Consider the following 60,471-nt stretch of genomic DNA (forward strand, 5'->3'; position numbering starts at 1 on the left):
GGAAGAATTAACCGCGTGTGAACATGGATATTGCGAGTCCTGGAAATAGTCACGGGGACAGCAGCAAACACAGATATCATTTAACCCTTCTCCTGTTACCCTTCATACTTCAGAGCAAAGGAACTTCTGCTGCAGGGCTCACCAAGTCAGAGGCGTAATACTGGGGCGGTTTAGGAATGACCTTTCATATAGTAAAAAATATTGATTGAAAATTAAGTAGTAGAGGAACACGGTGCAGAAGTTAGGATTTAATGCAGAGTTTTAAACTTGATAGAAATGGAAAAACTCATCCAAAGGACCCGGAAGAAATGCCAGTGATAAGAATTATGGTGGATAACTGCTTTGGTAAATCAATGTGTTCAAGGGGAACACAGAAGAGGTAGGTGAAAGCTTCGTCGGTCTGTGGTTGACTGCCTAGCTTGTGGAAAAAGAGATTCCAAGGGGAGGAACGGCCAGGGCTGCCCGAGGGCAGCGGCAAGAGGATCCCACCACGACCGCCCAAGGGCTGAGGATACCGCAGCTGCCACCTGCGAGGCGGCGGCTCGGGCTCCGGAGTTTGGCGCATTAATAAAATCACCCTTGTTCAAGGTTACGGCGCGAGTTGATTGCTTCTGATTAGGGATTTGTATTCAGTTGTGACATCCCGCAATTTTTATTACCTTTATGGTAATAATTGCAAATAATAAAATGACAAACTATTGTAATTAAACTTTAATTAATTACAAATCCATTACTTTTAAGTTTATTCACGGTCGGCACAATGGTACTGAAAACAATTCATTAAAGCACTTGGTACGTAAATTGTGAAGCAAAGCATTAATATCAGGCAGCTTGTGTATTCACTTTCTGCATAGCAGTCGAGAATTTGTTTAAGGGCAAGGCAGCTCCCCTGGCTGATTTTAACTGCTTACTTTAGGGAGCAGAGAAATACCGGATGCTCTCGAGCTAAAATTATTCCCCAAGTCAGGTTCTGCATCCTCTAAACCAAAACGCTAAGCATGCAAAAAGAGAGATCCCTGCCGGGGCTTGCTACTTGTGCACGGCTAAATCACTTTAACAGCCGCCGGGAGACGTGGCAACGCTGCGGAGGGGTGGGGAGGAGGGCAGTCCTCTTCTCCCAGTCCGCATGTTTTACCTCTGATGGGTACCCCTACGCACGCAGCGCCCAGGGAGAGGGTCGGCATCGCCCTCGTACCGCCGGGCAAGGAACGTGCCCTTTGCTTCGCCTGTAAACGCCTACCCGCCTCCCCCAAAAACACTAACTTTCTATCCTGCCGGCCGGTGCTTCTCCGGCAGGGCAGCAGACCTCTTATCCTGCCTCTCTAAACTGAAATAAATCTCATTTGTGACGGTCTGTTTGTCTTCGGCTTTTGCTGACTTAATTCGATGTAACGAGCCGAGCTGGACTCTGCTCCCCCCGGATAACCTGAGCGCAGATCACTGCGCGTCACCGCAGTAAAAAATGGTGCGTGTCGGGTACGGGATGCTAATCGCGCGCTCGTATCGTGCCGTTCACGCTCAGAAAGCCTCGTCCTTGGCTCTAGAGCAGCATCTTCTGCAGCAAAGGTGCCGGATGCGACCTCTCCACGGCAGCTGCTTGTCCCCAGGCAAGGGGGAACGAGCCGTCGCTGCTGGGTCGTGCCACGTGCTGCAGTCAAGCGGCGCCTGGGTATTTTATTTTTTATTATTTATTATTTGCCTTCTCTGCTCTGTGGGAATGGGCTGCAGTCTTAACATGGAGAAGCAAAAGGAGTGAGAAATGCACAGGAAAAATGCCCCGGGGACGGTCAGCCCTGGAAGGCGTGGGCTGCAGGAAGCAAGAAGTGCCGGAGGGATGTGTCTCTGCTGAGAGCATCCTGCCCCGGCAGTGCTTTTTTCCTACCGTCTCTCGCGTTTAGCAGTTTTGACCACCTCCTTCCAACAGCCTGGGGCATGCTGGCCTGGTGGAGGTCAACACAAAGCGTTTTATTTTATTTTTTTTCCCCTCCAATGCTATTTTCAGGTAGAGGCATCAGTGCTGCGTTGGGAAGCACAGAGTAATATTTGCATTTTGCTAAATGGAGCCGGCGTTTTACCACAGCCGCGCTCCTAGTTGTCCGCAATCCGTGTGTAATTTTACCTCGCCCTTGCCAGCTAGGGAAAGAAAAAGGTTTTCCATCAAGGGGGAAGGCACGAATAAAGGGGAGACGTGATCAGACAGAAAGGCACCTCCAGCTCGGACGAGGAGAGCCTAAAGCAGGGAGGCACACCCAAGGTTAATAACATGTTGCTCCACCAGCTTCTATCTAATCTTGGAAAACGTCCTCTGCTGCAAAGAAAAATGGGAAAGTGATTATGTGACTTGAAATAAGGTCTTGCTCTACTGTCTAGACAGCTTTAAAAAACATCAAGCCGGGGTGTTCCTATTTATGAAAAATGCAGCTGTACTTCTGCCTTCCTCGAGCGAGAGAAGAAAGCGGTGCACTTGAGGTCATTTGGCTGCAACGCGCTCGCCGAGCCTGTCCACGGGAATTTATTCCTCTCCCTTCCTTTCTTTATTTGTTTTATTCCTCGTGCTGCACGGCTTGTGCTTCCAACCTGCCTCCTCCGGCCCTCTGGGGCTGTGTCCTCGTGCGGGGGGTGAGTAGGGAACCGGGAGCCGCCTGCATCGGGACAGCCTGCCGAACGAGCATCCCTGCGAGCCGGAACGGCTGCTGGGTGCTAACCGGGGCTTTTTGGGTTACCAAAATATTGCAGTAGGGATGAATGCCCAGAGCAAAACCACAGGCAGCTTCCAGGTCCTTAATAGAGTCTCTTAGAGAGTCTCTCTCAAATTGGAAGAATTTTATTTGCCCTAAATGCAATCTCGGCAAGTCCCTTTTTTTTTTTTTTTTTTTTTCCCCCCTAGTAAATTATTCATAGGGTTTGACCTTTTTTTTTTTTTTCCTGGTGGGATCTAGGCAGGTGGAATCTGATGCCCAAATCATCTGGGCATGATTTTCAGCAGTGCCCAGCACCAGCAAGAGCCCCGCTGCTCAGCATCCCCCGCTAATCAGACCCCGCACCGCATCGCTGCTAAGGTTCAACCCTGAAAAAAACCCAAAAACCCAAACCCCTATTGATCATGGGGTGTCCTACAAAAGGGAGAAATGGGTCAGCAGATATGTTAATCCCAGCTTGATCTAAAGTCTTCAGGACAGGTGGCAACCTTCATTTAATGGAACAATGAGATCATTAGGAATTCGTAATGAACTGTACCGCAGCCGTGAAAGTAGGTCACCCCCACCCCAGGAACACTTCAGGGTGAGCCTGTCCCCGTTCATGTGCAGCAGCAGAGATGGCCGGGGGCGGGCTGGCAGCTCTACCTTGGGATTTGCTAACCAGGCGATTTTAGGAACAAAAGGAGGCAATCGCTACGGATGCAAAATGAGTTATATTATCCCAAGTAGTGAGATGACTTACAAAAATGGGCTGATTCAGTTTTAGGAGTTGAGTGTCGCCGGCCACTGGCTGTAGCCCTGCTGCTCTGGATGGGTTAGGAGGGTGGTCAGTTTAGGAAGAACCAGAGTCCAGGCCAGGGATGGTAACCAGCCAGGAGATAAAGGGGAGAGGTCCTTCCCTGGTCCCCAAGGGAAGCTTGGTTCCTCTCTGGGCATCGCATAAGTAACCCTATTTCCACCTTCCTTCCCAAAGGTCTCTCCTCACTGCGTACCCTCCAGCTGTACAGCAAGACATGGGACCTCCATCGTTGAGCTTGAGCCATTCGGATGCTTTCTCTGCTGCCTTCAGGGCTGAAGTTCGGGTGCTTCTGAGGTTAGTGTGGTACTGCTCCCACGTAGGGACACCTGCGTAGCTGGCCCAGACCCAAGGAAAAAAAAAAAAAAAATCACCCCATGGCCCTTCTGTTATGAAGTCCAGCCCACTCCCAACACAGAGCTGTCTGATAACTGCAGAGGTAGAGAAAATGGAGGTCTCCTGTGCCCAGGACACCCAGAGCAGGCCTTCAGTCCTGCCCAAGGTCCCCAGCCTTGCCAGTCAGATATGCTGCATGTCAGTAAACCGCCTATGAACTTTCTCCTTCTCTCACTGACCCCTGTGGATGAAAACCAAGTGCTCATGATAGGACTACAAATTTGAAAAGTTTCTTCTCTTCCCTCCACCTCCTTTTGCTCCCAAATCTTGACATTCCTACAGTCCTATGTAATTTCATTAACCACCAAGCAAGCAGTCTGCTGCCCTGCAGGAGGAGACCAGGCAGGAGAGAGGTTTGCTCAGCTAGCGAAAGCCCCAGGGCTGAAGATAGGAAAGGTTAAGAAAATATTTTTCTAAAGATGCAATAAGCCGTAGTAGGGTTTGGAGGATTATTTAGTTTTATTTTTTTGAAAATGGAGTATTCAAAGCAAGCATTTTATAAATATTTATACACAAGAAACTGTGCTAAAGTAACACTTGGGGGGTGGTTTGAACTCCTCCAGGAAATTGAGGCGGCGCACAGTCACCATGTGGACCTTGTGCGTTGCTCCCGAGGCTCCTTATGTTGCTCTGCATTTCCAGGAACAGGGTTCAGCCATTGTCCGTATTAACCACAGCTTTTGCCATTGCACCACCATGGTTGTGTGACGCCAGGTGATGGCGGGTGCTTGAGCAACCAGCCTCCCCCAGCTCTGCCCAACACGCCCTGGGCACCTGGTGGGCTGCTCGCCCCATCCTGCCCAACCCATCCCTGCTTCCCAGCATGAACCTTTAGGCGAGGCTCTGTGCAAAGTGCTGGGACACCTTGAAAATGCAGCAAAACTCTCTCTTTTCTGTGCACACCACCACCACTACCACCAGCTCATGCCCAGCCCCAGAGCAGAGCAAGGAGAGGAGCTGGCAAGCACCTGTGTTAGTATGCATTGCTTTCAAGGGAGAGGGGAGCTAACGATCCTCACACTCCCCCTACTTAAGGAAAGAGCAGCCCATTTCCATTCCTAATTGTTTTTTCAGATTCACCGTTTCCGCTCCAGCTTGTCTGCACCTGAGATGTTAGTCCCATAAATTTAGCAGAAGGCCCCATAGTCTTGCCTCGCAGCCCCACAAGAGGCGATTTAAAACCCAACCCATACCACTGAAGACTGTCATCGCTCCCTGCGAGCACATCAGGGGACCAGGCATGCCACGACTGGCCACCGGGCCAAAAAAGCAGGTCTCCTTTTGTTCCCCTTCACAGGGAAATGCTCCACAAACCCTCCCTTCCCTCCACAGCTGGAGGTGATTGTCCATGTTCTCTCCTTCTGGGCACAGGTGTCTGTAGTCTTCATGAAAGCATAAAGCTTCAGCAGTCAGGAAGGGAGAGGAAGGAGTTCTTCTCTCCTGGTTTTGCTTATGTTTTTTTTTTAATGCCTCTACTCTTCCATGTGCAGCTTTGGGCTTTTTATACGTGCTACAGCATTGTTTGAGTTGCTTCATGAAGACTTTCTGCTCATGTCCTGCTTGATGGAGTCTGGAGATCATCTGCTGGAATAATGGGAAAGTAAACCAGAAAATGCTTCAGGTTATCTCCTTCCCCCACTGCTTCCCTGCAAAAAAACAGCTCTAGAGGATGACTTTGTGGAGGACCATAAAGATCTGTGGTCCTGGTGGGGCTTGGTGAGAGGAAGCATCTCTTAAGAAGGTAAGCAGAGGGACTGAACCACTCCCCTGGCAGCACGCTCAGCCAGGGTCCCCTGTCTCAAGTGAGCTGGCTTTGGGGGGAAAAGGGACACTGGTGGGAGAAGTGTTCTGGGGAGACGTATGAGGGTGAAAAGGAAAATGAGTGTGGGAGCTGTTAAAGAGAGGGTTGCATTTCCCCGCGTTAGAACGGGCTGATTTCTTTGTATTAGTTGGTAAAGGGCAGCCTAAAGGGGTACCCGCTCCAGCCACGGTTCCTGTGTGGCTGAGTTACTTAAAAAAAAAAAAAAGTATTCCTTTTGGGGAAGGCTAGAGAAGCTCATGTCTGTGTGTCCTTGGCTGTGACCACGGCAGGAAGACTGCCTCGCGGTAACGTCAGTCCCTCGGCCCCGGTCCTTCCTCTCCACTCTCATAGTTTTGAGTACTTAAATAAAATGCAATATCCATCTTGCTATGTAATGCAAACATTGCACCATGCCAGGCAGCTGATAAGAAACTACCTCTTATTTCTAATGAGGAAACTTGACATAACCTTAAAGAGCGTGCAGGAAAAAGGAAAACATCTCAAAGAGTGCTTGCAATGGAACATTCCTGGTACTTGAAAAGGCACAAAGCAAGTGTGGTTCATGTCAGTAAACATTTTCAGCTTCCTTTAAAAAAAAAAGTGTGACAGCTGTAAAAATTAAAGCAAAAGATAAAAACTTTCTGTAAATGTACAATGACTCAAAGAGCAGCTTGGTCTTGAAATGAAGTTTTCATCTACTTTACCAGCAAAGCAAAACTAAGGTTTGAGGGTTTTTTCCCCCCTCATGATTTAGCTTGAAATATCCTGAGTGATCAAAAGCAGCAAGCCCTCAGTAGTGTTTCACCTGGTGCAAGGAGAGCTGATGACATTGTAGTGGTTCTTCAAGGTCCAGCCAGAAATGCAGGTCCTGGTGTTTGATGGACTCCAGCTGGATGCTAGTCGTGCTTCAAGTCAACGCTTGTATTGTTGGATTCTTTCCCGCTTTTCTGGGATGCAACAGCATTGTTGGATTGTGTAGAGATCTTCTCTTGAAGTTCTGATGTCTAAATGGAGAATGCTATTGAAAGGAGAGGATTAAAACTGCTCTGCTACCAGAATACCAGGGTTTTGTGGGAGCTCTCCAAGGTCTGCTTGGAGAGACCAGGTCCAACCTTTTGACCGCCTCTTAGAACCATAGAATGGTTTGGGTTGGGAGGGACTTTTAAAGGTCATCTAGTCCAACCATGAGGTTGGACTTGATCGAGAAGCCGGAGACCCTCACTGGTGCCTCTCAAACACATGAAGAGCTTATAGTTCAAAGCAGTAGAATGATGCCAGTCTGCTATTCTTAGCTTTAAAATTGTTTATTTAAAAAGAAAATAAAACTGGAGGATATTTTTATAAATATGCAGCACTGATTCCTTGTGCCTTTCTGCTAGAGTCTTCAGAAGCATCTGATTTTGGTCCTACCCTGATAACATAGTCTCACAGTAATAAACCTTACACTTCTAGGGAGACAAACAGGTCACAGTCACCTTGGTGGTGGATCAGAAGGTCTGGATTTGAATCACACCCTGCAAAAAACCTCATGTGTGGTCCTCAGGAGGAGTCTCTTAGCTTTCTCTTGCTTTGTCCACCTGGCCAAATTGTTGTTGCTTCATTTTCAGAGAGTGTCGATGAGACACACAGAGGAGACGAGCTGTTGTTCCACAGCTTTGCCACTCATGGTGGCTGGAAAGATGATTAAAAAACTTGAGTAAGATGGGAAGAGTTCTATAACAGACAGCGCTGATATACAGCTAAAGCTGCTTCCAAAACACACATGCAGGAGGGTAACTCTGCTTATTTATCTCATGTGAAATTGGCGGGTTCTTAATATTGTTGCTGAAGTGTGTTTCCTCTTTGCATGCGCATGGAGACTTTGAGCGATGCTATCTTACTTTCTTTTGCATTCTGGCACTCCTCCTGCTACCTCAGCCCCTTTCTAAAGATAAAAATTGGCAGCAGACTCCAACAGCCAGTATGCTGGTGTGGTAGGAGTGGGGGCTCGGCACTGTGTTTTCGCATTTCTGTTTGCCTTAGACTTAGCCGACCCCCCTGCAATCGCTTGGACCCTCTCTCCTCTGACTTTAGAGGGTGTTGGGTTATGCCCATTTTCCTTGATCTAAATGGTTTCCTATCGTTCATCTCAGTCGTTTATTCTAATGTTAATCACGAGTAAAAACTTCGCTTGACGGGGAGAGCTGTAGGAGGTGTTGGCAGAGCTGAAGTTAGCATTCCCTGGAGAGATGGATGTAGTGTACCACCTGGGTAGGTGGCCAAGCCAAACTGGAAATTCCTTGGTTCCTTTGCAAGAAAAGGAGAAAGAAACTTTTCCTTTAAGTAAGTTGCTCAAAACTTTCTGTGCAACCTGGAGTAAACCATTTTCCTTTGGTGTTAGGATTAGTTAGTCTTTTTGAGTTTTATTTTAATAGTATGTCAGTTTAGGAAGAAAAAAAGACTTTGGAAAAAACAATGTTTCCACTTCCCCAGGAATGTGTTTCCCTTTATAACAAACAACCGGTTGACAATTTCAAGTCAAAGGCATAAATAGATTCCATTTCCGAAGCGGACTTTTCCAGCAAAGTTACCATTTTCTGAAAATAGCTTGCCTTGTGCCTTATTTTTTACATACGCTATACGTTTTGGAAGCCATCTTCTCCCAACAGCCTCTAGATCTCATCGGATATTGAGCAGTCTACTATGCATTCTGTCAGTAGAGCCTGGTTGTATTTCTGCACAGACAGTGGTGAGATTTAATATAAATGCATAATGTATAGGACAGACAGATAGGACATTTTGTGGTTCTCTTCAGTGCTTTTGATGTCAATGGGAATTCTTCCTCCTTCGGCTTTCTGGATGAAAACATTAAAGCATTAAAAGAAAAAAGTATTTTTAAATGTTTACATCTGGGGACATGTAGTCAAATCTAGCTTAGATGCACATTTTATTAACCAGATGGTAACGTCTTATTTACATTTCCCATATAAAACCATCTGTGCTTGAAGTGGGGAGATGCTGTCTCTTGCTACAGTTGGGAGTTTGGCTGCAGGGGGTGTAGCGTCGCTTTTGTTAGCATCCAATTTTCCTCTCTCGTCAGAGCTGAATATGTAACGCTAGTTTTATTTAACCTCGTTTTAATTAGAGGGTTACAAAACTACACTTGGCTCTTTCTGCATCAGTTAGCTGGCACTCTAGATTTTGCTGCCTTGAAACAAAACTCAAACCTCTTGCCTTGTTTTCCCTTGATATTGAACTTGCAGTTTGCCTCCTCTATTTTCACCCCATGGTTCCTGCACGTAGCCTTCTACACCACTAAATAATTCCTCTTCCTCCTCGCTGTGAAATCCTGGCTCCACCGAAGTCAATGAAAAGTCTTGACATCAGCTTCAACGAGGTCAGGATTTCTCCCCGGGTGTTTATTTTCCTTAAGCACTCGTAGCCTGTTACTCTGTCCAACCTTTCCTTGAGCCAAATTCAACACCTCCATCTCCACCATCCCTGCCGCTCTTCTGTGACCTTTCTCCAAATTACAGAATTACAATGTTGGGTGCCCAGAAAGGAACATGCTATTTCAGGTGTCGTTTAACCAGTAACCTCGTGGAAATACTATTTTTTTCCTATTGGCTTTGTTATTTACCCCCACTCACCACCACTTTTTCCTTGTTTTACTGGCATATCGCGTTGCATTTTCATGTCATTAATAAAGATGTAAAAAAATATCAGACCTAACGCTGACCTCCCAGTGGAATCCACCAGCTCTGCCAACAGTATACTCTGTTGGTTGCCTTTTTGCTTTTTCTCCCATCTAGCTCCTAGCATTCATGGACCTTTCCCATCCAAGCCAATTTGAATTAATCTTGTGTGATGTGAAGAGACACCATACTGAAGGGTTCATCATGGTAAAAATCAGATACATGTGGGAACCAGATGTTGTCTTCTGTGAAAATTTTCATAATTTGAAGGAAAATTTGTTTCCTTCCCATGTCAAAATGGCCTATCAAATTTGTCCACAAAGTGATTTTTTCATGGGGAAAAAAAAACATTCACTGGTACAAATTGTCTGAACTGATCTTTTTATGTTAATTTGAATTATGTAGGCTTATGCAAAACGTAAATGAAAAAGACAAAATACTCAGATAAAATCAAGCCTGTACATTCTGATAAAATCAAGCAGCACTGACACAATGCTCTCAAAAAGCAAGGTAGCTTCACAGAACATCATTTCCCAGGAAAAAACATTCTGATAAGAACAGTATTGACTAGCATCGATAGCCTATGATATGTAATTTCTTCCCCCAACCGAATGAGTACCTCTTAATTCCAGGAAGAAGCACGTTTGCAGAGTTGTGTAGTGTTTCTCATCTTAAGGATTTTGCTCTTTTCAGATCTACTTTAGAAAATATGAGTACGTGCAGGAAGGAGGGGGTACAAACCAGGGGGTACAAACTGTCTGATGGTCAGCACGGAGCATGGTTTCTTGGAGCTTTCCCGTCTCACGGACTCTACTTGTATTTCAGGATAATTCGAGATTCTCCTTGGCTTGCTTGAAGAGGGTTGCGCCGGGAATCTCAGCTGGGGTCAAAGCAGCCGGTTTGCTTTGGCACGCGTGGCGTGAGTGCAGTTAGATGAGTGGCTGACCACTGCCTTTGCTCCGCGTATGGATGGTCTTGGGCATTTACCTTGGGTGATGGCCAGCAGTTCCTGCTAGACTCATGTTACAGGGCTGTGTTTGAACTCATCTCCATCATCCCAGCCATCCAGATGTGTGACACAAGCACCATGCTACAGATGCTGTATATTGGCTGCAGCTGAGATAAATATTATTTCTATATCACGAGGAGGGTGAAATAATATCTCTGGAGGATTTGGAAGTGAGACAGAGGAGACTCAATTTGTCATGGTCTGCCCTTGGGCTCCTTTCCTTTTTTCTTTCCTGAAAACAGGAGGGGAAAACCCAGCCTGCTAGCAAAGGGGATTTTGACTCTCACTCGGATGCTGGTTGGGAAAACAGAGCATGTTGTTTGTGATGGCAGCCTCCACCAAAACTGCTCAGGGGCCATGTTAAGGCTAAGGAGGAAATTCAGCCTCTCCAAAGATGAAAGGTCTGCATGCTTTCTCCCCTTGCCTCCGCCGGTTCCCACGCATGCCTCGCTCTCTGGCCGCGTCGGCAGCAAGGCAAGGAGATACTCCAGGGCTGGCCACCGTCAGTGGTTCAGCGTTGGGCTGTTGATTACAGATTACAAAACGTTCTTTAGTGGACACGGTGGCTGGGTGTGTGTTTGGGTGAGTGGTCCCAAGAAGAACCAACGCGGGGTGTGACAAGGCTGAGCGAGGTGTGAGCCCAGAGAGACACGAGGAAGCTGGTCGGTGGTGCTGGTGGCTGCAGGGCTGCTCAGAGAAGTGGTTTCCCAGGCTGGGTGGCACAGGGCAGATGGACGGAGAATGAGAAGATAAATTGAATCCACCACAGCAGATCTTGGGAGAGCCGAGCTCAGATTGGCGTTGCAGCCCAGGCGTCTCTGCAGACCTTGAGCCCACGCACAGCCACGGCGCTTCAGTTCAGCCAACACGTGGAACCCCTGCTTCAGTGACCAAAAAGCCTGTGACGTGCGTGATGCAAGCTCTTGTTCCTTCAGGGTGAGCGCACGACTGCTCCTTGTCACTTTTGCTGGCAGGGTGGGTAGGTGCATCCCCTGCCCCTCTGTCTCTCTCTGCTGCCGTGGTCCCTTCAGGACAGCGTGGTCCCCAAACAGCTTAAGCTCTGGGGAAAGAGGAGGGAAGCAGGCAGGGATGCTGTTTCTCAGCAGCTGGTTTAAGACACGCTCCTCCAGCACCTGAAGCCTGCGTAGCCCTCTTATCAGCTCAGGTCGATGGCCCTGAGTTACCTGTCTCCTTACCTTGTGCAACGTTTGAAATGCACCCCAGCGTTATCCCTTCGGGAATACGTGGGGACCGCAGGCACCCCAGGCGCTTACAGGAGAGGCAGGTAGCTCACTCGCACACCCAAGCTTGTTTTTGAATCCTACCCAGCTGCTAATCCCCCTACCCCCAGCTCCAAACCGGGATAATATTTCCCTTTTCTCACCCTTTACTTCACTATTAGGATGGCTGCCTGTCCCCCTTTGAGTTTTCAGCAGCGGTTTACGCAGAGCCTGACACCGGGGGTGCTCAGCCTGGAGGGGAGAGCAGGAAAACACGGACTAATCCAATTGGTAAAAACCCTTCCACAAATTAAAAGTTCAGGCTCTCAGCTCATGTTTTTAAATTCGAAGCACATCTGGTTTCTCTGCTAAAGACCCTCACTGTAGTAGGAGAACTGTAATAATGTCAAAATCCTATTTAATACGGAAAACAAGGGAACGCGTGGCAGGAGCGTGAGGTGGGTTTCCATCATATTTCTTGCCCCGTACCTGGCACCGCATGATGTCGAACTGCGCTGCGGGAAGGCAATGCCGCCGGGCTCCCCACCGCTGCGGCGGGATTGCCCCGTGCCCCCCAGGCTCTGCGTGCCCCCAGCTCTGCCCCACGCACAACGCGCACAGCCCGGGGCATCCCATGGTCGTGGGCAAGACGACGTGTCGTAGGGTAGACGGTGAGGGATGGATACCCAGAGCGATGACAATGTGCTGACAGGTCCCTTTCCGCTCCCCTTCCTTGGTGCAAACCTAATGAATTAGGTGTGACATCCCACACCAGGTTAGTAAATAGGGTTTTCTGAAAGACAGAGGGAGGTTTACTGTCCAGTAAAGGCAGGCAGGGTGGAGGGGCGGGCGTTTTGTGGTTCCCCCTCGCCAGATGCGCTCTTCTCCTCTTTCCAGTGTGTCCCTTCCGCGTTAAGTTACCCAGGGGGAGTAACACTACTCCTCACCTGCATCTTTCCAAAAAAAGAGGAAAACACCCCCAAAAAAACTTCCTGAGCTGCTCCCAGGCATGCCTGCCCTTTAAATAAAGCAGGAGAAAGTCAAATCGCTGCGCTTTGACTCCTTGCTCTTATTTACAGCCCTGCTACCAGAGCTGGGACGAGCCCAAATTCCCGCAATCCGGGCGGTAAAGCATCCTTGGTGTCACCCTCTCTTTCCTAAACCCCTGATGCACGGGGGAGGCTTTTCCATACCCTTTCCCAGGAGCGACAGCTTTGGGGAGGATGCATTTCTCCGGAGACTTTCCCTTCCAGCCAGATAATGTTTTTGTGATGAACCGGCAAAGCTTGACACGCCGCGTACTCGTGCAGGCAGGCAAGCGATGCTCGGTGGGACCCTCTCCCAGCCTCCCATTTGATGGCTTGATATTTTTTTATTTGAAAATACTCTGTTTGGGGGAACTTTTCAATTCTTTTATTTGCAAGTTTGCATGAATTTTGAAAGAGCTCAATAATCGGTTTCAAAACTGAGCTGGAAAACCCCCTTTCAGGCAGATCTGTTTCCCAGCGTGCTTACTACGGTTAATAATCTGCACTTTGCTAGCCCTGATCGTCTTAAAAAAATCTCAGGCAATTTGCAATACTGTGTTTCAGCCTGAACCTGAAGCAGCCAGGTATTTCCCATCAAAATGATTGCTGCTAGAAAATGTTCACTATCATCATTTTCTGCCTGTAAGTGTTGGGGTTTTTTTTTTTCCTTTTTTAGGTCCTATACCCCTTTCTGTTTAAAAGGAGTTGGTAGTACAAATACTCCCCTCATCCTTGACCTGAGCATCTCAAGGGTTGGAAGGCAAAGGGAAAAGCCCTTCCCTGAGCTGTGAGGGCATCTTATCTAGCTTGGGAATTGCTCACAGGCAAAGCGATGTTCACCATGTCCGTCAGATGACATGGAAAAGATGTAAGGCAGCAACGGGCACAAATCAGTGTCCCAAAATCCAACACCCTCCGATGTGCGTTTGACCCCGTTACCTGCGAGGCTCTTGTGCCCGTGGGTTTTACGTTCCTGGAGGTTGTGGCTGCGGCTTTGATGGGCAGGTCCTGGGAGGCTGCCCTGACATCCCACCCCGGAGACACCAGCCGAGCCACCCCCGTGAGGTCCCTCCCAGCTCTGAGATCATCTATTTTGCTGGCGTCCAAAGCTGACTCAGTGCTAACACGTGCTGCTGCTTGGCCTTATTTATTACTAGTACATGACATCCAAAATAAACAACGCCTGAGGTTCTTATACCCCTTACCCTACGTGGGGCTTCAAAAGGGAGCTGTGCTTGTGCTGGGCCTGGAGCGGGGGGAACCTGTACTCCCCGGGCTCCAGAGATGATGATAAATCATCTGGCACAGGCAATGTCTTTCAGCCAAGCCCTAACCTGTTTAGTCTAACAGGCAAAGCGAGCCCAAGCGAAGGGCTGGTTGGCAGCTCTGGCTTAAGCACGGCGACCGAGGCGTTGCCCCCGTCCTCCTCTGCAAATAAATCACGGTGCAAAGGAGCTGGCGTCGCGGCAGCTGGGATGTTCGGCTAGAGGATGGGGGGGTGTTTCCGACACATCCCTCGCCCCTCTTAAAACGTAGAATGGGAGCGGGGAAGCCGTGAGGAGTGGGTCTCAGCCCTGGGTGGGTGTAGGGCAGGACTTGCTGGAGGGAGGAATAGGAAAAGCGATGGGACCGCGACTCCAGTTTGCTGGGGTTTGTGTCACTAATCTTTCCCAAAGGGCAGCTCGATAGAGTTCATTTATGGCTATTCCTGCCCTACATAATCTCTGAGAAGTGCCACTTTCAGTTTGTATATCTTTCACTGACATGTGTATTTAGCACTCATTAACCACTTACCTTGGGCTAATAATTCAACTTTTGTTCCAAACTCCAAATTTCCTCATTTCCGTGAGTTCTTGGAGCCAAAGAGAACATTTCTGACAGATTCATTTCAACTTTGTCTGAAGGTTCACTATACCCTTTTAGTTTATTTGAACAATATTTTCCGTGGGGCTTTTTGTTTTAAAGATTAGTCATAGTGAAACCATGTCATTGCTTCAAACGTGTACACGATTCTTATCCATTTCAGGTAAAAGCAAATTCAGAACATCGGTTGCTTTTTACAAGGAAAAAAAAAAATCATTACATCCAAGTGCTTTAGACAAGCTGACCGCAATTAACATTGCTGTTTCTGTCCAAATTCTTTTCTGCTCTAATTTGTGGGTGCTTTCGTTGTTTTGTTCTAGATACAATGGCCCGATGGTTTATTTTCCATCTATTTAACCTTTGCCAGCGCATAAACTCCCAGGAACGACAAGACCTGAAGTGCGTAGTCCTTGCGCAACATCTTTTGTTGTTGTCGTTTTAACTCAAGTACGCTTAGGCAGATGCTTAAACCTGACTTCAGTGGGATCTAAGCCTCCGTGTCAAATAAATGCGGGTGGGATTAGGGCTGTTTCCTGCAAAAGCACCTGGTGCAGGAGGGGTTACGAGCGGGAGCCGGTGCAGTCGTGGTGGGGAATACCCGAGCATCCGTGTTCAAATCTGCTTCGCCATGATTTCCTGCCTGCGCAGAAAGTAAAATCGATGCAACGAGTCAAAGCAAATGCAGACTGAACCACTGGGGTTTCCCCCGCCCAGAAACGGAACCTGAACTCAAAGAGGATCGCAGCCAAACAACCCGGTTTGCAGCTGAACCCAAACCAGAACCAACCTTTGAAGCATGGTAGTTAAAAAAGAGTTTAAATTGCTTTGCAGCGCCCGGATCTCCTCGGATGGGGTGCCCAGGAGGGGAGCTGGCATCTCCCCTTCTTGGCTGCTGGGCAGGTGCCACCAGGCCGTTTGGGCAGGAACCTGCCTGGGCTCTGTCAAGGTTTCATCATCCCACGTTGGGCGAATGACTGGATTTCAGTGGGTAGGCACACTTCTCCAAGAAGTGCTTCGCTGTTGGGTTTAGTGTTTTGGGGGTTTTTTATTATTATTTCCGCTGCTCAGCTGTAGAGCGAGGGATGTTGCACATGTACAAGAAATCCTCCACGGACCACAGGAAAACAATAAGCAGCCCGGGCTGAGAAGGAAGTGGATGGAAACCCAACCCAGAAAAATGAGAAGTGAAGCATTCAGCCTTGGCTTGACTCTGTGCCCAGTGATGCTGACGCTGACTGCAGCAGGCTTAGGCCAGACCTGGGAGCCTCTGAGAAACCCAGTCCTAGAGCAATGTTGGGCTTATTCAAGCCCTTTCCTCCCACACAATTTTTTTTTTTTTCCATTAAAGCTCATTTTTTTCCAGGCAAATTCCACCTGTATGTCACATAATTCCCATTTTAAATAGCTGTGCCAGTGCCTCCAACCAAGGACTTCCCATTCAGTCCAAAGGTTTTTTTCCTCCTTTCCCAGGAGCTCAGTGGCAGGCAAGGACATCCTAAAGGCACGGGATGAAGATCTTTTCACAGTCCTCAGATGCAACAAAAATAATGAAAATACGGATTTTATTTTTTTGACTTGTCTATGCAGCAGTGGAACAAAACACAGCACCGCAGCAAGCGAAGGAGGAGGAGGAGGGAAAATTTCTTCCTCTGGTTTAGGTTATTGCCTTAGGCAGAGCCGGCACAGAGGAGGAGAAAAGCTGGAAGCAAAACTCCCCAACCTCTGGGAATGGAGAGACTCGAAATCAGCCCGCTGGGCTGCTCCGCTCCAGCTTCTGCTGCAGAGCTCACCCCCAGGCTGCACGAACATCGCTGCCACCGGGACCCCGTCTGCGGAGCGTCTTTTCGAGTCGTGTCGCGCTAGTTTGTGGTTTTCAGGAGGAACTGTTGGAAAAGAGTAGCAGTGTGAATCCAAGCCAAACTTGCTAATTTTGGCTGGTCTTCCTTCTTCTGGATTCCCATTGGTGGTGTAGTTCTGGTATTTTTGATTTAAAAACACGGAAACGGGGGAATAAGAAAAACTGAATTAGATTATGAAGATTTCCATTCACTACTATGACTATAACTCAGTTTTGCATAGCTCTGCAAGGACAGGATATCCTTCTCCTTTTTTTCTGATACTGAATTATGTTTCATAGTGATTCTGGATTGAAGAGTAAAAAAATAAACCTGAGTATTGGGCACCCCAAAATTTGAGTTTAGTCAAATTATGCCTAAGATTAGCTTCACATTTTGCATGTTGAAAACCAACCTCTACCTGAGGTCAGCGGCCCCCTCGTACGAGAAACCCCAGCATTTTTAAACTCACTTTACATTGACACGGGGCAGGAAAATATTAGTTGTGATTTTTGGTGCTGATACAGCCCCTATTAAATATAATAATGGTAATCCTCGCAAGCTTTGAGGTGTTTATGAGAGCTGAGGAACTCATGCTTGACCCATATTTTTTTGGGGGGGGGTAGAAGTTACTGATTTTGGTGCAGATTCTGATGCCAAGCTTCCCTTGCCTGGAGCATGGACCGCTGGATGGATGTCCCAGGTGGTGGGCACCTTGGCCAAGCCACGGTGGGTAGAGGTCCATGGTGTGGTGCCCAGCGGCGCGGTGCAGGCACCGAGACACAAGCTCTGCTGCAAAACCACAGCGGCTGAGCGCGGCGTTGGTTGAGGTTAAGGCTGCATCTGCTCATTGAAAACAGATTTAAGAAGCAGACGAAGGATGCAGCGAGATGACAGGAATATCAAATCTGTTTGCTCAGGGAAGGGTCATTTTCCATAACACCTGCTTGTTATTGTCTTCTGCGCAGCGTGGAGTCCTTTTACAACCTTGCGTTTAGGGAGCTTGGCTGGGCTGCCAAAAAAAATCAGAGGGAATCACTCTTTTATGAGCCATCCCTTCCTCCCTTTTATGTTGTTAGGAATTTCCCCGTGTGTGTCTCTTTCACAAATTCCTGTTAATTATGTTGCATCCAAGCGAAAGTAATCCATCCCAGTTTGGCTTCTCTAAGGCTAGCAAATGGAGCTCTCGGTCTCCTCTCTCCTCTTTTTTAATTTTTTTTTTAAGCGTTTCCATCAGCCCAATGGCCGGCAGAAGAAAAATTATCTCAGGTGAGAACCAATTATCACGGCTGCCCATTCTGGCTGGAAGGAAATGTTTACCTTAAATCCCACTTAGCCGTGGCGTTTCGATGAGGAAATGGCAGCACATCTGCCGAACACACGCATGAAACCATGGGTGAAGTGTAATTGCACCCAGCCTGGGTTAAAGACCATCTTCACAGCCAGGGCTGCAGGGACCCGTAGGTCTATGGGTGAGATAAGGGGTCAACGCAGCAGTGACTTGAAAGTCATAATAATCCTGGCATCTCAGCACCGTGTTGCTGCTCCATCTGGGATTGCAGTAAACACAGAGCCGGGGAAAACAAGAAGTGGTTGAACGCTTTCCAAAGGAATGATTTTATTTATTTATTTATTTATTTTCTCCCTGTGGTAAACTCTCCTTTGTCAAAATGAAAACTTTTCAGGAGAAAAAAAAATCAGCTTACAAAGATTTTGGTCGTGTCTTTCATTTGTTTGTTTCCAAATGTCTTTTTTAATGAAGTTGTAGAGCTGTATCAGATTTTGTAAAAGTCAGAATGAAAACAAGATGTATCCATTTCACCATTAAAACCAGAGCTGGAAAGGAAGATTATACAGCCCATTCCCCTGCCACTACGTGGGATCAAATACTTTCAGGATACAGATAAACCACCAAGAAATGTTGACGGTCCTTTGCATTGCTTTCGTCCCCTTCCCCAAACTGCAACCTCCCTTTTCACATCGCTTTGCTACTGCGCATTAAACGTCCTCTGCTCCCTCTGGATTTTAGCTGGCCCGCATTAGAAATGCACAATTATAAATATATATTGGAGTATCGCATCCCGGAGCACAGCCCCTTGCGTGAGGTGCCGTCCGGTGGTTTTCCCCTGGTCCTCATCCCAGGCTCCTGTCCTGCTCCGGTCCTGATCCCGCACGAGATCCTGCCACGACCCTCCCATGGCATCTTTGTCACCTCCTTTCTAACCAGGCTTTTACCAGACAACCTAGGAAGTATTTTATAGCAATGCTGGAGAAAAATCCTTTATATCTATTAGATGTTCAAACCAAACCCATGCTGCTGCTGCTATTGGATCTGGCCAAAAATGGCAATTTAATGAAATCCAAACATTTAGGGAGAATGTATCAATTTCACCTATGGTTTCAACAGGAAATTATGGAAACATTTCCATCCCATGTAGTCAAAACGTTTCCGTTTGACCACTGCATCGGCTGTTTTCCTACCACGACTATAACACGCAAAGCAGCCGATGCTCAGATTTCCATCTGATGTTTTTTAGTGTAAAAGTCAAACCAAACCAAACATTTCAGCTTCATCGGTAATTTGCTCTCATTTGTATTTGGAAAAAAGCGAGTCACATATATGCTTGCTTCCCTCAAGACAAATGCTTTTGAGAGCACTTTTTCCTAACTTTAACGTTCAAAAGTGTCAAGGAAATCTGAGTCACTTGCCTGCTTTGAATTGTAAAGAATAAATGGGCTTCTCAACCCCTTGGGCTGTTTCAAAATCCCAGCCAGAGGCCTCTATTAACAACCCGGCGAGCTCTTGCGTGATGCTTTCTTATCCCCGTCTCGCAGATGGGAGCACGGCGTGGTAGCCGTTCTCCAAGGTCACCCAACAGCGGAGTCGCGGTCAGAGCCCAGTCCTCCTCCCGCTGCCCGCTGACCTACTTGAACCGGATAAAATGCATCATCCTCTTACACAACAGCTTGTCCATGAACGCACACCAGAAAACTAGGGATCTTCTCATGGAAATTTCCATGGGAAACCCTCACTTTCCTGATCAGAAACGTCCGTCTTGGGAAATTCTGCTTTTTCTGTAGGGAAGATTGAAAGTGCAGGGAAATGGGGGTTACCTTTGAGTTCTCCTCCTCCCCCACATTTCCCAGTTAGAGAGGAAACGTGTAGGAGCAGAGCTACCCGTGCAGCTGCAGCGAGTTGGTAATAGATGGCTTCTGCAAATACATCGGCCAAGGCTACAAGACTCACTCGAACGCTGACGGCACTGACTAATGCTAGCGAGCGTTAGTAAAATCTTCAGGCTACACCCAGTTACCATGTGTTGCAAATGCCATGACATATCCTGCATGGTTTGAGAATTGCAAAAAGCCCGATGAAGTCACCTTTTCGAACTCCCCTGCCTGAGAAGTCTTGTGCATTAGCCGTCACAGACCCCGTCCCCAAAGTTTCAGAGAGATAACGAAGAGAACATCACCATCATGCTTGAGAAAGCGAGTTCCAATCCCCTTTCTGAGCAGTCACCATCAGGAGACTCAGGTCTGATTTCTCTCTGCCAGCTCTTGGAAGATGCAAGTTTGCAACGTGGTGGTGAGCACGGCTTGACTCATAGGGAAGACGGGAGATGACTCGGGGGGATTTCTGTTACTGCTTTTTGAGCAGCTGCTTGGGGTGCGCTGCGTTGGAACGAGCAGCTGGGGTGGCAAATAGGACCAGCACGTTACAAGCCCTGATGTGGCTGTGCGTTTGATCGCGCTAACCCAGCACGAGGGTGGTACCAGCTCGCAGCGTCTCTGCAGAACCGAGTGGCCAACACAAAGACCACGGGTGGAGAGAACTGTACGGGGGGAGAAGCACCGAGGGAAAAGGTGGAAGCTGGAGAGAGCGCCAAAGGGGGAGCTGGGCTTTTCAGAGCGCCACGACAGCCTCATGGCTGTTGAATTATTATTTATTAACGGAAAAAATACCATTCTTCCAATGTGCGCATTTTCACAGATGACGGTAGATGCAACAAACGCAGTGGGTCGGGGATGCTGGTGTGACCTCTGAGCGTGACGGGACCCCACGAACAGGGACATCCTTGCTTCACCTCTCCAGCTGACCAGTCTCTTGGTGGCCACGAAAGGACTTTGTTTCACGGAGCAGAACGCCGCGTGAAAAGCACCAAAAAGACAGTTGCGAGCGTGCTTGAGCATAAGGCTGCCAAACAAGCCCCCGGGAGACCCGCGATAACTGTCCTGGAGAAACTCTGGCACGAGCAGGGCTCTTAGGTGGCCATCTGACTCAGCAAACCCTGTTAGAGCAGCAAGGGAAGAGGTGGCTGCACCTCACCCAGGTGCTCTGCATGAAGGCAGGGCTGGGCAGAGCCCACGAGGCACCTGCAGCTGCCTATGAAAGCCTCCACGGGCAGGGGGGCTGGCTGGCTGGCTGAGGAAGGAAGGAAGGAAGGAAGGAAGGAAGGAAGGAAGCAAGCAAGCAAGCAAGCAAGCAAGCAAGCAAGGAAGCAAAAAAACAAACGTGCATGCATGCATTGGATGGATGGACAGATGGACGGACATGTATGAGTAGGTGGGTGCACTGAATTTCTCATGGATTTTCTCCCACTGGCTTTACCAAAAAATGCTAGGCAGGATGCTGGCCTGAGCCAGGCTTGAGCAGATGAGGGTGTTTTTCCACTGGCAGAGCTTTTAAGGACCTTACAATATACAGTTATGGTGGTGGGTCTCTTGGGGGTGGTTGGTGGCTGTTTAACGTATGGGCTGCTTAGTGCTAGTTAGTAGCTGAGCAGGCTGTGCTGCGGGCTAGTAGTGAGGTTTCTTTTTGGTGTGGATGGAGAAAGCTGCTCTCTGATGGCTTCTTCAGCAAATGCTGTTAATGGAGCAGTCTGTTCCAGAGAGCAGGCAGGACTCGTGTCGCTTACATTAGGGATATAAACTAGAAGGGAGAGTGGGGAGTCTTTTGTGTCTTAGAGTTAAACTTGAATGACCTGGGTGCTGAATTTGTTTCACAGAGGATGATGGGGAAAGAAGTGGCAATTAGAACAGGCATGTTGCCTTGTATTGGTGCTGGGCACCCAGGGATGCTCCCTGGGCTGTGACTCAGCGTAACGTATTCCCTCACCAAAAGCAGGCCTCTTAGCTCTGCTACGCTGGCAGCTAACCCAGACTGACCGTATGAGTGGAGTCCCCCCAGGGGAATGCTCATTCCAGGACAGGAATAGAGATTTATTTTAAACTCTTCCAAACTGAGATCATCTGTATGAAAATAGGTATTTGTGTACCGGGATAAAAGTGCCCATGTGGGAAGTCACACCAGAACATCCAGATGACCGAGGACTCACGTCCTAGATCCATTGAACTCATCTACGTAGACAAGTACACAGCGTAGAGATGCCATCCCGTGGGCTCTCCTGCGCGTTGAATGAGGCTACCCACATTTGAAAAACAGGGTCTTGTGGCTCCTCTTCTTGTTACTCGTTGCTTACATCTTTTTAAATAACATTAATTTCCTGCTTGGCAGCCTGTGGGACCAGCGTATGATTCCTACAGCGTTGCCGTCAACTGATTTAGATGGCCTTCTCGAGGTTGTGGGTGTAGTTAAATACAACAAAACAGTCTCTGTCCCAGCAGTCCCATGGTTCGTGGCTCTTTGCGTTGCACCTTGTCATTCTGTATCATTTAGCAATTAGGAAATGTTGGGAGCCTCAGGTTTAACGGGCTCCTTTGTATCCCCAGGCTGTAGCAGACAAGGGCTTACAAATCTGACTGAATATCCCCTATACCTGGGATATACTATGTTTGTCCTAATCCACGAGGATCCCAGGTAAACAGGGCTCTGGAAATTATCATGGGAAATGAATTCCGCCTGAATAGCAGCTCATGAATGGCACCACAGCAAAAAATTTTGCAGGTTCTGGTTAATGCCAAACGGATAAAATTTAGCATTCTTGGTTCAACTTCACAAACTGCGGGGCTTTCATCCCAAGGAAACTGAACTGAAATGAAATACTGCTTGGCTTGCGGGGTTTTTTTGTTGTTTGCTCCCGAGGGCGAATTGATTCTCCAAAATGATTTCCTGCAGAAAACTCAAAAGTTTGCAGAAATACCATTTGCCTGCTCAAAAGAGCTATTTCAGTGGAGAACTCCCAGCCAGCTCCGAAGCTCGGTTATTTAGGGGTGAGCCTATGTGGAGATGTCAGTGATGCAGCCAACTACTAGCTAAAGTTAGCTGCAGAATTTGAGCTCTTACATATTTCTCTTTAATAGAAACAGAGCAATCGACAGACATAGTGGTTATTTATGTTTCAGATAACTCCCTGCCCTCAGTTTGGGGAAATCTTCACTGCTCCCTTATGCCCGAGGAATGATTTCTTTAATGCAATAGTTTCTCCATCTGAAAACTACCACGAAATACTACGTCGAGGTGGCAGAGGCTGTATCCGTGTCTGACAAGCCCTCTCCTCGCTGTGCGGTGGGACACGGCCCTAAATCGTGGCTGTTTGGGCGCAGCGTGGGGCAGCACGTGGACACCCCCCCACCCCTCCTGCCCCCACGCCGCCTCTCCTCGAATTCCCCAGCCATGACCGTACTGCAGCTATTTCCACGACTGTAAATCACCGTGTCCGCGTGAGGCGATGCTGTTAATTATGTCACGCGAAGACAAATTTACAACGTGGAGCAACAGTAAAAAAATATTCCTGCTTGAAGTGATGCGAGATCCGCACTCAGCGGGCTGTCTGTAAATCACAGCAGCTCCGTGCACCGGGCTGACGGGCTCTTCCCACCCACCGGCAAAGGTTGTGACAGGCCAGAAGTGAGTGTTCAGAGCCTGAGAACTAACCTACATCCCTCCAAGTGGATGAATGTTTTCAGCACCTGAAAACATTATTTATCTGGGAGGGAGTTTGCCCAGGATGTGTTGGCTGAGGATGGGGCGATGACTTAGGTGCATGGTGGTCTCCGGCTCACCGTCCGTGTCCCTCTGCTTCTCTGGGTTCTCATCTGCCTTTAGGCATCCCTCGTCTGGAGAGGACCAGGATAAGTGATGGTGCTGTGGCTCAGGCACCTGGGGGTCACCCCGTAGCCTGGGGACAGAGCCCTCCCCTTTTGGGGGTGATCTAGGAAGCTCAAAGGGGAAGTGGGAGGCACGTGGTGAGGCTGGCATTTCCTTAACAGAGCCAGCAGCTACGGTCAGACCTGTAATTTCCCCGAAGATCAAAGGCACAGTTGAAAGCAGCTATTTAACACTGAGCCAGAGTATTTCAGCATGCACTTCCCGTACCAATCTCATTTCTTTCCAAAGAAAAGGCAGACTGACCTGACATATCTCCTAGGGCACCACCAGAGCTGGGCTGGATTAGCACCGTTTCCCAGCTGATGGCTTTCCCTTCCCTCTTCCTACCACTGCTGACCTTTGTAGTTCAGCTAGAAGGAAAGTCAAAGCAAAGTTTCCAGCTGAGGGGACGCCAGCCAAATGTGGAGGCATCCTGGTGGGGCATGCCCAATGGTTGGTCTACCCATGACCCAAGGAAGGAAGTCCAAGTTCAGCTGTCCAGGAGCTTCTTATGTCCAAGAGACACTCAGGGTAGGCTCCCAAGCCACAATTGGGGAATATCTTTATCCCTTTCTGTAAAAGTCTTGCAGTCAATGCTCTCAGTAAGTCTGGGTTGGGTGCCAGGGAAGTGCTTGCTAAGGGAAAACCAATAATTCATGAATGATTGGTTTAAACAACAAAGTGAAATGCCCACCTTGGCATACAGTCATTTTTTCCATTTCCTGGCTTTCCAGTCATTTCCAAGGCTGTTGCTGTGTAAATCCACTGAGCAAACATCTCATGTTGCCACCCACTTGCTCACTCCATGGCATCCCGGAGTCTGGACATCCATCCATCCATCTCCCTTTAGGGTCCAGCTCTGTTGGCTAACCCAGCTATATGGATTTTTTCAGTACAAAGAAAACATCCCTCACAAAAATGTAATGCAATGCATCTCTTGGCTGTATTCAGTGCAGCCCTGTGGGTTTTCTTTCTCGGAACAGGAAAGAGCATCCACAACACCCACAGAGAGCACACCAGTGGGCAAAAGGCATGCCAGAAAGGGCTAATCCTCCTCCGTCTTGCTGAGAAATGGTAGCAATGCTTGGGAATGTCGGCCTCCTTCCACCACGTTCTTGCTAAAACTAAGTTTCTAGCTGACTTGGTTGACTTTCAGCAGAAGAATTTCACTGCTTTTTCCAGGTGACGCCCTCCCCCCCCAAAAAAAAAGCTGGGTCTGCTTCAGAGATGCTATCTACTTTACCGTACGGTGCTGCTGGGTGGGCGCGCTTTTGGCAAAGCGTGCCCTTGCTGCTGAGCTGGGGGAGGTTTCATGGCCAAGAGGTGGTGAGGACAGGTGGGACACCAGTGCTGCAAGGTCAGAGGACATCAAAGGACTTGTCGGGATGCAGAAATTGCTCCTGGGGCTTTGTAGGTGGAAACCTTTGGCTTTGGAGGGCTCTCATGGTTTCCTCAGGGCAGGGCAAGTCCAGAGAGTCTCTGTCCTCTTTGCTGTGGACACACGTGATGCCCCCGAGCACGGTCCCGCAAGCGGTGGGAGGACCTGGCGTGTCCCCACGCACACCCCATCTCACCGCTTTGCCAGGGCGCGACGTCCCTGGAGTCGGGGCGGCTCAACGTCAGCGTGGCCGTGGTGGGCTCGTGTGACTGCCTCCCCTCTCGTGCTCCTTCGTGTGCCCGACGAGACAGCTCCGGTTAAAATTACCGTGGTATAATGCCTTGAGGCTTTTATTTTTGACACTGCATGTGGAAGGCAGCTGTCAATTAGCAGCTGAAAAAATAGCCTGCAGTGCTAATGAGAGCAAATCTAATAGAGACCTCTTCCAAATTGTTTCCATCCATTTTTCGGGGCTTTTAATTGCTGTCATATTAGAAGGATGCCAGAAGGAAAACACAGGGGGAAAAGCCCCATTTGGAGGTAGATGCTTCTCTGCCAGGACTGACTCGGAGGCAGCCGCCTTCCCTGAATTTCACGTGCAGGAGTTTCTCACGTCATTTCCCAAGTTACGTTTGGAGCCAGGCTCTGGCCAGCTCCTGCAATCCCTTTTTCCCCAAGCAAGGGCAGGACCGGGATGATATACCAGCTGCCGCAGCTGGACTGAAGGCTTGGGACAGATTCTGCCTCCCACCCATCCCCAGTGCTTGATTTTTGCCTTTTTTTTTTTTTTTTTTTTTTGGAAGGAATGCAGTAAAAAGGGGAATATTACTGAAACAGCAATAGTAAAATACTTAATATTTCTAAATTCTTACCAAAGAAAAGGCTTCCTGACTGTTGTGTTGGTAGGGGCATTGCTGGAGCCCCGTTGCATTCTGACAGCGGATATATTTCACTGAGAGGCTTTTCCTAAGCTCACCGTTTGAAACGAGGGATGAATGGCTGTTCTCTCATGGCTACAGCCGCTTTTTTTTTTGCAGCAGGATTGGCATTCCTCGCATGATGCGAGCAGCCTAAGGTGTATTATGTCACCCAGCATTCATTTTCTTCCTCTCAAAAGCTTGTGGCTCCGTAAATATTATCATCGACCTGCTTGTCTGCCTTACCTTTGAACCAGGATGGTGATGCATTTGTCATCTGAGCATCTTCTCCTGCGGTGTCTGGTCTGGTACGGCCGTTTGCTTCTGGATCCAAGCCGCCGTGTTTTAAACGCCCTTGGATGCGCTTCGTCCAGCCCTTTAGCTAATAGAAAAGCTGCGGGACTGTGGAGGGTGGGAGAACGCATGCCCTTGAAGATACCGGAGAAATAAGGATTAAAAGCAGGCGCTACATGGAGATACGGGGTTGTACTTTGTTACCCTGGGGTGGGCTGCAGGAGGTGCTTGACTTGGTAAATAGGCTGATTAAACCAAAAATAGTACAGGGGTTATCAGAGAAGACATCTGGCTGGCCTGTTGGGCTGATACCTGCTCTTTGTGTTGATCTTTTTCATAGTTAAGAAGGTACCCGAGGGTTGGGCACAGGCGTGCTTGAGGAGACAACTAAGGCTTCCTCTGGATGAAGGCACCATCAGCCCCATGCACGGGGTTTATACATACACCCCACTAACGAAATCTCGATTTTTAAAAAGGTAGATTTTTGCAAAAGGTTGGGCTAAGGGTGATCCAGACCAACGTGTCCCGACACAGCCATTAAAAACACATTAAAAAATGACCTGGAAGGCTTGTGACGGCAGCCACCAGTCCACGCGCCGTGGTGGCCCCAGCACCGGGAGCTTCGTGCTGCCTGCGGCCGAAAAAGAATCCCCCAAGCAAACAAATCCATCTCCCTGCCGGTGCCGAGAGCGCAGCGCTGCCGCGAGCCCCGAGGGATGCTGCAACCGGTCAAGGGGTTTCCCAGGGTGGAACGCGTTTTGCTCGGCCCCGCCGTAAATCACACGTCTGGAAGGGGCCGGGAAGGGAGGGTATGCCGTTTCCCGATGCGCCGGAGCCTGCTGGGATCCAGTTACATTCATTAAAGCCTGATGCATGGTTTTAATCCGCCGGTGCCAGAGGCTGAAATCCCACCCGGGGAGGCTGCCGCCATGAATTTCCCAGCGCGGTGCTCGTCTCTTGGGCCTGCCCCTTCCCGGGGACGTGGGGCCAAGCACGGCCCCTGCGATCGGCCGCTCGGGGTGCTGGGATCCGTGCCGGCAGCGAGGATGTGGGTGGTGGGTCTAAGATGCAGCAGCCCTCGGGGCAAAGGAGCAGCGGGTCTTTTTGAGGCTCACCTAGCAAAAAAAAACCCCCACCCCAAAATCCCAACCAACGAACCAAAAAAACCCCAAACCAAACCCCCAAAAAAGCATTTTCTCCTGGCTTTGCCGTGATGCTTGGCCCATCCTGCGTTGCGCCAGCATGTCTCGAATAGGGGCTAATGCACCAAGTGTACCTTTAATAACCTTGGGACAGTAGCAGCTTAGCAAAATAAACTTTCCCCAGCTGCACCGGTCTGGAAACGAGCCTGCGCAGCTGCTTCCCGTGCTGGCCCCTCTTTCTCGACCCGCCTTGCAAATCTGGGCCAGGCTGGGATAAACCAGGGATGACCTTGACCCAGGGAACATGCTGTCCGAGGAACTTTGGGTCCTGCTGCAGGGACAGTGCAGGGTCAGCGGTTTTGTCTTTGCGCACCCGCTCCGGAGCCAGCGCGCAGAGCTGCGTGGCACAGCCGAGGGTCAGGCTGGGGAGCCCTGGGCATCTGGCCTGAGGATGGATCTTTGCCTGGCTGGAGTCAGACGTGCTTGCTATGGAAGACCGAGCTCAACAGCAAAGGGAGAATGGAGGAGAAACTCAGAGGAGGTCCCCTCCATGAACCTGATGCTGCCCAGGACCACACTAAGTACCTTCACTTCCCTCCCTGGAGACTCTTCCAGTGTTTGGACACCGATGACTTTCAGTGCAGGTGTGAAACATCCAAAATTAAAGCTGCAGCGTGGTGGCTGCTTGCTTCACCTGTAAGTCCTGGTGAGATGAAGCCTGTTCTCCCCCCCCTGGATTCATGGAGTACTGGATGCTTGACCACCACGTGTGAGGCAGGGACTACCTGGAGCATCCATCCCTCCAGCTTCCCAGACCATCTGAACCCCCAACGCTGCCGCGAGCCCACGTGCGAGGGGACGCGGCGGGGATGGAGCGGTCCGAGCGTCCAGCCAGCCGTCTGTTTCGTTAAACGCCGCGTGTGCTCTCTGCTTTTTAGAAGGGAACGAGGCAAAACGACCCTTCGTGAGATAACGGCTTGCAAAGTCCTGCGGAGTCAGCTCCTTGGCTGCAGCGTGGCTGGGGGCTGAAAGTCAGCTCTGCACGGCCGGGGAGAGCCAGGCACACAAAAACGGGCTCCGTTTGCCGTTCCAGGACACGCACGGCCCTGGATAAGCGGAGAAACAGCGGGAGGGGGCTCCAGGCTTTATTTATGTTTAATAAGTACCGAGGAGAAGCGGGGAACAGAAACCCAGGGCTGGGGTGGGTTCAGGTAGGCAGCGCTCAGGGACAGGGAGATGAGACTTGGAGAAACCTTAGGAGAGAGCTGGGAGTGGAGAAAGGTTTTAGGTACACGCTGGTGGGTTTTGCTAGGTTTTTTTTGTTTGTTTGTTTTTGCATGGGGTTGTGGAAGGTTTTTTTGCAACTGTATTTCCAGTTTTGTGCTCAGCTGTCTGCTTTGTGAGGTTTTATGCCCACACGTGGTCGGTGTTTAAGGTGGACTCAGGTGGTACCAATGAGCCAGAGGAGGGGAAACGTTGTCCCTGGGTGCCTGTAAGCAGCACAACAGGTCTGGGGGCAGCAGGACCGCTCCTCGCTGCAAAGAAGGGATGCCCAGGACGTTGCATCCCAAAGGGCACTTGTCCCCAGGACTCGAGCACTAGGGTATGCCCAGAGGTGCCCACGTCTGCACGGGGAGCCAAGACGTGCGGGAGGGGGCACAGCAGGGGATGAGGGGGCACAGCAGGCGATGAGGGGGCACAGCAGGGGATGAAGGTCTGTTCATCCACCCGCAAAAGGAGCCGGTGTGTCAGCCCTGGTAAGGACTCCCCATGGGACTATATTTTCCCCCTCTTTCCTGCTGTGTTGGATTTAAGCGAGGGCTCCTCACTCCTGTTGAACAGAGTCTAAATCCCTTGTTTTCTCAAACTGAGGCGAAACAAATGTTTTTTTTTTCAGCTGAGCTCTTGGCAGCTTTCCTGGGGGCAGAGGCATCAGCCCTCACAGCCCTCCTTTGCAGACAGTCCCCTCGCCTGCAGAGCTGGAAAACAAGGCAATTAATTCCTTCGCTCGGCCACCTCGCCTTCGGTTGACGGGACGCGAGTGAGCTCGGCCACCCCCCCGGCCGTGCTCTGCCTTCACACCGGGGACTGACATCAGGGTCGAAACATCTCGTGGTCGGCGCAAGGCGAGGCATTCCTGCCGTGCTTGTGGTCTGATGCGGTCCGGAGGAGATGGGGACTCGCAGCAATGGGGAGAGGCAGCACGAAGGATGCTTTTTTGTTGATACATAAACACACCCCCATCTTCTCGCCTTTCCTCCCTGGGGATTTCTGACCCGTGTCTAAATCAGCGTCAGGCTTGGACTAAGCCTAAGCCAGCGCTCATCTCCGGGCTGAGCTCCCAAGGACTTAATAGACCCTTAACCTTGCTGGTGAACGTAGAGGAATGGGCGACCACGGCCACCCCGTGGAGGAGGCAACTGAGGCAGCGCCGGCCCCCTGCAGAAACCAGCACCTTGGAGGGCTTGTTTGAGGAGAACAAGGTTTCGGTGCGTGGGGAACGTGGGCTGGGCGAGCTGCCCCTCAGATTTGTGTCATCGGGGCTGTCGCTGGTCCCATTGGAGCAGTGCCTGGGCTCCCGTGATTGCCACCACCCATGAGAGCAGTCTGCTCCAGAACTGCTGGAGGAGGCATCTGCCCAGCTCTTTTTTTTTTGTTGTTGTTTGTTTTGGACAGACATCATCCAGGAGATGATGATCTCCCATCATCTGAGACACCTTCCTCTGCCTTTTAAGATTATCCTCTAAAGAGGACTGTTCAGTATCAGCCTCGGGTAGTTTCAGAGGTGATGGGGAAGACTGTAAAAAGACCTGTTGGTGGCTTAAGCCTGTGGCAAAAAATATGATGTGTCGGAGAGCTGCTTGCACAGGGAGTGGGACTTGTTGGGAGATGGCCGTGCCGTGATCTCAGGCACTCCCCGTCCTCCCCGCCGCCCGGGAATGGCACAAGGTGTTCATCCCTCCACCCGTCCTCCAGGCTGAAGCCTCTGCAGGTGTTAAAGACGTCAACTGGCCACCCTCCTGCTGGTGTTTTTCCATCTGCCTGTGCTCAACAGCTCATATTTTTCGAGCTGTAGGATGTGCGTGAAGAGTAATGGGGCATCGCCGGGGCACCCGGAGACCCGAATAACCCGCAGGTGAGATGGAGCTGGGTCCGGGAGCGTGCGCTGCTGGGGTCTGCCAAGGCATGGGCATTGGAGGTGACAACTCCAATGGTGTTAAGTGGGGGGGGGGGAACCGCAGCGAGCCCTCCAGGCTTGTGTCAGCGGAGCAGAAGGAGAAAAAGTGATTTCTTCCAAGAAACCTCCCTTAAACTTGCAGTCCAAAATACTTCCCGTGCCTTTGCTGCTCTACAGCAGACCAGCATCCTCCAGGGGAGATGGTTTTCTTCCCGAGAAATGCAGCCGTTTCACAGGGAAGGGAGGGGTGCGGATGACGGCCACGTTTTGGGGGTGTTTGCTAAAGGGCGGGGGTCTCCGTCCCAGCCTGAAATCTAAAAACCTCTTTACCCCATGCCACACAAAATAGCCTCCCATCGCTTATCCCAAGTGCCCTCAAACTTGCCGGGACCCTGAGGAAGACAACATCAGGGAGAGATGACGGTTTCTTGCACCACCTCCAGGCTCCTGGGCACCTTCACCTCAATTTGACGCATGCAGCGAGCGCCTTTACATCTCTTCTGAACCCGGATCCGGGCTTGCGCAGGCGCAACTGTATTCACAAAAGCCTACGGGCACGGGTCTAAATCCCCCGTGCTTCGCGAAGGGCGTAGGCACCAGGCGGTGCTGGATGTCGTCCGCCTCCTTGAGTCGACGAGTCCTTCTGGAAAGCTCTTGGGGTTACGTCCTCTCCCTCGCCTCCTCGGCTGAGTTCGAGGGAGCCCTCGGCTCTGCGTGCGCTTCGGTAAATCGGCTCTATAAGTAAAAGAAGCAAGGAAAAATGATAAACGACACCCAAAGTTAGCCAGCCTGCCAGGGTAGGTTATTCACAGGCACCGTGCGTAAAGTGACCTTGAAAATAAATCCCAGCTAAATTCTTTTTAAAAAACTTTAAGGAGTTGGAGGTGGGCGTGGGGGAGGTAGAATAAACTAAGCTTAAAATTAACGCTCCCAGGCTTTCTGGCTCCTATCCAGCAGAAAAAAGGATAAATTGGTCCCCTGCGTTCCCCTGAGAAAGAGCAGGAGGCGATGGCGATAATCAATATATATCACCTGCGAGGGCTTCCAAAAGCGATCGGGGCTCACCAGCCCTCGGAGGGTGTTTTCCAGCCGTTTGGAGGGAAGCTGGAACGGATACAAGGGCTTTGAAAATCCAGCTCTAGATATGTGCTTCATCAGGACAAAGCAGAACTTAATTAGGGCGGGCTGGAAGGTTCTTTCTCTGCAAAGTTCCTCTCGTGCAAAACAGATCTTTTGGGGAGAATGGGAAGATTATTTAGGAATTTTAGAAACGAGGCGGATGCGGTCATCTCAAATGGGTTCTTCAAAAAAAAAAAAAAAAAAAATTAAAAAAAATGCTCCTTTGGGGGCTTTGAAGTGATTCAGTTATTTATTCATTCAACTGTCTATGAAACTTTTTTTTTGTTAAACAGAAAATTGCTCTGGAAATGGAGTCTTTCCAGGCGTGGTGGGGTGATGGATGGATATTTTGTATGAAAATCAGTTAAAATTTTTCAGCCTCCCCTTGAAATAGGAGACTTTGATTGCTGGCACAGCGGTTGATCAATTCGTCCTCATGCTTTAAACCCAACCACCTCCGGTAACCTAATAAAGATATATTTTAAATATATATTACTGCTTATATGTAATTTAACAAATACATTCCTCCTGCTCCTTTGCCTTTACTTTCCGCAGAAGACATTTTAACAGCTTGAGTGATGTTGCTTTTATGATGCACAAGTCATTTTACTAAACAGCATGAGAAAAGTTTGTTCAGGCAGGAATTTCATTAACTTCGGGGTCCTTCTTGCGTTTAGCGGCATCGGGCTTGGTACGCAGGAATAATGGGTTCCAGGGCCTGAAATTTCCATTATTTTCCATCCAGTTTATTTAAAAATCATTGGATGGATTATAAAAGGCTGCTAAACAATGAGCATACTGTTGTTTCTTACGATTTGCTGCTGTGCCCAGATGTTTGGTGTTTCAGGGATCCCTAAGAGCGCTTCGAGGCGCCGCAGAGGGAAACGCATCCCGTAAAACAATTCCGAAATCTTAGTTTTGTCCTCGTAAAGCAAAACGCCGAGTCTTTGCGAATGGGATGAAAACAGCAGCAAGTTTCTGCAGGAGCCGACGGTGCTGCTGAGCGTTTGGTGAGTGTTTGCGTCGTGTCTTTCATCTACGGGGCTCTGTGCAAAGCGGGACCATCCCGCTTGGCAGACGGAGAGGGAAACTGAGGCACGGCGAGGAAACCTGACATCCTGCAGTGTCAAATAAACCCTGATACGGGACTGACCCTTCTTTTCCATCCCCAAGCCAGTGTTTTTCCATGTGCTGGATCCCTGCTGAGGGATGTCCATCACTGAGCCGCGCCTGGCATCTCTTCTCCCTCAGCTTTGCATGCCCGGTGGGAAGGGATGCGATGGGGACCAGCCGGCGTTATACCTCCCAGCTAGCTCCCACCCGTGGGACGGACATTAAAAAAAAAAAAAAGCCCCAAAAAAACCTCATCCTAATCAGCTTTGCTCCCGGATCGCATCCCTCTCGGCCATCCGGAGCGCGGGTTTATGGAGGAGGGATGCTGAGGATGTTGTAATGGCGGCGTTGTCGGAGCCCGGGGGCTGGCTCTGCTCCGCTCGCCGGCCTTTTGATGGGTGCCTGCTCCGTGGTTGGTGTAAATCGGACAAGGCTGCAAAATAACTAGGCTCCTCCTGCGCTCGCCAGCAGGTCGTGCGCGTGGGGAATGCCACGTGCTGTAAATAAACGGCTAATAAAAGCGCAGGGTTCTTACAGAACAGGTAGCTCCGCGGCTTAAGTTAAATAATGAAGTGGAATATGGAGGTGCTGGGTGCATCCCAAAATATCCCCCCCCCCAAGAAGAGCTCCTGGAGGGTCCCGTCCTGAGCAGCGGCGGGGCCGGTCCTCCCTGTCGCGCTTGCCCCAGCCCTCTGGAGAGGACGGATGCGCTCGTAGGGTGGTTTCAGCCTGCTTTTGGACACCTTTTTGATGACGAAATTCCCCGTTCAGAGCAGTTAAGCGCCGGCAGCTGTGAAGGAGGGTGGGACGGGGTGGGTGCAGAACAATCCCCACCCGGGGAGCGCTCCCGACTTTAACAGGCGTCGTCAGAACGAAGGTACGGCGGGTACGGCGTTGCCGGGCTGAACCGCGTCAGGGCGGCGAAACTTGGGCTGACGCAGGGAAAGCTTTTCCCAGCAATCGCGACGTTCCCAGCTGGGAGCGCGGGGATTTAGCAATGATTTGCTAAGATGCTACAAAAAAGGGGAAACAACAACTTTCTGTTTCATCGTGCGTGGTTGGTTTTCCATCAGCGTTGTTCTCCGGAAGCTCTTAGAAGCCAAAAAGTAAAAACGCAGACCCTCAGCAGAAACGTTTGCGCCGAAAGGTAATTCTGCTCGCAGCGTTTGGCGGGCGAAGAAAGGGTTTCGTTTCTCAGCCCTCCGACCGGGAGACGTCTCCCGTGACAAAGCGGAGGCTCGGAAGGCGCGAGCTGGTTTTTCCGAGGGCGGATGGACTTTTGCGTCGTGTTTTTTCCGGAGGTGAAGCCTTTGCGCGGGGCTCGCGCGATGTTGGGTGCCCGCTCGGAGGCAGAAAGGAAAGCCAAATTTAGCGATCTTGTTTATTGGTCTCTTGCTCTGGCTTTTAGTCTGGAAACCATTTGAGTAAAATTGATCGAGCATTTATATTCTTGATGCTTTTATTGCCAAACGCTCTTCCAGTTCCTCGTTGAGGGAGCGTGCGTGTCATTTTTATTTTTTTTTTTTAGAAAAATATTTCAATGCTGACTGATATTGCTTCAGTCTTTTAAACAGCTGGCTTTCCTTCATTGATTATGATATTCCTTTTAAATTTGATAGCCCAAAAAATCCTGTACGCACATCTTCCCATCAGGTTGATTAGAAATTATTAAGAAAAGCAAAGTCCTGACTTCGGAACAAGCTGAGCCAGCGGCCGTGCCTCAGTTTCCCCCTTTCTTTTTTTTCTTTTTTTTTTTGGCACATCCAATGCCACGACAAAAATCCTGCAAAAGCTTCCCATCTTGAGAAAACATCAGGAGGAGATGGAGGGATGGTCCTGCATCACCAGCAATCAAGGATGCTCCTGCATCCAGGGATGCTCCCGCGGTATCGGCAGCCACTTGTGGAGCAGCATCTCCAGCCCTGCCGCGGTGGCCTTGGTCCCGGTGCACGTCCTGGAGCAGGGTCTGCCCAGCTTGTGGTCTCTTTCACTCTCCTTTGTCTTTTTTTTTTTTTTTCCCCCCCACAAGAAAACATCATTTTACATAAAAATCATGATCCTGCCCAGGACCAACTGGCTGGCCTGTCCTTCTCGGGAAAAAATTAATAAAGAATAAAACCCGATTGTGCCACAGATAAAGGCATGTCCACGGAAATAACAGGCTTTCCGGCCTGAGATATTGCAGAGGATATCGCAGAGAGCAAGGAAAAATTCCCAGCTCGGCACACAAAACACGGCCCCGAAGAGCGGGGCTGCTCGGGGAGATTTTTCGGCTCGCCCCCCGCATCCCTTGTACCGGGGGAAGATCCCACGCGGTTGATGGAAGGCTTGCTTTTCAGCTAAACAAAACCTCTCCTGGAGTGCATTCACCCTCCTTGAGATATAAAATATTTATTTAAAAAAAAAAATATATATATATGAAGTTTGTTATAAATCCCAAACTTCTCTAATGAAAAACTTTTGCTGTCCTCCTGCAGCCGGCGAGGAGCATCACCCCGGGCAAAGGGCGGGCGGACGGGACGCATGGGATGGAGATCTGACCCTTCTGCACCAGGCACCCAGTGAAAATCGTGATGGATCACGGTAAGAAACACGGGTTTTTCCCATGAGTAGAAGGTGTCTTTGTCTTTCCTTCTTGGATTCCCTTTCTTCCGGGCTTTTCCATGAAAATAAAAGGAAAAAATAATAATAGAGAATGGCTTTTGGGTTTTTTTTTTTTTACCTGGGAAATGCTGCCTGAAGCACGTTTTAGGGGGCATCCTCTCCTGCCGGCGCAGGAAGCCACCGAGCGATGGGAAGCGACCTCTCCATCAGAGGGGCTCGGACCAAAAGCCCGGGGCGTGCCTGCCTGCACCGTGAAATATTTATTCAGTCCTGCCTTGTTCCAGTAGTTATGGGAAGTATGTGGCAAAAGACCAGAAGGGGTTTTGGTTTTTTTTTTTTCCCCCTTGTCCTTGTTTTAGAGGTACTTCCCCTCGCCGTCCTGCCGACAAAGACCCGTGGAAATTAGGGATGGAAAAGACCTGAGAGGTTGGATTTTACGCTCCTGCCAAGGCGAGACTTCCCAGCACTAAATTCCGCTTTACCGACGCTGGTGTAATGCCAGAGAAATTCTCTTTGGATGAAAAAATCAAACATCTTGTCCCACCGTGTCCCTCTCCAGAACAGACGTTGGGCTACCGGCGCCCCAATTCTGCTGCTAAACACGCCTTTAATTTCTGCTTTCTCGCCACGGGAATCGAAAGAGCAACTGCTTGCAGGCCAGGACGGCGCGTCCTTGGACGCAGAGGGGCTGTGGTGAACAGGGGAATAAGTCTTGGGTGCGATGCATGGACCCTGGGAGGACAGCCTGGGGTGTTTGGTGGGGCCAAGAGCCCAGGGGGGCTGTGGTATATCCCTATAATCTTGGAAAGGCGGAGAGGGACAAGGTAACATTGAAAAGGGACAGCAAACCGCCGGGGGCGGCAAGGCGTCGGCGTCTCACTCTTGCTCCTCCTGTACCCAGAGCTGCCCCGGGGGTCTGATCTAACGATGCCCCTGGGCATCACGGAACCATTTTCTGGTTTTCTGATCCTGCTAATAGGATGCAGATTTGACCCCATCCTTGGAAATCAAAGAGCAAACAAGCAACACGTTCCCTCTTCCAGCGTCACGCGAGCTCCTCGTCAGAAGCAGCTTTAACCCTCCGTCTCCGCCGGGCCAGCCCTTTAGCCGACAGCATCCTTGCGCGGGACGCGGATCAGCTGGAGCGGGGGCTCTCCTCCCCGCGCGGGATGGGAAGCGTCCCTCCCTCGGGGTCCCCAGCGTTGCTCACAGGGGGTCCCCGTGTGCCGACCCGCGTCCCGGCTGCCTCCCCGCTCCCTCGCCTGCATCCCTGCACAGCTGGATGGAGAAGCCAGCTGTTGGCAGGCAGGGCTGCGGGAACAAAGAACCCATTGCGGCGGGGACTTTGAGTAATTGAGAGCAAAGCCCGGCAGCTCTCGGCAAGCGTCGGGGCCGTGAAATCCGATTCGCGCCCCCTCCGCTAGCGGCGATGGGGAAGGGACCCCGAAGGCAGCGCGCTTTGGCGGCGGGGAAGGACAGGTGGCCGGGGAGAAGGGCCGTAACGAGGCGTCACGGACACAAGATCTTCTTTGTTAGGACGTTACCGAAGTAGAAGAGTGACTGCGGGAGAGGTTTCGGCACAGCTGCCTGAACTCCTTACCTCCCGGAGATCAAAGCCCGCCTTTCTAATTGCGTCTTTTATTACACTCACCCGAACCCGTGCCCGGTATCCCGGTGGCTTTGCGGGAGGTGTGGGGGGGGAACAGGTGGTTTTTAACACACGTGCGATTACAGGCGATTAACGGATTGAAAAGCGTGCCCCGGGAGACGCGGCGATGCATCGTGCTCCCGTTAAGCCGGGGGATGCCGAAGCGGGACGGGCAGGTTTCTGCAGGAGCATCTCCCCCCCCCGGCACGGGAAGCTCGTCCCACCTCGCAGGCGGCCGATGCCATGGAACAGCTTGGGGCAGAGGGGTGCTCCTGGCCAGCCCCAGCACGAGCCGGGAGGCCACGGGGCCCTGAGGAAGCCCCCGGGCTCGCAGTGCGAGCAGGACCCCCGGGATGTCTTGTGCATCCCACCCTGCTGCTGAGGGCATCGGCTGGAGAGGGGCTGCAGCCTGCAGAGCACCGGGAACCCTCCGCTCCGTCCCCCAAACACCCTGGGCTTGACCCGGAGATCTTCCCACTCCACGTCCCATGCTGGATGGTTGATCCCCCCCCCAAACATCCTACACCGGACCAGGGATCCCCCACACACACACCCCCTGCTTCACCCCATCCTTCATCCCACCCGCCCAAATTTGGGAGATTTTTAGGGAGTTCCAAGCGAGGGAGCAGCGAGGTGGGAGAGGCAGCGAGGAGAAGAGCTGTTATGTTGCTCAAAGATACCGAAGGTCTTCACCGTAGAGGATTAAAATATGTGGAGACCAAGAACTGCTGGCCCAGGAGCCAGGGAGGGGACAGAAACTTGGCTGAGGATCCCGTAGAACAAAGGAAAAACAGGAAAATGCACAGACGTGCCTAGAAAGTCATAAAAACAAAGTTTAGGTTAAATACACACAAGGTCTCTTTTCCCCGTGGCAGGTTAAGAAAGGGCAATCTTTGCCTCCGGAGCTGCCGGCAGAAGCCGTCACCCTTTGCTTGTTCTCGGGGAAAACAAGAGGAGGTGGGTGGAGGTGCCCGGGGTGGGCAGAAAGGGGCCGCCTGATTTCAGGGTGGGGGGTGTTTCCTTTAATTATACCACCGTGCTGTAGTAAACACCCATCTGACCGAGACCTCGGGTTGGTGTCGATCAAACGAGGAGAGAAGCCAAAAAAAAAAAAAAAAAAAACCCACAAAATTCCATCTCCCCCCGCCGCCCCGAGAGCTTCTTGTTTATTGGAGTTGAAGGCAACGCCCCTATCGAAATGATAAAATAAAAATTGTTTGGGAAAAAGAAACGATAATTTCCCATCCGCCGCTCGCCGTTTCCTTTCCGCTGGGCGCAACTCCTAAACCCGAGGCGTCCGTCCCCTTTGATGGCTGGCGTAAAGCGAGCTTTGATGTCATGGAAGGAAAGAATGTCTTTAGATCAGGCGGAGCTAATATAAATCAGGGTACTGAGGGGATCGGGAAGGGCGTGGAGATGTTCAGCTTGACCCTTTACCACCGTTTTCTTTAACTTTCGTATTAAATTAACTTCCCTATTGTTCCATACCACTGCATTACGCCTTCTTTTCCCCATCGTGATCCTATTGTTCCCCTGCAAAGCTTTTGAAGCAGATGAGAAAGGGAAACCTCTCGTAATCATCTTTCCAGAGGGCACCTCCCGTCCGCGGGCGGCACGTGGAAACGACTGGGAAAATAAAACCCTGTCGCAACAGTTCTGCTAATCTTTCTTGGAAATGCCTCGGTATTGCTTTGAAAAAACAACCGATGGCTCCTTGGGACCATCCAGGACGGCAGAACCGGAATCCGTCTCTGTCGCCACATGAAAATCCACGCAAGGCACGAGCAAGCTGATGAGATTATTTTTTTTCATGCCGTTGTCACCAGGAGCTGAGTAAAAAAAAAAAAAAAAAAAAAAATCACATTAAAGTTTACTTTGTACTTCTGCAACAGCTAGCGGCCACGGCTTAAAGTGCTTTTCAAGCCCGTGGGCCAAAGAAAAATCAGGGTCCTTTCAAGTCAAGGAGTTTTCCCCTTAATTTAACATGGTTGGTGTTGCCAACGGGACAGATTTGCCAACGTGAGCAGCTGTTTTCCGAATCTGGCCTCTTCTTTTGAATGCCTGAATTGAAGGGAAGCTCCTGAATAAAATAAATGACCCCGTGATTTCCCAGGATGCTAGCTTGGCCGGTCTCGGTCGCCGTCTGGAGGTGCTGGATGATGCCACCGTACAGGGGCCGAGCTCATCCTGCACCGGCTCTGGATGACCCCAGGAACAGCATCCAAAACCTCTGAGATTTATAATAATCCTGGAAATACGGCAGATCTGCTGTATTTTATTTTGGCGATGCCAAAACCGTAAAGCACATGCAAAAAAAAAAAAAAACCAAACCAGCGTATTCCCTCCTAGCGTGTTCCCTCCCTGAAAATGTTATCGCAGCCTTAAACGGCTTCGGAAAGGGGGGGAGAAGAGACAGGGAGGAGGCAGCACGCGCGTGCAGAAGGGCAGGTTTGGGCTGAAATCGGGGTGGTTTTTTTTTTTCAAGAAACTTTTTTGCTTCAAGAGAAGCTGTTCTCCACGGGATGGGAATGGTGCCGGCCGGGCAGCGGGAGGTCAGCCTGCGCCGCGCCGCGCGGTGGTTTCTGCTTGGGAAGGGCTGCGCTCTTATCCGCAAGAAAAATCACTCGGTGGGGGGGTGATGCGATGGTGTTGGGGTGCTGGTGTCGTGGTTTTGAGGTACGCTTGCTGGTCCTGAAGGCCTACTGTGCTCCGGGCTTTGCAAAATCCAGGGAAAAGGGGTCTGGAGGTGGGATGGCCGGAGCGGGAGCTGGTCTCTGCGGGAGCGAGCAGCCGCGGTTCGCCCAGGTTCCCGGGAGTTCCCTTCTTTGCAAAGGGCTTCGCTCTTTTCGTCGATCAGAATTAAAATTTTCTTAACGAATTTAGCTCCTAATGCCGGGACCAACCCGCCGGTGACACCCGGCTCTGCCGCCTTGCCTCGCTCTGGCTGGGGACCCAGCGCCGTGCTCCCCGATAAACCCCCCCCAGCCCCTCCCAAAGCAAATATTTGGTCTTTTGGCACGTCCCCGGCAGAGACGCGGGTTAAAGCCCTCTGCCACCAGCCTCTGCCCCGGGGCTGAGCCAAACCCTGCCGGCGATGGTGCGGAAATCGCTCTCGCTCAGGACAGGAAGGCGAGAGATGCCGTTAGAGCATCTCTCTCGAAGGGTTGACCTCCCAGCCCCGACTCTTGGTTTCCTCTTTTCTTCTGCGGCAAAAAAAAAAAGGGTCTGAAGAACCCACCAAGCTGCTCTGGCATCATCCCCAGCTCTCGTGACCACAGGGTTTGCGGTTCATGGATGTGGAGGAAATAAAATGCCCTGGTAAAGCCATGGCAGGGCACCGAAATTGGTGGCACGGAGCAAGTTTCCATCAGCAGAGGGGTTTTTCGGCTTGGTAGCGCGGAGCAGGGCGAGCGCAGCAGCCGGGGCTCGCAGGGAGACGTTCCCCAGGGGTGTTAAAGAAAGGCGAGCGGAGAGGGATGGAGGGAAGAATAAAAAAAATAAAAATAAAAAAATAGAGGAACCAGCTTTTCCGGCTCCCCCCCCCAGCCATGCAGAGGCATCGCTTCCGGAGAGGTCACGGTGGCTTCGGGAGGCTCAGCTAACCGAACTGGAAAGCAATGCTTCCTTCGTTGTACCAAAAAGCTTAATGAAATCCTGGTAATAAATATATATACATATATATATATATAAAAAAAAAGCCTAACTGCCCCCCCAAAAAGGAAAGTTTCTCACATGAAAGGGACAGCGGGATGTTTGGCGGCAGCCACGGCCCCCGCTCCAATTTTCTTGACGTTTTTAGGCAGTTTCTCTTGCAGCTGGTGCCCTCTCGCGGAAACCTCTCATCTGCTCCATTTTTCCTGCCTTTCCCCCCCCCCCCCCCCCCCCCCCAAAAAAAAAAAAATGACCCGCTTGCCTCGCAGAGAGAAGGAGCACGCAGAGATGCTGCGGTTCTGCCCCAGCCCACCATGACCAATGGCGCTGGGGACCGGCTCGTGCTTTCCCACGCCGGCATCGGGAAGGAGGATCGCGTCGGGATGGAGGATTGGAACCCCACGATGACCCACCACGAGATGAAACCTTCCCAAACCGACGCGTTCCACGGTGGCGATCCGGCTGTGGGCCGGGAAGGATGCTCTGCCCCCTCCCCAAACCCTGCACCCGGTGCTAAGGGAAGGTCTCCCACCGATAGCATCACGAGCTGCCACCTGCTTTGGTCCCCTCCCTGCCTCCCAAAAAGCACGAGATAATTGGGAACGGGAGCAAAAGGTGAGGACGACGTTCCTCTCAGATGTCTGAATGTCAAAGCGACGCCGGCAAGGAGCTGGGGGGCAACAAAGGGCCGGCGGGATCGATGTGGGATGAGAGGTGGGTTGCTGGGAAAAGCGGAGCCCGAGCCGGCGGAGCAGCAGTGCCATCGCCTGGAGCCCTCCGCCGAGATGCTCTCCTCCGGGCAAATCCCAACGCGAACGCAAACGCACGCTGTGTTTATTTTTCCGTACCCCCGGAGCACGGGGGCACCCCAGAAAAGGAGTCAGCCTTCCTTTATGCCAAGGCATCGAGAGGGTTGAACATCCCTAGTCTTTTCTTTTTTTTTTTTTTTTTTTAACCCAAAAGCATCAGGGAACACCTCCAGAGCACCCTGCCACGGCCGGGTCAGGCTTGCACCTAGGGCACCCTAATTTTGGAACGAGGTGGTGCAGCTCTTCGGCAGGGACAGGCAGAAAGTCTCTTGTAAAGGGCTGGGGGGGTGGGGTGGGGGGTGTCCCCCCAACTGAATAGGAAGAATGGATGGTTTGGGGGGTGGTGTTTGGGGATGGATGGTGGTGGAGGAGCACCGGGGGCAGGGCCGTGGGTGATGGTGGAAAGCGAATTTGTTGTATCGGCAAGCAAAGGTTTGCAGAAAAACGAGGCCTCTGGGTTAATTTTACCCCCCCGAATTAAAGAGTCTGTGTCTGTGGCCCCAGTAACAACAAAGATCTGGTGGCGATCCTGCCATTTTCCACCGATTCGTGCGCCTCAGCCCGAGGCTGCGCTCCGTGCCGCGCGCGCCTTCAAACCTCATCCTTCGGGCATCGAGAAGTTAAAAAAAAAAAAAAAAAAGGAAAAAAAAAAACAACACCCCCCGTGAAGTCACCAGCCGGGGTCCTGAGCCCGATGCCGGGGAAAGGTGGGAGGGACTGGGGGAAATAAAATGGAAATAAAATGGAAATAAAATAGTCTATATGTCACTTCTAAAATGGCGTATGGGCTGTTGTGTGCCGGTTCAGCATATTCCGTGCTATTTGACGGGATAGGCGTGCCCGAGAGGTGCTGTACCGTCCCGCACGCGCCACGCGCAGCGAAGGGCGCGGGTGTCCGTCTCGACGCGTGACGCGATACGCGACGGATGCAAACAAAAACCAAAAAACCCCCTGAGCGTAGGGCTGGGTATTGCACGCAAACACACAGGAATAAGGGCGGGAAAGGTTGAATTTAACCCTTAAAAAAAAAAAATAAATAAAAATGTAAAATAATAATGCGGGTCTGAGTCAGGCGCGGGCCGGATGCCACGCCCCCAGCCCCATTGGCCACGCCCACACGCACTGGCCACGCCCCCTCAGAGGCAAGCCTCCCTCTCGCATTCCCCGCCCCTCAGTCCTCCAGAGCAGAAAAAGAGCGGGGGGGGGGCTAGAGCGGCTCGCGTGTTTTAGGCCGCGGGCGGAAGTGCGCGCTACTCGGGGCGGAAGTAGCGTCAAGGCGCTGCCGCCTCCTGAGGTTGAGGCGGTTCTGTGCGGCGGCGGCGGGGAGCCGTGAGGGGAAGATGCCCGTGGCGGTGATGGCGGAGAACTCCTTCAGCTTCAAGAAGCTCCTGGAGCAGTGCGAGACGCAGGAGCTTGAGGTACCGCGGGACGGAAGGGTGTGGGTGTGTATTCGCTACTGGGACGGGCCCGCGGGTGCCGGGGGCCTGGGCTGAGGCCCCGTGTGCTCCGGCGAGGTTCGGGGCTCGGTGCCGCCCCGCAGCGCTGCTGTGCTGAGGTACGAGCGTTTCCAGCAGCTGAGGGGCAGAGGACGTTGCCCGAAAGCGCTGTTTTGGGACTCCAACGTGGCCCTGCAGGGAAGGGTGTTTGGTGGCGGCTCCGCGCCTGTCTGGGAGTGTGTGTGAGGCCGGTGAGGGTTCGGTGTTTAAACTTGCCGCTTTGTGCAAACGCCCGCCTAAAAGCTTTTCAGAAGCTTGCGGAGCTGCAGACAAATAGATGAGTGCATTTTAGTATAAATATTAGGGTCTTTTTGGAGAGGGGGTGTGTGTGAGAGAGAGAGAGGTTCCTCTGTCTCCATGTGTCTCCCGTGGCTGAGAAAAAGAAGGTGTCGAAAAGGGGAGCGGGGCGCTGGGTTACGCTTAAATCAATGGCACACGAGTTATGGGAGCGCACGCCGGGAGCTTCCTCTCTGTGCTGTTTTAAGTTCTATTGCTTGATGAGTTTTCAAGCCTGACCGCATGCACTGTTAGTGTGGCAGATGTGGTAAATCAAGTGGCACCACGTTAATATTAAAAGCTCTTTCTGGGTGACAGCCATAGACCCTCTCTCATCGTGCTTTTCCAAGTGTGAAGCTCATGCATCCCACTGTAGCCATTTGAAAAGAAGGGAAGACTTTGAATTTTCCTCTTTCATGCACTCTTTACTGATTCTGCTATCAATTGAAGGGAGAGCGAGCTGTTCCTCTATGTGCTGTCTTGCCACAGCAGAACTTAAGTGTTGACAACCCACTCGGCTTTGCAGTGGAAAAGAGAATCCTTAAATGGAAAGGGTCTCTACTTGTGGGTGTGCATCATCAAGCTTCAGTTGGTGTTTCTGTGCTGAGCCCGGGTGCCTCTCATGATCTCAGCAGGGTGCTGCAGCTCCCTGAATTCTGTAGAAGAGGGTTATGGAGCTGGAGGGAGGTTGCTGTGCGGAAAATAGGAGCTACCTGCTGCCTCGAGCGATGGGCCTGTGAGCACAGAGAAGCAGGAGAGTGCCCTTGGACCCTGTGGGAGAGTTGAGCGTGGCTAGCCCTTCCTGCTGGGAACGGTTTAGTACTCGCTTTGAAGGTGTGTTCGCGTCCTTTAGAGGAACACGTGTGTACAGCACCTTTTTATTCCCGTTCAGATTCAGCAAGCTCCAAAACAGCGTTTGATACTTGGTCTGGGCAATCTGTCAGAACCTGACTTGCGACGATGCTGGCTGCCTTTTCGGCCTCTGTGGAGTGGTGGGAGGGTTGTGTCAGGGATGGTGCCCAGCAGGCTTTGGGCTTTGCTTCTGCAGCCATGTGAGGAAGTTTAACGTATCCTCCTCGCTTCCCTGCTGCAGAGTGTGTGGGTGTTGGACCTCGATGGGTCCCTGGGGGCTCTTGTAAAGCCACTGAACTTAGACTGTGCTCTGCTCAAGGTTTCTGCTGTGTCTGTCAGCAGAGTCTCCTAGCGTAAATGGCAACAGATGCACCACTGGCAAACTGTTCCCAAATGCTTTGTCAAAGTCGCTAAGTTCTTTGCTGTGCGTGTCTGCATCCGCATCAGGATTCTTGTGGGTGCGCTAATACCTGCTGACAGCGTTTGTGTTTCAGGTTGAGTTGATAGGTAGGCTGATTTTTTTTTTTTTTTGCAGGCTAGATGCAGCCACAGAGCTTCGTTCAGTAGACTGTAAATCTAGTGGGTCTAGTGGTAGTTAGCTTTCCCTTCTGTTCCACTAGTCTCCTGGCAGAGAAACTAATTAATTTTCTTTTTAGTGCGAAGAAACACCAAAGGTTAAACTTACACGGTTCAAACAGGAGCTATTAATTGACCTGGCTTTGTTTTACTGGGCATAATCCAAGGAACAGTTGCAGAAACTGTTGTGTCTGTAGGTAGGTGATGAGCCCTGGAAACAGTGTAAGAATGGCTGGGGCTGATAATCACCTGCTTTTGGCTTAGATGAGCCTATAAATCACTCATGTAATTAAATCAAATAGCTGCATAATTGGCTTCCTGTGAGTGCTTGCTGCACTACCCTTTGATAAATTGCTAAAACCTTATTGGAAATCTTTTCATCTTTTAAATGATGATAGACTTTCAAAATTTTATAACTTTATTGTAATTCATTTTTTTCTACTTGTATGATTTGTGAGGTCCGCTGAAGCGTGGCAAGTGTCAAAGCTTAGTTTGGATTTTTAAGAAGGGCAGTTCAAGTGAGCGAAGAAACTTCGCTCTGATGGAGTGCCCTGAATTGAACTGAAGTTCAGCTCAAGATAGATGAAATCGTGAGTGCCTAAAACCAGCTCAGTGTGCGTAACTGTAAAGTGAGGTGGGCTCATACTTTCATGAGCATAAGCTGGAACATTAGAAAGATGGAACCTTGCTTTTTTCGTGCAGCAAAACAAAGTTTTCTAAGTAAAACTTTTGGCATGTGCAAGTTAACGCTTCATTGTAAGATATAACAGTATTACTATAACATTGCAACTCTGACACTTTGTCCAGACCTATCGTGTGGTGTGAAAAACATTAACTGGCTTTGAACGTTCAGATTTCATTAAACTTGGCTACCCAGTGTATTTTGTAAGATATCTTGTTCTTAAAATATGTAACCCGATTATTGGTGCTTGTTTTTTAGGCCCCTGGAGGAATTGCAACACCCCTCGTTTATGGCCAACTTCTAGCTTTATACCTGTTGCACAATGACATGTAAGTGGCTTGTATTAATCTTTAACTTCAGGTACTGAACTTGTCGCTATTAGCTAGAGCTGTAGTTGCCGGAATGTTAGCAACTGGTTGTGTGACTAAGAAAATCCATGTAGGCAGTGCTGCTGGTTTTTTTGTTTTGTTTTTTTTTTTTTTTTAAATTCACATAATTAAAGTCTCGCTCACCCCTTGCTCTCTCAGAAGAATTGTTCTCCTTTGCTCTTGCCCTTCCTTTTGAACTGTAGGAAAATAGATTGGCTTTAGGAAGAAAGTTCCTTAAATAGTGAAATTGGCTGCTTTGGAAAGTGTTGAGCAATTCAATGTTTTGATTTGTAGCTTTTCAAGGCTGCATTTGTTTTGAGTAAGATTGCTGCTCCTCCTTGTGTCTACTTACAGCAGGATAACTCTAAACTGTTTGTGTTAATGAGGGATGCTCTTTGCTTGAATGAGCTAAATCTTCATGAAGTAGTAATCCTTTGAATTTGGTCTGGTGGATTATTACCATTCCCTGTGTGAACTTGATTCGCTATGTTTAGGGTTTTATTGAGAAATTGCTGATTATTTATTCAGGCAAAATAAATGAGATTGCTGTGTTTGAGTACCGAGCCAAAGTAAGCGTTGGTGTGGGCATTCGAAGATTTGAGTGTTTTCTTGCATTGTAGATACATATTCTTTCAGGGCAAACTCCCTGAATGCTGATACTGAGTATTAGGTTTAATGCAGATAACCTTGGTTCAAAAGAATTTGAGGTTTTAGGATTGTGGAGTTTTAGAATTGTACTTTCATGAAGAGCAGTGAGTCTTTTCTCCTGGTTTGCATTTTAGATCTTTCTGAGAATTTGAAACCATTTCACTTTGACTTTTGTGCTCTAAAGATCAATGACTAAATATTTCAGTATGTCCAAAACTCCAGAATGCACGTGACAAAGCTCATTTGGGAAGAACATGCACTGAACAGTGTAAATCTTTGCTATGCAAAGTGAGGTGTGGGCACATGAAGAAAGTATTTTTATGCTATTAATAAGTAAAATAAAAATAGCTTTAAATGGTGTTTGTTTCATCATTTTTAAGTTCTGTATTTGTATACTTTATAGTGTACATAATATATCAATACAGTCGTACATGTATATAATTTATAAATACATACATGTATTTATACATACTGGGGGTACATGCTCAAAAATGTTTTTCTGTTAGAAGCGCTTGATCTAAGTGTGGAGACCGCTGATCTAAACGACTGCTGACTTCATGAAAAGCTGCTAGTTGTACATGTGTTCATCAAAGAGGCAGCTATTCCAAAAATAAAACTGCAAAACTAACTTCTGTGCAGTGCTGCCTAGGGTAGGTAAATGGGAAACTTTTTCTAAACTGCTGTTAAATGAGGCAGTTAATGAACTATTTGTTGTATTATGGCAGTCATGTTGTCTGTTTGAGAGTGATTTTGTTTTTCTACTTCAGTAGACAGAGAAAGAATGTTTTAAAGCACTGAGACTGTTAATTATAGCGTCTGAACAAATGTTCCTTGTAGCAAACATTTGGTTACTGAGAACTATTTTTAACAATTTTTTTTAAGGAATAATGCGCGATATCTTTGGAAAAGAATCCCTCCTGCTATCAAATCTGTAAGTACTTCATAAAATACTGTTTGATACTAAATTTCACATAAGCTTGCAAATAGTGACTTTTTCCCCCCCCTTAAGGATTCCATTGGAGTATCCTTGTGCTCAGTTCTGTGCTGTGAACCGCTTGCCCAGCAGATGGCATGTTGATCTTTAAGATCTCCTAGCTACTCATCTGTTACCTCTTTTCCTTCCCAAATAATCTGGTGCAATAGAATTCAGTAAATCTGTAGACTTTTTAGTAGAAAGCCTCATGATAAAGGGCAGTCAGCTGGAGGAAGGCAATGGATCTGACTCTGGGACAGGGCCACGTTCCGCGTGAGGGTGCAGAATACCTTGTGCAGTGAAAAGCGACTTCAGATAAGTTACATCTTTGAGTTGATTTAACTTTTCAAAGGCAGAAACTTTTTTTTGCACTGCATTTGGATCAAAGACACATTGAGGACTTAGCTAAATGTAATACCAGAAATGCTTCCAGACTTTATTGTTGTTAGATTTTTTTTTTAGTTTGAGATCATAATTTACAAGGAAACAAGTGTCCTGTGTTGTTCTACTAAGAAACCTCATGGTCAAGATGGGACCTGTCAGATGGTTCTGAAATAATTTTCTCTTAAGAAAATAATTGCATAAGTTGAGTCAATAGTCATCTGGACCAAATTTTACTTGGCCGTTTTCTGAAACCTGTATTTGTTGCTCAGCAATATTCTGTGAATAGTCTGGCTTTCTTGCATTTCATGTAAAGCATCATTCTTGGTGGGGGAAACTAATTCCGTGAATTATTTTGGGAAGGTTATACCTCAAAGCGTAGAATTTTCTTATGTGTGTGTGCTGATGAATCTTCTACCAATTGAGTCAAGTAATGATTAGTATGAATCTTAACTTCAGAAACAAGTCGGTGGTTGTTACAATTGAAAAATAATACCTTTATTGCTCAGCTTGGTGTTTGGTTGGTGTTCTGACAGGCTGTTCAGTTGACCAGATGATAATGTGTAACACAGTAGAAGCAGCTCTTAAAACCAGTAGTGGGAGAGCAGTTGTAGTGAGTATGGCTCCGTATTAAGTGTGACCTATCGTCAAGATTGCAAGATGAAATTTCAAGTGGAAAATTGCCTTCCCTGTGCAGACAGCCTCTGCACTTTTTATAAAGCCTCTACTGAATAGAGGCAAGCATTACTCTAAGCAGAAAATGAGCTGTGCCTGTCCTTTTGTAACTCCAGTCAGTAGCCTGGGTGCAAACGATCCTCCGTGATTGTTTTAGCTGGTATGTTGGCCTGGATTGGTATAACTGACATGGCAGCAGACTTTGCTTATGTGGGTGAGAAAGTTTTGGCAGAGGATGGATCAGGGGAACTTGGAGCAGCGATACCTGCTAGAACAAGATTTCCCAATGCTTGTCTGTTTGTCGTTGCAGGTATTGTGATCTACTCCAGCAATGGGAAAAGGAGGGGAGTGGAAACAGGTTTCTGCACAATAGTCGCTGCAGAGAATACACCATTCTGGATTAACTGCTGTTTTTCTGTCACAACAGGCAAATGCTGAACTTGGTGCGGTTTGGTCAGTAGGACAAAGAATCTGGCAGAGAGACTTTCCAGGAATCTATACAACAATCAGTGCGCATCAGTGGTCCGAGACGATTCAACCAATCATGGAAGCACTTCGAGGTACAAATTGAACCTTTTGTAGGTAGCGTGGAATTACATGGTGCCTTAAGTTCTTTGTGTGCTCAAACAGAAGTAGACAGATGACTACTTAATACTATGAAAAATCGGAAATGGTCAGGAAGATTGCCAGGTTTTTGTGGGTTTTACTTAAAGGAATTTAGTTATCGGGTGTAAATAAAAAGTTCATTACCAAAACTTGTGGAAACGAATGGAAATGTTTTTATTAATTAGGATTGTGTGTGTGATTGAAATGCCAACATGAAAGAATATACCTACACCGTATGTCTCATTCCGTAGAGGCAAAACAGACCGCTAGTTTTCCAGTTTTATCAGACTTTTAACCAGTAATCTAGAGAGCTTGACTTAGCATTACAGAACCTTGTGGCACTTCTGAAGAAGTTTTTCTTTTAAATGGGGTTTTAGACAAATGTTGTCATTATAGACTGTACAACAGTTATATGCAAAGTCTTGCTACTAGAGGGCAGCACAGACTGCTAAAAAGCCTTCTGAGGTCTTTTGCAATAACAAATTCTCTGTAGCTTTAGAAACAACTGATTTGCAGATGCCTTGGTATCAAAGCAGATGTGGTTAAAAAGGCATGAATAGTTTGACATGTTGCTTTTTTCCTCATTTTTTTCTGCTTTTGAACTATTTGAGACACAAACTTACTGCAAATGGAGAATGCCATCAGAAGCAGAGTTTCCTAAACTGGTTTGCATACTGGTGGTAGTACCCAAGATGCTGCAAACTGCCTTTGGAAGTTAAATGTGGTCTCTGAGGGGTTTTGTCCTGGCATAGAGCAAGCTGTTGCCTCTGGCTGTTGGCTGTGGTACTTCAGCGAATTGTGGGAAGGGAAGGGGAAATTCTGAAGTGCGGTGGTGGTTTTCCAAGTGTGTTAGAATTGGAAACATGTTCTCTTATTTCTTAGTTACGGCGATTAGTCTACTGTCTGCTTACAGTGTTTATCTCCTCTTAGATGCAACTAGGCGACGAGCCTTTGGACTGGTTTCTCAGGCATATACCTCAATAGTTGCAGATGATTTTGCAGCCTTTGTTGGGCTTCCTGTAGAAGAAGCTGTGAAAGGTACTTTGCATTTATTCACTGAATAGGTTTTCTGCAGATGATTGAGTTCAGAGAGCTGCAAGTGCTGGTAAATAGAAAGATGTGTACAAATTCTGAGACTTCTATGAAAAGAAGTGATGGAGATAGAGAAAAAATGTCTTGGTTCTGGATAAGTGTTTGATTTTTTTATTATTATTTGCCACTAGTAACCATTGGTTATCCTCCCCTTCTATATGTGGAAGTGCTAAAGCATGTCAGCAATGAGGGAAGACCAAAGGTAGTGGGTTAACCTGGTTTTGTGCGCTCTTACTACTTTCATGAGCTTATCTGTTGAACTAAATGTCTAGATGCTTACAGCAGAGTCTTAGAGTTGTGGCATGTACGCAGTGTATTGAGATGCTTTTCTGTTGGTCTTAATGTGCATCTTTATTTTGTGTTTCTAGCCGTGATATAAGACATTTGCTCTTACAAATGTAAAAATGCCTTTTCCAGGTGTATTAGAACAGGGCTGGCAAGCAGACTTTTCAACTCGTATGGTAATGCCTAAAAAGCCAGGTAGGTGGAGCTGTTACTTGATTTAGATGTTGAGTTAGGCATTTTCTAGTAATGAAGTGTTGGTTTTTAATTAAAATTTTGCGCAATATTCTTTTAGATATTTTTATGGGGGTTTATGCTGCTGTAGAACATGGAATGTTTATGAAATGTAGTGGGTTTGGGTTGGGGTTACAAGTAGTTTGGATTAAACTACATCCTCAAATTAACTTGTTTAAACAAAAGTAGACAGGATATGCTATGATTTCTCCTGCTCCTCCTCTGCTGCTGGCTCTGACTCAGTGGAACATAAGTTGGATGACCTCAAGTGACATGTCTTAATCTAATAAAGATGAGTAAAAATATACCATTTTGAACCTGAGAATTTTTTCAGGAGAAGTAGAGCTTTTTTGGGCAGGGATCTCATGGATCTTTGTGTTCTGAGGAGCTCAAGTTGTTGGTATAATTTCCTTTGCTTTTTAAAACTTACTCTACTGGATCTTTTATCACTTATGATGTTGATAACAGAATATCTGTTCCCGCAAAGCTCAGCCTGCAAAAATACTTGGGTTTTTTCCTTTTTGCTAAACCACTATCTGTGGCTGACTGAGGCAAAAATAAATGTTAAGCTATGAAGGCAGAGATGAGATGACTACTCTTGAACTGCGCAGTGCAGCTCTGGAAGAAGGAGCCAAATTACAGCGTATGTAAAAGGGCAACATCTATTAGGCTAAGAAAATATATTGTTTGTATGGGCACAATTTTTAGGTGTTCAGAGCCCAGAACATTGTAATAAACATGTGCCAGGCAAGGTGTTGAAATTTATCCCTTGGGGCATATAACCAACAAGAGTCGGGAGCTTTTGCATGTGATCAGGTTATTTCATGAACTGGTTGCAAAATACGCAGTGCTTTACAAGTACTGAGAGTTAGTTACATGTGGTTCTTTTCCAAAAGCAAATGCAAGGACTATTTTAGAGGCAAAAGAAAGAGGCTGGAGGTTGTCATATATTTTGAAGCTGCATGTCTAACCAGCTAAGCCTTGGGTATTCTGCTTTTTAGCTGTGAAGTAAATCAAATAAATGAGCAGGCTTAATTTTAATGACCTTTTAATCCAGTTTTGGCTTGATGTATAGAAGTGTTTAAAATTGGTCCACTGGGATAACTTCTGTTGTGTTTTTCTTCAGGTGTGCTGGAAGCTTCCTTTAACAGATTTATTCCTTCATCAGGTACTTTCTCTTTATGTATAATCTACTTGCATATATCTAAACTTGTGTGATTAATATAAACACAATTTCACCAGCAGCACAAAATGGGAACTGGGTCCTAGAGAAGTGAATGTTGTCATTCCCTCCTCAAAAAAAACCCCACCCCAATCAGCTGTTACAGAAACATGCTTCTCCCTCTGTCGTCTTTCCCTCACATTTTAAGGAGAGTAAGGAGCAGATTCCAAAGCAGGGGTAGACAGCCCCTGTAAAACAAAGGATTTTGGTGAAAACTTGCGGCTTTTTCGCTAAGCAACTCTTGTCAGTTTTATTGCTTTTGTGATAATGGGGCTTCTGATATCTTCCCTGTATAAGAAGGGAAGGATCTGCTGGTTTTCCTCAGAGCTGAGCTCTAGATTGAGGTGTAATACATTGTGTCATGCTGGTTCTCAAAATGCTGTTGTCTTTAGTTCTCAAGATAGTGACAGCAGATCTGAATTGGTGGCTTGCTAACACAGTTGCCAAAAGCGTCTTAAATTTGCAGGTTTAATTCCAAGCCAATTTCCAGAGCTGGGGTCTTGCTTTTTGAAAACACCCTTCTGATTGTCAGCCTCCTCTATCATGTACTTGCAGCCCTTAGCAGTATGTCTACTCAAACCATATCCTGAATGATAGTCTTAACTCTTCAGGGAGAGTAAATGTAAATTTCCTGTTATTTTTTTATTTCTGATGATTAATTCCTAATTTATCTCCCTGGCTTTAGTCACTTGTCTTCCTACCTATTGTTAAACTGTAATCTCAGGTTAGCTGGCATTCTCCTGCATCCCGTGTGGTACTTGGCCACCTTTTGTTAGTCAGATAACCCAGCAGATTTATTCGGTATCTTCAGTATGGCAGCTTGTAAGGAAGGGAGCAACTGCAGAGCTCCAGGAGCTTTTTTGTCAAGTGGAAGTACTGTCAGTCTTCATTATCCAGATTCTAGTATATGAAAAAAAAAAAAAGAATCTGGAGACTGCTGACATCTGTTACAGTTATCTTTGCTGTTAGTAATTCTTGGACTTAATATCTGCACCATTAAGTGCAGATATTAACAGAAAAGTAATGTCAGCTAAAGGTGCACAGGTAGAAGATACAGTTAAGGTACAGCTCCATAAGACAGTTTCATGCATTTAATTTTTTTCCTTACTTTAGTGATGGATGGTATTGCAGATGGATTTGTTTTCTTAATTTCATTAATGATGCATTTGTTTTATCTTTGTAGAACCTGCTCCGGTTCCACCAATTCCAAATGAACAGCAGTTGGCCAGATTGACTGACTATGTGGCTTTCCTTGAAAATTGATTACCCTGCTCCTGTATTCAGAACAACTTGGGAATCCTGTGTACTGACATTTTTAGAAATCTAGGATTTTTTTTATTTCATATCTGTTAAATGTTGCAGCGTCCCCTACTCAATTGTGTGAAGTATACAGCGTATGTTAGCCCAATTTGTGTTTTGCCAAAGCCAAGATAGCAATTGAAACAATCCTTTAACTCTTGTAATATTTATTCAGTAGGTACACAGCAGTATTACATAGTAAGTTTTTTTTAATTGACTCATAGCAGAGAGGCAGAACTTTTTTCAGATATATTAGAAACAGAGAAGAAAAGATGAGTTAGGTTAACTAAGCAGGTTAACTGTGTTGAGGAATTTATGCTAGTAGGTTATGTACTTCTGTGGTGAGTACTACAGTGCGTATCACAGATCAATTGCATGTTGAACTTAAGTACAAAGAGTGGAAGACTGCCCTACCCATATCTGCAGAGAGAAAATGTTTTGATGAAACAGTAACTTAAATAAGAAAATAATTTACAATTACTCTTTTGCAAGTATATTTGTGGCATACTTATAATTGATTTTTTTTCTTGTTGGTCCTTCTGGATTGTTAAGTCTTCTTGTTTTGATGTGAGAAACTTCACATTGGGCATATTTTTACAGCAGAATAATTGGAGTCATTTAAGAAAGGCAAATTTTCACTTTGAGGAAGAATTTTTACTTCTGGAAAATTTTGAGTGGCATAGGACACCAGATATTTTGCTGGATAACCATGTACCTTCTTGAAGCCTGTCATGGCTTGGTTCTTTTCAGTACACTGGGCCGGGAGCTACAAGAAACAACAACTCTTACCTGTCTTTAAGCTTTCTGGATTACCTCTGCCGTTATTGGAGAGGAATTAAAAATTGGAGTAGATGTCCCTGAGTAGAGACCAGTTGGGATGGGGATGATATGTTATGCTGCAGTGTCGGTTTGAGGAATAGATTTTCTGTATCGGGGCACTGCTGTGTTAATCTTTGAGAGTGGCTTTTAGAAGCAGAAAGAGGACTTGTATTCCCAGGCTTCTTGTTTGTATTATGCTGGTAAAAAGGCTGGGGGAAAATAGTGGTGCTTTAAAGGGCAGTGCATGTCTTCATTTGCTTCTCCCCCCTTTTCAACATCATATTCAGTGGTTTCATCGAAGATGGCAAGTGTGCCGTATGTTGTGATTGTTTTTTCAGTGTGCACTACCTACTGTACATTCTCTTGTTGGAGATGTGTTAGCAGGGAGGAATTATAAACTGTGCACTGCTGCTTTGAGAGCTCCCTTTATGCGTAAACACTTACTCAAAATGATTATTTATTTGAAACCCACCTAAGACTTGGATTTCTAAATTTATCTTCAGTGATATTAAAGAACATGTTTACACTGACCTTGCGTACTTGATTTTTTTTACTTTTCCTTGGAGTACAGCTGTTCTGGTTTGACTAGTTTTTTAATGAATTCGTCTTAGTCTAATTTGGGCAGAGCTGGTTAAAGATTAGTGTAATACGTTATGCCTAGGCAGGTATTTTGAACAGCTTTGTGTGCAGCTATTGTATGGTTTATGTTAAAAATACTGGTACCCTTCAGATGTCTTTTAAAATATTCAAAGGCGTAAAGTACTTGAAGAGCTAAATGAAAATTTCCCCTTCTGTGTATGTATTGTGCAACTTTGCAGTTGTTTGTAGCACGCAGACAACCCTGCTTGCAGCCATGAAAATTAGACATGATGAAAGGATTACTAGCCACTTGCACTTAATGGTAATAGGAGAGGAGCAACGTGAGCACTGGTGATCTGTGTCTATCTCCAAGCTAATATTAAATCTATCAATGTAAGCTTGACTCTTCTCTGTCCAGTTCTAACGAGTTTGTAATTTTGCGATCTCTGGTCTGCTGTAAAATTTAAGCTGGCTTTTAGGTTTGGGTATGGCACTAACTCCTAACTTACCTTGAGTACTGTGTTCCTGGCCATGATTCTTTTTGTCCTGCTTTGGAATCCTCACTATTTCAGATCTTTTTTATCCTCATTGCCCTTTATTATGGTTTCTGGTTCACAAATATCCTTTTTCAGATGGGCTGCTTGTTGCCGCTCTTACTAGTTGTGTAGTGGACATAGCATGACTCCTAACAGCAGAATATTTTCTACTTCTTCCTGATCCTTTCTAGAACTGGCTCTGTTCTAACATCTCTTGACTGCTGCCCAGTTCTCAGTGTAATAATGGCAATGACTCGAGTATCTTTCATCAGCAGTGTTAACTAGGTTGGTGGGCATCATTGCATGTCCTTATTCAGGATTTTCCCCTCTGGTTAGTGCAGGTCACACATGGATAACAAATAGGTGAAACTTCAGTTTTGTAAGACACTTCTTCATAATCAGGCTTGCTGTTGCGTTCTTGAATTCCTTTATAATCTTTGCTAACATAAAGAACTTTATCAATGTTGAATATAATAGGTATTACAGTAATTTATGGTAGCCTCCTCCACTATGACAACTGACTGTCTGCTACTTGCCCTTGGCCATTCCTTTCCCCTTTAGTCTACTAATTTGTGTAGTTTTTAGAAACATCTGTTGTATATGAAGTAGATTACTTAATTTACATTTGTCGATTCCTTGTAGAAAAAGTTAGTGGATTTGAAGCTGCCTACAAAACCAAACCATGCTTCCTCAAATACTCTCCCAGGTATTTTTTATTTCTCCTTTTTTACTAATGAAAATGCTGCCTGATTCCTCTGTCTAGATGCTTGTCTTGGTTTTTTAGGTTTTAAACTCAGCCTGCTCCTCACCTGTCCATTTAAGACTTGGTAAAGGAGCTAGAGGTATTAAATCTTGGAGAAGTAGGGTATTGCAGCCAAATGGAATGCCGTGCTTTGTGTCTGGGAATGGGACAATTGCTTTATTGATGTTAATTTGAAGCAACACTGGAGCAAGTCTTAATTTACTGTCATTGGTACTGCTTACTACAGACAGCTTTGAGGGATGTTGTTAACTGTCACGAGACCTTTAATGGACTGACTTGATGTGTATTGAGCTATTAAAGTAAAATTTTTAGTTTTCCAAAATTTTCTTAAAATTAGTGAATGATTTTTATCCTGCATCAAGCTATCAGCTGGTTCACAGTACCTATAAATAGGAAATCTACCTCCAGTGGCAAGTTTATTGTAGTTCTTTGTGGAGATTATGTAGATACATTGTCATGATTGATTTGGTTCCTGAACTGCAGTGTGCCTTGCATCCTCAGAACAGGAATTGAGAGCCTTCTCAAAGTACTATGAAATGATGTGTTTCTCTTTAAAAATACTGGATCAGAAAGTTTGGAGTTACAGTAGGTCACTAATGAAATTCAGAATTGGATTTAATGGCTGAAGACGAATGCAGCTTTTTTCTCCCAGCAGAGGGTCACTAGGTGGAAAGACAGGTGTTACTGTATAACATAGTTTAATTAGATGAAAAGATTTAACCAGTCTCTGAAATGTATAGAGGAATCTGTCCGTAGAGCTGTGGTTAACCTAGCAAGCAAAGATCTAAGATGAGCTTGATAGAAAAGGTAGGAGAGTTCAGTTCTCTTGAAGGCAGCGAGTAGTCTCAGTACGGTAGCTATTTTTAGGCTTACTCTAACTCAGGGTCTTCCGCTGAGCGTACTTCGATACTATGGAAAAGTGTAAACAGCTTTGTGACACATGGTATTACGAAAGCCAAAATCAGACACATTTGTAGAAAAGTGGGTTTCTTTTCTTCTGGCTTGGGCCTGTCTTGTGCTAAAATATTGCAGTCTCAAAGGGGTCAAATTCTGCTGAGCGGAAACGTTAGTCCATTTGTCAGATGTGATCTGTGTTAAAGGATTTCAGCTTATGCTTTTACTGCTCTGGCAAGCCTAGCATAGCTTTGTGCTTCCCTGTCTTGGTAACCAGACTGTGTAAATTACTTCCTAAAGTGAGATCTTTCAGCATTTGAATGCTTACCTGGACTGCTTTAACCCTGTGCTTTCAGCTCAACAAAGAGGAAGTAGTTTTGTGGTCGTATTTGTTTTTTTTTAATTGAAACAACTGATGTGGGTTTTGGAGTTCTTCCAAATGCTTTTCCGTCCGCAGTGCTGGAACAGTGCTGGAGTGGGAGGACCTTTGGGTTAAGAAACCATTAAGAATTCAGTTGGGAGCAGACGTTCTTGAAGGATTTGAAAAAAGAAATTCCATTTCGAGTTAGTGTTTTCCATTTTCATCTGCATCCCACATGGAATTGAAGATTGTTTCTTTGCATTTTATTAGCCTCTCCTCTATAGGTCAGTGGTGCTCATTTACCTGCAGTTTCAGTCTCTGTAGAGAAAACTGTTTCAGCTCAAAGGTGGTTAAAAAAGGAGAAACTGGGTATGGAGGCAGAGCAGTAGAGTGTGCCTCCCTGCTGAAGATCCTCATGGAAACCTTCTGTAGGCTTTAATAACAAAGCCTAGCAGATTTTCCAGGATCTGATCAGAACTGTCAGTAATGCGTTTGGATCGATCCTGCCGCAGATACTGCGCTTAGATATTCTTCCTTGTTTTAGTAATCCGGATTCATTCTGAAACCCAGTGGAGGTTTTTTGGCATTGCTAATCTATAAAGTATGTGCAGAAACTGTCCAGTCCAGTTTCTGAGCATTTGAGAAGCTCCCTTTTAAGAGTAAAAAGGGCATCAGCTCAGCCTGGTGCTAATTATTCCTCTGGTGGCCTCAGTTTATTCAGGTGACTGGCTACTGTAGTAGCAGGCACAAGATATAAAACACTGTGCTTTGTACATCTCATTAGCTTCTTTCCTCTCACCATAAATATCTTGTAGGGCTTGCAAAATGAATGCTGCAGAAGAAGAAAACTAATAGTGTTAAGTCTGTACCCTAGCAGCCCAGTGTATGTGCAATACTACACGTTGTGTAGGATGAGGGGGGAACTGTGGGGATAGATTGTGGGTGGGTGGTTTGTTCTCCCTGTGTCGTACCCTGCTGGAGTTGGCTGGGCTGTCGTCCACATGGCATCTTGGTGTTTTCTTACTTCTAGGAAGGACTGTCTGGGCTGGCTGGCTTGGCCCTTCCAGTTCCAGAGCCACAAGCAATTCAAAGCATCTGCTGCTGAGAGCCTGGTTTCCTGCATTGAGAGAAGCAGTCCCAAAGCCTTTGTAAGGCGTCTGAAAGTATTTAGTAGTATGTGTTTGATAAAGTTCGGGAGTGACTAAAATATAAGAGGAAAAAGAAAAGGCTCGCAAGATTGTACTCTTGAGTAGGCTTAGCTTTGTGAAGACTAGGCCTCGTGAGTCCCTGTGAAAATCTGCAGTGAAGCTTTCCTCTTCAGGTCAGAATTGGTATCAGAAATCTGTTCTAATGCACTCAAATGCTCATCTCCTGATACGTAATCTATTGGAATATAGTAAATGACTGGCAAGCTTCCTGCAGTCTGCTTAGGAAGGCTAAAATCAAAGCTGAGGTTTATTTGTTATAATTCAGAATATTTGTCAGCAGCAATGGAAACAAAGTAAATGATTATTCTATCAAGATGCCTCAAAGTACCTAAATATTGAAGTAATAGTCTACTGTACTTTGCAGTGATCTTAAATCTGAGAAATACTTCTGAATGCTGATGGGCTTTGCGGGTTTAAACATTGGAGCTGGTGCACTGGGAAATGATGTGAGTTACTGGCCACCTTGGGCAGCTTGGTGCACTGAGATTTTGTAGTTTCACCTGGCTAGCTGTGGACACTTTTTGAAAACAAAAACAAACCCCTAAACCCCACAAACTTTTGTGTCTGTCTAGTGTCAAACAAAGTACAGTTTTGCAATTGAGTCTCAATGGACAAGCGAAAGGCAAATGACGTGCTGGTTTGTGATGGGAAGCAAACTTACAAGTCTTTTACATTCTCAGATCATACCAATTAACTTGAAGTTTGCAACTTTTTAAAATTACTTGTGTTGAGCAATGGAAAGGAATGTGCATTCCTGGTTTCCTGAATTTAGGATTGGTGCTAGATTTCTTCTGTGCTTTCAGAGCAAAGAACTTTAGGTGGGATGCTAGGGCTGTGTGGCACAACTCGGTGTAAATAAAGTCAGAGAATATGTTAAGCGTTAGTAATCAGGGTGCTTGCAGTTGATTCTAAAGCATTGCAGTAAATACGGATAACTTTCTCTTGAATGTGTTCTCATGTAATAAAAGTATAAGATTGGGAAGGAATGAAGATTTTTAGAAGTAGGAACTCAGTTGGTTTCTTCCATGTGAGCCTTCTGTTATGCTAGGATAAGTGATAGAACAAAGTGCTGAATCATGACTGGCGTCTTGCTTTGTATTATAACAGCCCGTCAAAGCTGAGGTTGGTGTAAAAGTATGTGATGAGAATCCATCTGAGGTGACAAGACTTGTAGACCACTGATTGCACCGAGAACAGAACTCGGCCTCTGATTCACAAGGTAGGGCATGCTCTTGTGGGTGTTTAAAATCCAACAGATGCTTGAGGTATGAAACTTGTTGTATCGCTTTTTATGTGGACTTGAGCCTGTCTGAGGTAGAGCATACCAGCTCTTACGGCAGTCCTGAGCTTTATAAACTCAGAATAGGAAGATGACACACTGTGCTTTCCTATGCTAATTGGGATCTGTTTTTAGACTGAGTTTATGCATAAACGTGTGGGGCTTAAGTACCATACACAGTGAAAGTCCCACTGCATAACTTAATTCTACAGCAAAGGGAACTGTATTTAGTTCAAACATTTTACTGCAGTTCCAACTCATGTGTGTTGCATTTTCAGCCTGTCAGTACAGTGCAGCTGGTACAAGGTAAATGGAGTATTCAGCTTACCCTGCCCTTAAAAGAGCTCATATTTGGAAATAACTGATAACTTTGGTGTATAGCTTTTTACAGATTGGTTAGCTGCATAAATCCTAACTGCTCCCAGATATTTAATGTTTAATGCTGTCGCTGTGGTAAATCACAATGGCAAATGGGTTCAGCCTTGATCTGATGCATCAGCAGTGTTTGGTCTTTGAGTTGGGCTCTTGGGACTTAGCTGACTTAAAGCCTATGCACCTGCTTATGTATTTGGTCTCCCAGGCTGGCATGTGCTAAACTTTGGCAGCATGGAAAACACTGGAGATTGACTTCTCTCCTGTTGCGTGGAAGAGCACCTGTTTGTGACTAAACACAAAGTAGGATGTGCAGATGAGATAAAGTATAACAGTGTAAAAATACTGGGTGTGTTTTGGGGTGGGGCTTGCTATGAAATCTTTGTGGTTGGAAGTCCTGTACTGTGTTTTTATTACTAGGACTCTACAATTACATCCTTCTCAGGATCAGAAGGGTGAGTGAGTGGTAGTAACAGAGGGAGGTTTTAGGTACCTTGTAGACCCAAAACCTGACTGGGGTGAGATGTAGAGAGAACTACATTGCAATGGTAGACACTGCCTAGAACAACTAGTGGGTGTTCAAGACAAGACTCTTGGTTTTTCAGTGCTGCGTGGGACAGATGTTAGCTGGAGAGGGTGGTGAGGCCCTGGCACAGGTTGCCTGGAGAAGCTGTGGATGCCCCATCCCTGGAAGTGTTCAAGGCCAGGTTGGATGGGGCTTTTCATTCCTTGGGGATATTGTATGTAATGAAGTGTACCCTTACATTCTGTCAGAT

General features: G+C 47.7%; 1 protein-coding gene across 1 annotated transcript; it reads left to right on the forward strand.

Moving 5' to 3' along the window:
- The first annotated feature begins 523 nt into the window (after positions 1-523).
- On the forward strand, positions 524-54,233 carry COPS8 (COP9 signalosome subunit 8). The gene is made up of 9 exons (XM_075755932.1): positions 524-543; positions 42,536-42,640; positions 45,363-45,433; positions 47,003-47,051; positions 48,577-48,709; positions 49,686-49,793; positions 50,265-50,327; positions 51,490-51,531; positions 52,769-54,233. Exons 2-9 carry the CDS (start codon positions 42,563-42,565, stop codon positions 52,846-52,848), a joined length of 624 nt encoding a protein of 207 aa, XP_075612047.1. The 5' UTR covers positions 524-543; positions 42,536-42,562; the 3' UTR covers positions 52,849-54,233.
- Positions 54,234-60,471: the final 6,238 nt, after the last annotated feature.

The sequence above is a fragment of the Balearica regulorum genome, chromosome 6, assembly GCF_011004875.1.
Source record: "Balearica regulorum gibbericeps isolate bBalReg1 chromosome 6, bBalReg1.pri, whole genome shotgun sequence".
Taxonomy (NCBI): Eukaryota; Metazoa; Chordata; class Aves; order Gruiformes; family Gruidae; genus Balearica; species Balearica regulorum.

Coding starts and splice junctions, on each gene's coding strand:
- COPS8 (XM_075755932.1), top strand. CDS start 42,563: ATGCCCGTGGCGGTGATGGCGGAGAACTCCTTCAGCTTCAAGAAGCTC. Junction 42,641..45,362: donor GCGAGACGCAGGAGCTTGAG/GTACCGCGGGAC, acceptor CTTGTTTTTTAG/GCCCCTGGAGGAATTGCAAC. Junction 45,434..47,002: donor TACCTGTTGCACAATGACAT/GTAAGTGGCTTG, acceptor ATTTTTTTTAAG/GAATAATGCGCGATATCTTT.